Source organism: Falco punctatus (genome assembly GCF_963210335.1).
Source record: "Falco punctatus genome assembly, chromosome: 7".
Classification (NCBI taxonomy): Eukaryota; Metazoa; Chordata; class Aves; order Falconiformes; family Falconidae; genus Falco; species Falco punctatus.
In genome coordinates this window covers 39938203-40009838 of record NC_137587.1, presented here as the reverse complement: position 1 = coordinate 40009838, position 71636 = coordinate 39938203, and the positions used below count along the sequence as shown (strand labels likewise).

The 71636-nt window shown below is 41.1% G+C and overlaps 2 protein-coding genes across 2 annotated transcripts; one reads left to right on the top strand and one right to left on the bottom strand.

The window, feature by feature from the left end:
* Window positions 1-16228: 16228 nt before the first annotated feature.
* AP5M1 (adaptor related protein complex 5 subunit mu 1) lies at window positions 16229-25839 on the bottom strand. The gene is made up of 8 exons (XM_080394500.1): window positions 25707-25839; window positions 21290-21935; window positions 19525-19752; window positions 18942-19081; window positions 18105-18190; window positions 17886-18001; window positions 17523-17619; window positions 16229-16402 (listed from the first exon to the last, which is right to left on the bottom strand). The coding sequence occupies exons 1-8, from the start codon at window positions 25772-25774 to the stop codon at window positions 16320-16322; spliced, it is 1464 nt and encodes a 487-aa protein (XP_080250626.1). The 5' UTR covers window positions 25775-25839; the 3' UTR covers window positions 16229-16319.
* Window positions 25840-25858: 19 nt separating this feature from the next.
* On the top strand, window positions 25859-55206 carry EXOC5 (exocyst complex component 5). The gene is made up of 18 exons (XM_080394496.1): window positions 25859-26026; window positions 30930-31021; window positions 34790-34937; window positions 35341-35535; window positions 39634-39698; window positions 40115-40143; window positions 40297-40406; window positions 40887-40931; window positions 41031-41171; window positions 42243-42325; window positions 42773-42982; window positions 44172-44319; window positions 46502-46610; window positions 47382-47502; window positions 48271-48357; window positions 51108-51216; window positions 52259-52474; window positions 52923-55206. The coding sequence occupies exons 1-18, from the start codon at window positions 26000-26002 to the stop codon at window positions 53109-53111; spliced, it is 2124 nt and encodes a 707-aa protein (XP_080250622.1). The 5' UTR covers window positions 25859-25999; the 3' UTR covers window positions 53112-55206.
* The last annotated feature ends 16430 nt before the right edge of the window (window positions 55207-71636 follow it).

Here is a 71636-nt window from a genome sequence, read left to right as displayed (position 1 = left end):
CTGGATGACTTGCTACCAGAGTGAGAGCTGCCTCAGCACTGCTGCTCTTGAACCTCAGTTTTGATGGAAGATGAAATCCTGTAAAAGAGATGGGAGCCACATGCTCCCCAAATTTGGCCCAGTCTGGACGGTGAGGTTGACCATGCTAGCACAGCATGGCACAGTACAGAACATGGGGAAGTGTAGGTCCAACCTGTGAAATCAGGTGGGCTTGGCCAAACTGAGAGCTCTCCTGGCTCCATGGGTGATGGTGGTGCCCTTCACCTGCTCCTCAGGGTTAATTTTTTGAATCTGGTTATTTTAGAGAAGGCTCTTTTGCTTAACTCCTAGTACTATGGAGCAGAGGGATGAATTAACAGCAGCTGGAGACGTACTAAAATGGAAAAATCTCAAAAATCCAACCAAATATCCCATTCACTGACAAGGTAAATCATAACAGGATGGGAAGGTGGAGCAGGAGGGAGCTGGAGGAGGAACATGATGGCTATGAGGCCACATTGATCTCCTCCAGATAATCCTTTTCTCACTTTCCATGAGTTAGGGGTAGTGAGGCTGAAAACTTTATTGCTTTGAGTGATTTGTGTAGTAATTTCAGAGCTGACAAGCACTACATGGCAAATCTGAATTCCACTTTTAGCCCCGTTAAGAGATAAGGAATAGTGATTATTATAATTACGATGTGGTTACTTTATTGGTTAAATTAACATTTTGTTGTTGGGGTTGCTGTGCAATATACAATATTATTTTACCTACTGTGCCTTCAAAGTCATCTTGTCACAGCAACAGCATGGCAGCATGGAAAAAGCCTTTTAACAAGTAGGTAAATACATGCCTTTGGGGAAGTCAGAGTGATAATTATGTCAGCTTCAATACATTTGAGAGGGAAAAAAAGGCTAAAAATAAGTTGAAACAAAAATGATAGAAAATATTGAATGCTTTAAATAAAGCCACTGGAATTAAAAAGGTGCAAAGAATTTAATACAGTGACCTTACTCTTTGGACCAGGTGTCAGTAGTCTGACTAGTCACACTGCTAGGGTTGCTTTAGGGCTTACAAGGGTGTGTAAAAGGATCCTACACCCCTTCTCTGGGGATAAATAAAGATTTGTTGCTAATCCCATCTAAAATAGGTGGAACAGTTCCTTCCGTACATGATCATGCTTTTGCAGAAGAAAACCAGTGGACACCTTTCCTCTCCATCCTTCCTTAGTGCATGATGATGCTCCAAGTTGTGCTGAAGAATACAGTTCAGCTGGGCATGGACAGGAGCACCTGCAGATTATTGCTTGAGCAAGTTGTTTAGGTTGTGCTTTTAAGAAACTTGCTGGCAGTATTGTGCAAGACAAAGCAAAGGCGGTCCTTGCTTTGGGGGTGCACCATCTCCCAGACGCAGGAGGGGAAGAGCGAACATGGAGGGGCAGTGACAAAGGATGTTTTATGCCAGTTTTGGGCCATTGGAAGGAAAACAAAGCAATGCCCCATTGTAGGCACCCAAGTCAGGCAGCAGAAGCTTTACTGGCCAGAGTGCTCTCATTGCAATTCAGTCTGGTGCAGCTTTGGAGATCAGGATGGATGTTGGCCATCATCCAAGATCTTAGGGCTGGCTGAGCATGGCATCAAACCTCCAGTGTAGGTTGGAGTTGTTATGGCTTGTTCTAGCCTTTGCAGTGTAGGAAGAGCCAGAGTGAACCAGCATGTGTTTGGTGCAAGATGCACCTTGCTGGGTTGCTTTGGGACTTACTTTCCTACTGCTTCTGGAGTGTGGGTCGGAAGATGTTGTGGCCCATGAAGTGCCTTCACTTTGGGATTTAAAGGCAAAACATCATCTCCAAAATGCTCTTGCCCTTCATGACGCTGTTGCCACAGCCCCTGCCTAGTGCCATGACTGCACTCCAAGGCAGACTGGACAAGTGTGGCTTCTACTGTTGGGGAAGAAGAGTGGTGGATGCTCACAGCTTTCGAGAGAAAGGCAGTGTCTGGGCATGCAGGCCACCACCAGCCTCACTGGCCCAGAGCACCCAACACACAAATCCTGCCCCTGGAGTCTGTGCTGAGCGCTGGGGCCAGCACTCTCCTGACCCAAGGATCAAGCACTGGCTGCTGCCCTCTCTTTTGCCTTTCCTTCCACTGATGTCAAGGAGAAGAGAAGGAAACCACAGAAAAATTGAAAAAAACCTTCCCATGAACAAGTGCTCCCTTGGCTCTTGTCTGTGGGCCAGCAGGCAGGAGAGAGTAAAAGGATTTGGGGCTTAACTTTCCCAAATAAATGACAAGGACAGAGCTGGATTTGAGGTCATTACTGCAAAAAACATCCACACCAGACCTGCTCTCTGCTATGTGCCCTGTCACACAAGTGCTGAGGAGGAGGGTGGCAGTGGATATTGTTCCTCTGTAGCAGCAAGCCCCAAGCTTTTTAGGTCAGACCCCCACAGACAGTGCCCCCCACCTGGACATCCGAGGTCAGAGCCCCCCCCAGAAGCACAAGTGCTGGTGTATTACCGGCGTCGGAGCCAGCACTGCCACGAAAGAGAGGAACTTACAGCTTAATCGCTGTAATTGTTCTTCCAGTTGAAACTGTTCACTTGGGCTTTAACTGGGCATGTTTCCCTTTTCTTTCCCCCAACATTTTATTCTACAGATGCACTGGTGCTTTATTATCTGTACAATAAAATCCAGGACGTAAGTCAGAAGAAGGATGTTTCATGATGTGCATATGATTTGTTACTCGTCTCCGCTCCCCCAGCTCAGCTTCCCCTCCTTCTCCACTGCTTATTTAAAGTCAAAAAGTTCAGTGGAGATTGCAGCTATGAACATGCAATTATTCTTTTTACAAGCTAACGAATATCCCATGCATAGGTGATCACTATATTCAATTACACAACTGCTTAAACAATACCCACACACTAGTTTGCATCTGTATAAAGCTTTGATTGGACACTTTGAACAGATTGTTTGCTGTGTACCCTGGTCTCCATGAAGGAAAGCAGCAGGACTTTTGCATAAAGCACATGTCAAGTCAGCCATATGCATAAAATGACATTATTTTTCAAGATAACTTAATCTGGAATCAGGAAAAAAAAATCCCCTGTACTGTGCTTTTTCCCATAAAGAAGGAGTCCTGGGGAATGCAAGCTTTCTCCCGAGTGTAATCTTCAAAACCTGAATTTCTTTTCATTAGACTGGGAGTGGGAAATATGATTATTATTTTTTTCCCTACAATAAAATGCTTGTTTCCGCTAGTCTTCCCTCAGAATGGCGCAGTCCATCCAGAGCAGTTGAAGACGAGACTAATCTACCTCCAACACTTCAATAAATAAAATGTAAATGTTTGTCATAATAATGCCTCCATTGTCAGCACCAGCCCAGGATTTTTCAACCTCTGACTCCCTGCAATGACCGGCTGAGTAGCAACAGCCAAGTGCTGAAAGAATTTTTCAACAGCAATTTGCTTGTTCCAATTTGCTTTTCAGGGCTGCTGATCAGGATTGCTGGCCAGCCTGTAAAAGGATCTCGTCCTATTAATTTGGCCCAGCTTCTCCTCTTGTTCTCGTCATATTTAGTTTCTCCGGTAGTTCCAGTGAGTAAGTTAATTGAATTAGAAGTGCCACCAGGAGGCTGCCTGCGGATCTACGGTTTCATGTAGGAAAGCATCTCCCTTCAGCCACAGAAACAGATATGTGCACCTGTTGAGAAGGTGAAGAAATATCTAGAGATGACTTATTCCCATAGTGATAGCCTCCGATTCTCTTCTCAAATTGGTCGGACAATAAAACTCCCTTCATCTGGCACCAGTTATCCTCCAGCCTGCTCCTTGAACAAACACAAATGAGATTGAGAAGCATAATCGATGCAGCAGAGCAAGGACTGGGAGTGCAGCAATTTGAAAAGTGATTTTGTAGGAATAGATTGATGTCATTTCGTGCTGCTTGTTCTTTCTGGGGCTAGAGGCCACATGTGTCTGTTTTAGCAGGGTGAAGCATTATTTTTCTAATTGTGTAATCTGCAATCTCAGCTCACCCACTGGTATCAATAAATGCGATGATACCGACTGGAGTCTGACCTTGTATCTTACTGGCTTTCAGTTAAGCACAGGGTCAAATATGGACATGCTTCTTCTGCCAGTAAGTAGATAAATGGAAACAAAAATCATAGTTCATGCTTACTATTGCATTTTTAATGAGGTTTAGGGGTGATAGACACATAATACTGCATTCCTGAATCTTACAGATGTGGCATCTGAAAACTGGAAGAAACCTCGGAGAAGTCCTGCAAGTGGCAAAGTGATTTCATAGCAATTTGCGAGTAGAATCCTGAGTCCATTTTAAAGCTTTGCACAGCTTATCATAGTAATCGGAGGTTTTCCTAGCACGATGTACCTCTGCTGAGCTGGACCATCGCAGGGAGCTACTGTGGCCTGAGCTGAAGACAGGACTGCTCTGGGCCTGGAGGGGATGGGAGCTGCTGTGGCGTTAACCCTCAGTATTTTCAAAGACCAAACTTTGGTAATAAAGTCACAACCAGTGCCCACTCCATCCCCCAAATCAAGCTACCCCTAATCATACTCTGAGGAAACATCTACCTAGAGGAGCAATAAATGAAAGAATGAAATAAAAAAGTGAATACCAGGTTGGCTGAATCCAAGGTAGCAGAGCAAAGGAGTTTGCAATGCTCTGCGCGATATATGGGTGCAGCAAACCAGTTGCACCAGTGAACCAGTGACCTGCCGGATAGCCCGTGCAACATATAAATGCAACATAAATAAATGACAGCTAAGAAGCCAGCCCTCCTGCCAGGCTGGATTTGCAGCTGGGGAGCTGGTTTTGTGCCACCACCGGGGGGCAGAAAAGGCCTGTGAAGAGCATCAGCCTTTCCCATGAAAACTGGCATTGCTGAAGCCAAGTTCTTCCTTTATTAATAGATCCCTGCCCTTTATTGAAATGAGCAGGTTGACCTATTGTATGTTACATTTGAGACAGAGCTCTGTGCAGTGTTTTAAGGTATTTGTCCTCCAGAAACGCTGCTGAGGGCTGAAAAGAGAAATTATCCTCTCTCTAGGCATGTTGGAGATGCCTTTAATAACCCCGTTTCTTAAGAAATTAAGCAACAGATTACCATGATTAATTAGGAAATAGCTTTTAATTTAATCAGAATACAGTATCATTCTATGCTATGTATTTGATGACAGTTTGTTGTTGCTCTATTTGGGAAAAACAACCAATGGAACTGGTAAGTGACGTTCAGATATTTTGGCTTAAGATATTTCCCGTCTTATTTATACTATATACTTATATACGTATATATTGTATATACTTGAACACAGACTCACACAACCATTGCAAAGAAAGGACTCCCCCTTCACATTTTTCTTTTTGCTTAAAACACGAGTGATGCAGTTGAGGCATTTTCTATATATCATATAAATAAACCCCATCTTCCCAGGGCTTCTAAAAATAATCTAATCTAGTCATTAGCTAAATCCAGTCATCAGTTATCTATCACCAATGAGGCAGTACAGAGATCAGCATGGGGCTCGCAGGTCTTTGCTTTGATTGCTTGTGGTCACCGTGTTGTATTTGCTATGCTATAACATTAGGCAGACAAGTTTGGCCTTATTTTCAAAGCTTAATTTCTCTCCCTCACTGGCTCGTTATAGAGCTCATATAGTCAATATAGTAAATGTAGAAAATATTTTACAATCCTCCTTTTTTATTTTTACCGAATCATAAGTACATGTAACATATTTACCAGAAGGACCCTAAAGCTTTACAGACTATCACGTTAGTCCAGATTTTGGCATTTCTTAAAAGGGATTTCTTTCTTAAACCCACTCCACTGTAATGGCTCTTAAGAAGCTGTTACTGTCTTGAGTGCAAATCCTTCTTAGTTTGTGTATTATTGACCTGATCAAGTGTGATGGGGGCCTTCGATGAGCCTTTGGGGGGATTTTGCGGCTGTTACAGGCAAGGAGTCCTGCAAGGAAACGCTTGGGAAATTTTCACTGGAAATGGAAGTAAACGAGGAGGGGATGTAACCAGGGTGGGGGGACCCCAGTGCAGGTTACAGCCACTTCAGGTCAAAGTACTCACCCTGCAAAGCAGCTTTTAAAAACTCAAAAGTATTTAACATCAGGGAATAAAAAATCCAACAACATATCTGAAGGATAGCTTAAAGATTGCCTGTGGAACATAGAAATGCCCAAATACAGCCCTGATTCTGCAAAGGCATAAGTATACTGTTTCGCTTTAGAAGGTTGATTTATACAGATTCTATGGACAAGGAATTTGTTTAAGTTACTGCCTAATATCTCAGGATGGGTAAAGTCCTAGAAGTGGAATATTATTTTTTTTCCCTCTCTCAGGCATATTTACATACAAAGAACCCCCCTAAAATCAGAGAGTTTGAAGTGAAAATCCTGGCAGCCACTTTAACAAAAAAAAACCCAAATAAACACCCCCCCCCCCCCCAAAAAAAAAAAATCCCGCAAATTATATTGTTCCACCTTTCCACTTGCAATAAGCCCTGGATCAGGACCATGCTCCTGTGGTGCTGTCTGGGTTGCTGCACCGTTTTTGCAGTTTACACTTCTACAAAATGATGTCATAATTCAGCAAAAAGACAACATATTGGTGAATGAACAAGCAAAGGAAAAAAAATACATCATTTCAGATGTCAGACAGCCACAGATCCGTTGCCTGATTTTTTTTATTTTAGGGAATGACTTCTGTAATCTGTTGTGATGTATTTTCCTTCATGAACAGGTTTTGGCACAAAAATAGTGCACCATGCCTGTACTCACTGGAGAATTAGAAAAAGGATTCTTCAGCAAAAAGCAAGGTGAATCCTAAGGAATAATATTAAACAGATCAAAACTGGAAAATGTCGTGCCTTATCGGCTTTTTCAAAAGCAAAGATCTTTTACACGTGCCACGTGCTAATCTGAAATAAAGAGGCAGCTTTGTGAGAGCGAGGGAAAACCTGGCTGCAAAACAGGGTTTGGGGGTAGGTCATAGCAAAAATCACAGTTAGTGGGAATATCTTGGGTTTGAAGACGATGTCTCAGCCGTTTGTCCCCTTCTGTCAGGACCAAACACCATTTGGTATTCAATTGACTTTCTAACTTAGGAGACAGGACTTTCCATCTTCAAATACTGAAAATAGATTGCATTCTTGGCCCTTCGCTTTGAACGGTTGGGGAGAATAAACGCACACCCTGGTCGTGTTCTAGTGATCTCCCTAATCTCGGTTGCACTTTGTCAGGACGAGGTAACTGGTAGTTAAGTGAAATACCTTAGATCAAAGGGGGATTAATCGCCAACTGAATCCTTGCTGAATAAACCTGTCATTCAAGAAAATTATTTCCACTGAACTTAGCAGAGGATTGAAGGTATTTGCATAACAGGGACCAACGTACTTCAGCCAGGTTAAAAGGTTCAGAATTCAGGCAGTGTTTAGCTTTTTGGCTCCTTTTCCTTTCAGCGGCCCTGTACAATGGTTTTTAATCTGATAATACAGCTAACTATCTAAATGATGTCAGAACAGGAAAGTATTGCAAAGTTTGGCTGAGGGATGGATCAATTTCACTTTCAGTAACTCCTAAATCTGATTTGTTGGAATTTAAGATGTAATCCTTAAAAAAAAGTCCCTTTAAACCGGAGGGCTGTTTATTAACATCCTTTTTTTATTTGACCTTTGTCTTAGAAACACTGGGTCTTGCCTGTCGCCTTACCCGGGGCTTTTTGGGATCATTTCATACAGGTTTATACCAGCAGCTGCAAGTGATGCCCGCAGGATCGGTGTGCCCACCGCACGTGTGGATCTGTGCAAACACATGCACACAAATGGATTTTCTGGCTTTTTTTTTTTTTTTTTCTTTTTAAGCCTGTCTTTCGGAGGTCACGCTGAATTCGAAGTGAGACGGAGCTAATTAAATAACGGGACCCAACAGGCTGCCATCATTTTCTAGGATCAGCCCTCAGAAGAGATTTAAGCACCGCAGCCTTGTTCAGGGTTCGTTGTGCAGTTGTGGCAATGATTTTAAACCATATTCCTGGTTTATGGCAGTTGCTTTGAGTTTTCATGGAGAATTCATTTCTCGAAGAGCGAAGGGCTCTTCCAGGGCTGGAAGGCAATGGCTTTTTCATCTGCTCTATAAAATTTGGGAAAAATAGTTTACAAATGTAGATTTCTGGAAAATGCTTCATGCCACCTTCCTTCCCAGCCATCCTGGGGTTCATTTGCAAGTGCTTCCACCTCTCCTACCTGTCGGGTATATGGAAGAATGTCAAGCTACATGGTGGACGTCAGATTTCGTAATCAGATTTTGACAATAAATGGAATTTAGCCACTTCTGCATCTAGCCTGCGCCTGACACCATCCATTCTTTTGGTGGGTGCAGTTCATATTCATCACAAACTCAAAGCATCTTTCAAGTTAAAAAAATTGCAAAGAATGGTTATCAAAGAAAATGAATAAAATCCATATTGAGATAATTTTTTAGAAAATGATTGAAGTTTTAACCCAAGAAAGGACTCTTAGAGTTTCTTATAGCTTAGAATAAGAACATGTCAATCACGATTAAGCTTCTGGAATTGGAATCCCTTTGAAATGCAGCTGTTTCTTCTTTAATTGTGGCAGCGGACTCAAAAGAAAAGAAAGGTCCAGCCTTAAAGATGAGTAAGGAATACAAAATAGCTCAGGATTAGTTGTGGAGTTCAAAGGTCGCTAATTACACTAAGGAGTTCCCAGACGCAGGGAAAACATTAAACGGGTCACCTACCAAACGGGAAACAGATTTGACTTAAAAAAAAAAAAAAAAGGAAAAAAAGAGATCTTGAAGAGATAGTTTTCTAGAGAAAATGAAAAGCAACCAGCTGATCTCATTGGGAAGAAAATGGTGGGAAGAAAATGGGTTGGATTTAGTTCTTTGCTGTTATGTGTCACTACATATGGCATCAGGCTTTCAAAATATTATCTAGAGCTCGGCCAGATTTCTCAGAGGCTTCGTGAAAGCAAGAAGGGGAAAAGGGATCAGCCTTTTTGTAGTTGCATTCCAGGTTGTGAGTCCTTGAAAAAAAACTCCATGAGGGTTCACACCTCTCAATCAGTATTTGGTATGATTTGTTGAGGATGAGCCATCTAGGTGAGCAGGCACATCTTGGATGGGAAGCCTCCTGGGAGAGCCCTACAGCCCCTTTGCGGGCAGTGAGGTTTGGTTCGGGGTGCAGTGGGCCCTCCCTTCCTCTGGGAGAAGCACAGCTCCTATGTTTTCCAGCTCCTCTCTGGCCCTGTTGATGTGGGATAGACTGGTGGGACTGCTGTCCTTCCAGACATCCTGCACATGCAGCAGCTCCTTAAGGACCAATACTAAAGTTCCAAGGATGCTGGTTTCTTCTGAGAGCCTCTTGGGAACACACTGGTAGTTGTCCTGTCTCCTGGAAGGCAATGAACTTGTGGTCCTTTGGATCTGGGTCTCGGTGGAGAGAGGCAGTTACTTTATTGCCAGTCTGCTCACAGAAGAAGATTCATGGTTTTAGGAGAACGGAGCCTTTTTTCTCTCAGATCCTGCTCCCCTGCATGAATCACGATCTTATTCCTGCAAAAATCTGTAGATTGGCACATCTTATGGCAACATGAGATTTGTGGAAATAAGAAAGAAAAATTCCAGATAATCAAGGAGATGCACCTATCCAGGTGGCCTGTGCTGAGCCCATACAGGGTCCCAAGGGTTTTTTAGCATTGTTGTCGACAGGGGAGTCAGACTGAGAGTTAAAACTATTCCCTGTTCCCTGCACCTGAATAACTTGGGTGTGTTGGTGGGTGTATTGGGTTTGCATGGCAAGGTTTTGGTAGTGGGGGGCTACAGGGGTGGCTTCTGTGAGCAGCTGCCAGAAGCTTCCCCAATGCTAGATAGAGCCCGCCAGCGGCTTCCAGATGGACCCACTGCTGGCCAACGCCAAGCCCATCAGTGATGGTGGCAGCGCCTCTGGGATAACATGTTTAAGAAGGTGAAAAAGTTGCTGCACTACAGCGATTGCTGTTGGAGAGATGAGCAAGAATATGTAAGAGCAACAATATGGTGGTGAAGCCCATGGTGAGGCAGGCTGTGCCCCTTAGCTCGGGCCGGACCACGGTGGAGCAGGTCCTCACCTGCAGCCCATGGAGGTTAACGGTGGAGATCCCCCCTTGCAGCCTAGGAAGGTCCACAGGGGACCAGACACCCACCTGCAGCTCGGGGAGGTTAATGGTGGAGGAGATCCCCACCTGCAGCCTGGGCAGGTCCATGGGGGAGCAGACCCCCACCTGCAGCCCGGAGAGGTTAATGGTGGAGGAGATCCCCACCTGCAGCCTGAGGAGGTCCATGGGGGAGCAGATTCCCCCCTGAAGCCTGTGGGAAGGGCTCCCGTGGGAGAAGCTCGTGGAGGCCTGTCTCCTGTGGGGGAGGGTGCCAGGCTGGAGCAGGGCAGGGTGCGAGGGGGAAGGAGCAGAGCGACAGCGACAGCGTGAGATGAGCTGCCCCAGGTCCTGCACCACTCGGAGACAGACCCCGGGCGTGGGACTGACCCCAGGAAGCAGGGAGAGGCAGGGGCAAGGTGTCTTAAGATTTAGTTTTTATTCTTATTATCCTACTCTGGTTTGGTAGGAAACCAAACTGGTTTCCCCAAGTGGCGTCTGTTTTGCCCATGATGGTAACTGGTGAGCAATCTCTCCCTGCTCTTATCTCCACCCATGAGCCTTTAGTTATATTTTCTCTCTGGGAGGGGAGTGATAGAGTGGCTGGGGTGGGCACCCAGCACCCAGCCAGGGTCAGCCCACCACACATTGCATGAAGGGAACAGAGTTTAGGAACAACTCCCAGGTGTGCTTCTGGGATTCCCACTGGCAGCCATATGGTGCTATAGCAGCTCCTCCAAGGAAGCTTGCGCTTCCCAAACTGGGATCCACAAAACTCTCATCTAACGGCTCCTTCGGGTTTGAGGCCTGCAGGCGTTCCCTGCTATGGTGCGCTCAGGATGGACACTGCTTCAGATGGGTTTGGTTGTCACCACCCTAAAAGATGCTGTTGGTAATACCTTGTATTTTGTCCATGCTCACTGTTCAGTAAATTCTTGCTGCAGATACAACGTGGTGCAGGTTCAGATCCCAGTCTGAGGACTGAGCCAACAGATGATGGGACAGCAGAAGGCAATGTGGGAGATGGTGACAGCAAAATAAAGCCAGCAGAACTCCAGCCATGGGAAAGAGGGGGAATAGGACCGAATTTCAGTATATTCAGAAAGTTGGAGCCTATGGGCAATAAGTCAAAGAAACAAGGCTGCCCAGACGAGCAGGTGTTTTCTAAAGCGTTACCATCCTCTAAAGGATGAGAACAAGGTGGTGGTGAAGGATACAGCAAAAGTAATGAAGGACAAACATGGACTTACTCACAAGCTCTGCTATAACTTAAAACTCAGCAGGGCTTCTACAAATAGGACCAAGTGCAGCAAATTTCTACGATAGCTTCAGTAGAGAACAACTGCCACTGAATGTTTAATGCCCTGTTGTTCCAGTGTTTGCTTCTTAACAAATGGCCAAAGTAGTTAAGACTGGTAAAAATAGGATAAAAATTCAGAGGAGGGAAGGGCTGAATTATGTAGAAAAAGCAGCTGCTTACAAATTATCTGAAGTAACAGGTTTACCCCAAAGTACTTGAGGAACTGAAATATACCATCTTGGAGCTGTCACCTTTGGACCCTGGCAGGAGGAAAGGGCTTCCCGAAAACTAGAGAAGCACCACATTACTGAGTAGTGGTAAGTAACAGGCAGCAGATGAGACAACACCGAACCATGTTAGGTGGACTAATTCCCTTCTATGGTGAGAGGAACAGGCCTTGTGAATTTGGAGGGCGGGCGACATTTGTCTCACACACGGACACTGGTGATGCTTTTGACTCTGTCTCCCAATATGACTAGCAAGCTCAGGAGGTAAGTTAGGGTGACCATGGTGGGAAGGTGTTCCTGGGGTCCTGAGCAGCTGTTCTCCAGCAGTAGTTACCAGCCAAGGAAAGGTGGGCTTCCTGGTCCTGTCTTACTCCTGGTACAATTCAGGATTTGGAGTGGGAGGAATGCACTTAAGACACCTGAAGAGAGATCTCTCCTCACCATGGCACCTTGGTATAAGCCTTTGGACACAACACTTGGAGAGAGGCAGGCTATGCTGGAGGTTGCAAGGCGGTAGGGGTGAAGAATACGGGAGATTTTGCTGAGAAGCTCAGGAGTTCTAAGAAGCTTCAGGGTCTGGACATTCTCCAAGAAATGGGGATATGTGGGTTGGTGAGAATCACACCAGTGCCAGCTACTCCCGCATTTTTGCTCCTTGTGCATTTGGTGATTGCACTGGTCCTTCCGGCCACCTAAGCTACACATTAGGTCTCTGACACTCCATGGTTTGCTTTTCCTCTCACCCTGTATCGACGGCATCTGTTCTCAGATCCATACCTTTGCACCTGCTTGTGCTGGAACATCTACTTTTTTTTTCTCCCCAAGACATTCAAACCATCAGAGTTTGAATGAAGGCTTCAGCACCCCCAGTAACTGCTGCTTCTCAGCCATCGCACCCTCTGTGAACTTCATCAATGCAAATTCCTCATTTCCTTCCACACCTTCCACAAAGTGTTAAATAACACAGTTGGGCTCCAAAACACATTTGGTGATCGTTCCCCATTGCCACTGCATTTGGAAAGGTCAGCCAGTTTCTACTGTTTAGTGGGGATTTTGCATTACTTTAATTTTTTAGAGGTCTGTTACATCAATTCTCTTTGCCAACGAAATGTGTAGACTCATCTAAAAAGTTTGACAGTGTATATTTGCTTTAAATTCATGTTAATTGGCATTAACCCAAAATTTTAATGAAATGAAACAAATTCATTTTATTAATGAAGTGAGTTCTATATCAACTTCTTGCTTATTTATACCCATTATTTTGTTTGGGAAAATGTCAGGTTGACAACCCAATATTTACTTAGGTCCTTATGTTTATTCTTTTCAATTATTTGCATGTTAGTTTTCTTCTAGCCCTCTGAAATGCAATACTAAGACTGCAGAATGCTTTGGCCTCCTCTTGTGAAAGTCTTTCTGCAAAGTTATCTGCTACATTTTCATACAGTCTATACCCGTGACAAAATTATAAGCATTTCAAGTAGCAAGCACTTCTCATAGAAGAAAGAACACTCTGTACCAGAAGAGAATTCTTGCCTTTTCCCTTTAATACTTCCTTTAATTTAAAAAACTTGGGGTTTTTTTAAAGAGCTAAAAGAATACCACTGACACAGGGCTTAATCACCTCTAGAGCCTACCAGAACTACTGTTAGATACCATCTCTGCCGTGGAGTGTCCAGGCTCACATTAGCTCTCAATCATGTCTTCCTGATTTAGTTTTCAAAGTGTTTTTTCTCCCTCTTAAAACAGGAAAAATGGTCAAAGCAGGCAGAGAAGCAGTGAAATTGTCTGGGGAACTACCAGGGAACACACAGAGATGCACAGGAAAGTTTGGTCATTTATAACTCCTTGAACTCTGGCTTCCAGTGTCATCTCCCCAGTCTCCCCGGTGTTCCCATTTGCTGCCCAGCCCTGGAGGCACCTGAAGCCACACATCACTCGTTTCTCTCCCTGCCTTGTGTTCAGTCTGTCATGCCCAAAGGTACCTCAGCTGTGATAGGCCTGAGCTGCTAGCCATCTAGTTTGCCAAGTTTACTACTAAGCTTACTTTACTAGTTTACTGGCTTACTAAGATTTTTGAAGCACCCATGAGAATGTGCCCTTCCCCTTCTGCAAAGCAAAGCGTAGCCCATCAGGCCAGGAGAAAGGCTTCATCTGACTTTTTCTCCACCAGCAGGGAGGTCTCACAGTTGTTGCACAAGACTGTTGGATTAGGCATGTGCCAATTTAACCTGATCTAGTTTGCTGTCTGATCCGTTCGTGGGTGCTTTCTGAAGAACAAGGCATGCTGTATAGTCAAGCCTGCCAGAGAGACCTCAGCCAAACTTCTAAAAAAAAGCAGAGAGCACCTCCTTTCCCCACTTCCTTACTACAGAGCTGTCCCTCAGCAGGGGCACAGCAATGACGCGGGAGCATGCTAGAGTTATAATCCAGAGGTTTAGGAGCAAACCCTTATAATAAAACAGGTGATGGCTTGCATGAAGTTGTAGAAGACTGCTCAGGGGTAGAAAAGAAACACCACTCACTCCCTTCCTCCACCCAAACCTACAGCGGTATGCATGCACGAAGTAATCTAAAGCAGGAGCCCTCCATTCCTGAGTACTGCAGCTCTCCTAACCTTGACAGGGTTGGAGACACAGAATCATAGAATCGCTGAAGTTGAAAAAGACCTTTAAGGTCATGAAGTCCAACCGCTAACCCAGCACTGCCAAGCCCACCGCTAAACCCTGTCCCCAAGGGCAACATCCACATGGCTTTTAAATACCTCCAGGGATGGTGCCTCAACCGCCTCCCTGGGCAGCCTGTGCCAGTGCTTAACAACCAGCCCTTTTGGTGAATAAATTTTTCCTCATATCCAACCTAAACCTCCCCTGGTGCAACTTGAGGCCATTTGCTCTCATCCTATTGCTTGTTACTTGGGAGAAGAGACTGACACCCACCAACTCACTACAACCTCCTTTCAGGTAGTTGCAGGGAGTGGTAGGGTCTCCTCTGAGCCTCCTTTTTTCCAGACTAGAGGGAAACAACAAGGAACATGATGTGGGAAGGACCTCCTGCTATTAAGTGCAAGGTGTCTCCTCGTCTAATTCACTGTGAATTTTGAGTTCCATTGCTAGATACCATTTATTGGGGAGTACTTGTTGAACACCTGTGAACAAGAAAAGCTAGCCTCCACAGTGCCGCTGTGAATAGACAGCTCCCATATTTCTCACAGGAAGGTGGGACACAAACACCAGCACACCAAAATCCTGTGGTGGGTGCCTGGTGTACAGAACATGATATAAACCCTTCCAACAGAGAGACTCTCTCCACTCACACTATGGTGTCCAGGCATGTGGACGTCTGTAACAGGTAGAGGCTGGATTCTGGGTAAAATTGTTAATTCACCTTTTGCCTGCTAATTACAATGGACAAACCACTTGCGTGGAATGATTCTTAGGATAGCTCTGTTTTATAAGTTTGCATTACAGCTTCAGCTGAACGGCATGTTTCACATGAATTAATCCACCCTTTAGAACATTTAACCAACCAATTAGATTACTATCTCAATCTAAGCATTTTTTAAATTATAGCTTAAAACTTTTCTCCTTACATAATCACTAATCTTATTTATCACACAGCGTACAGTTAAACAAGAGGTACGGCAGGAGCAGCCGGCATGCTCCGTTATTAGATGGCATTCTTCTCTTCTTTTGTGCTGCTCTCCAGGTTCTCTCAGTTTTTCACCTGTCTTTCAGAATTTGCACATTTCCTGATAACTCTCTTAAAGTCCATTTCCTGTGTTCCTGCAGATACCAATTTTCTTCTCAAAATTAGAGGTCTGCCTCTATAAACTGAGTCCTTTCCTCCTCTGCCTATTTTTCCAGGGAAAACAGCTCAGTGATGTTTTTTGGAACCTCCAGCAAACTTAGCTGGTTCTGCCTGCTCAAAGCTAGCCTTTTGATTTGAAAAACCAGGTTCACACCTCTGGATCCTAATGCTGGCTTTCAGAGCAATGCAGTTCACAGGCATGTGTGAAAGGGAACTCACCACTTCTGCTGACAGAGGCCATACAAGACTCCTGCATCATCTTTGTTTTTACAAGTGCCGCTCATGCCATTCTCCCTCTCTTAAAATTCTTGTAAATTATTGACTTGTATGTATTTTGTAGGCATCTCGTGAAAATAACAGAACTCTTGCTTTTAACTGTCCTGTAAATCTAGGGTCTAAATCAGATCCTTGTGACTCCAGGACTGGAATAAGACACTGAAAGCTTTCCCACTCCATGAGCTTTATGGCTTATAAAACCAGTGAAGTAACTGGTAGTCCTCCTGGAAGACATGTCCAATCATGCCAGTCTGTATCTGTGTCACTATTACTTACTTTGTACCAGTTAATGTTAGAAGGGAAAGTAAAAATGGCCACAGCAAGTACATTTCAAATTGTCTTCTGTAAGCAAAATCAGGACTAAACAATTTTAAACCAACTATGTTATTAAGAGAAATTACCTCTTTTTTTTTTCCCCTCAAGACAAATTTTTAAGAAAACATACAAAGTACAAGTGCTGGAGAATATTTATTTTCACTCTATCATGACATTGGTCTCATTAGCTGTTTTGTTTAAATACAAAAATAATTCACAAGAAGATTAGGCAAGTGAGGGTTTATAGACCATAGGTGCTGGTGCTTTGGAATTCCAGATGTAATAATCGGTAGAAATGAGTTTCCGGGCTAAATAAAAAAAAAAAAAAAAGAAAAAAAAAAAGGGAAGAAAAACAAGCATTACAGGGTGCCTTACCATCAGACATTCCTTCATTCAAGTTAAGAGACTACTAATCCATCCTTACTAGTTTACAGAGAAGGTATAATGGCATCTTTAAACTGTAAGACTTATTATTTGAAAATCGTTTCTGATAATGAGACATTTAAAGTCTCAGTTTCAATTATCTTTACTAATGTATCAGTCATAAGCTTAAAATTCAAACGTAGGTTAAGTCAAAAGCAGGTGGATGACTTTGATTTTGTTCAATGAATATAAATTGCATACTCTATATAAAATATACAGTATTAAACTCTTGCTTTTTTGTGTTACAATTTAGGACTGAATGTGACCTGTCACAAAATTAAACAGTTTTCAAAAGGCATTTACAGACTTCTGCTAACACAACTGACAGAAGCTGCAAGAGATAGACAGCTACAAATAAAAATTGCTTCCATTCAACAGTACTGCTCGGATTTAACGAGTGACTGCTGTGTTCCCAATTAGTGTATTTTTGGTGCAGACTTGGAAGTACTCCTGTGTTGACTGACGAATAAGCAGATTTGGTTTCTGCTCCAGAGATTCAATGTACAGCCACATCCACCAAGGGCTATTGGTGTGATGACACTGACAGCAACAGTCTCGCCTTGAAGGCAGGAGCTGAGTTCTGCTCCTGGGTACTGCCAATCCACATATTACATCTTTGACAAAAGTGTCCTAAACAAGGGGCCAGAATAGAGAAGCATTTTCTACCCCCCCAGTAAAAGTTCTGCTATTATGCAGAGCATAGTAAAACATCACAGAGCAAAGGGGAGAGAGCCCAATAGAGAGACTGACTTTGTAACTGTGTAATAAGAGCTTTCATCTGAAAGGGAGATGCCAGTTCCTACTCCAGGGATGCTTTAATCACAAAACAAAACAACAACAAAAAAACCCCAAACATCAAAGTAGAGAACAAAATTTCCAGGATGTCCCAAGCAAACCAACAAAAAGCTTTGTCCAAGTTTAGCTACATAATTTTAGTCATTGACATCCAGTCCATAACTTCAATACGCAGTTTCAGTTAAATAAATGACATTTTTAGCAACTCACATGCAGTTACTTTGGGTTTTCCTGGTACAAAGATCTCAACAGAATGCTGGTCTACATAACATCCAGTAAGTGTAAAGTCTGGGATCCTAAAATACAGCTACAGAAAGAGAGGGAAAACATGATCAGATGTGTATTGTCATGCTTGCTGTGCAAATACTGGCAATCTGTGTTACATGCTCTTGGTGTGCAAGCCTACTCGAAACTGACAGGATGTCAAATCCTGTAAGCAAGAAAACAGAAAACTTCATGCTGAGAACAAAGAGGCTAATAATTATATCTGATTTAAAATCAACGTATCTTCATAGCCAATGTAAGATAAAAAAATGACTACTAAGGCATCTTTTCACAGAGCCTGCAACTTACTTTTACATAAGCAGTGTTCCCAGTGCAAACATAATCAGTTGGGTGCTCTTTGCCTGCAGTGCCAAAAGACACAGTTCCAGTCAGGGAAACTTCCAAAGATTTAGGGAACTTCTGTCCTAAAGCCAGAAACAGCATCTGTGAGAAATTGTACAGCTGTGCCTACACTGCACGAAACTGCCCAGGGGAGGAAGTGAGAGGGCGCAGGGGTATTCTGCTCACCAATGACCCAAACCAGCAGGCTCTTCTCTTGTGACAAATCCAGCTGGCCATAACTAACTTTGTACTCTAATTGAGCAATTGGGCCCCTACAGTGTGACAGAGGAGAAATAAAACCATTGGAATTAGTATCATTCAGTATTTAACACCCATTTTGTTAAAGAAAGCAACAACATGCTGAAAGACATTATTTATGCGCATATAGACAAATCACACATATCTGAGCACACTGCTAATTTATAAATCAAAATTACAGAGCAGAAGGAAATCACCATGGTCTCAACCTAGTAATCATAAAAGAGCTGTTGATATTTTACTCTTAGTTCACTGATAGCGTTTCACTAACACTATGATCAGCACCAGCAACTTTGTATCATTTCATCTTTAAATTTTCATGATAATTATGTGACAGCATAGTCATGGCAGTTGTCCGAGAGGCTTAAATGAAAACTATCATTTTAATTTTAAATAACTGTATTTTTGATAAGCTGATCTGTAGCTAGGATTAGCAGTCTTAGCAGTCTTAAGGAACAGGTAACCCTAGGTTGGAAATGATCTTGAGACTTAATCCACCTGGAGGATTGTGGTAGCGTTTCACATGAAAAAATACCACAGGGAAACAGGATGCACAACAGAAGTATTCAGAACCAAATATTCCAGTAAAATTCTGTATTATAGAAATTACTAGAATTTCAAGGAGGCTTCCCAACATTTGCAAGGTCAGTGTCCACTGGTAGTACTTTGATGGAGCATAATCTGTTACATTGACATCTGATAGGTTCATTTCAGGAAGATCACAGAGAAATGGAAGAAATTTGTTTATGAATTCTTTATTCTTACCTGTTGAAAAAAGGAATACGAGCTTCGCAGTAGTCAAAAGAATTCCTTATGCTTTCATGAAGCTTTAAGTTCACTGTTATTTTTAACTGTGATCCCTCTTCAATGAGTTGATAACGTCCCAGAATTGGTGGAAGAGGAACCTGGAAAAAACTACATTCATTCTCAAGAAAAATTAACACCATCATCATAAGATCAGTTATATACTATTTAATTGCTAAAGTACTTTAAAAAATAACAAATACATATTAATTGCCGACTGTACCAAACTCTTTAGGCTGCTTGCAATAAATAGATTTGTGGTATATGTGCTTGACATCTCAGCCTGAACATCTTTTGTAGAATTCAGGCATCTAAGTGGTTCATTTGAAGTAAGAGCAGTGATGCCAAACAATCAAAGGTACTGGCACCTCCTGAATATGATTCAGATAACTCAGGTCCTAAAGCGCCATCCAAGCAGTTTATATTATAAAAAGCATTTTACAACCTGTATCAGACTGAAACTCATTCAGACACATTCAACGCCACAGGTATTTTTATTCCTGTTTGAAGACCTGAAAATAACAAAGGTCAGGGATGTTATTACCTGGGAAGTGTAGTAACACAAGTTGAAGGAATCTGAAGGAGGAATGAAAGGAAATTTGTAAGGTCCACTATACACAGAATCATCCAGTGGCTCGGCACTATTGGACATCAGCATGGCAGGGTCAACAGAAGTCACACAATGATGGACCACGATATCTTGGAGCGGAGGACCGTTAGTCGGGAGATTCAAACTGAGGGTTATATTTGGTGCAGATCCCTCTATGTCACACTTGAAAAAATGAAGTCAAGAAGTTATTCTAGAGTATCTCCCTCAAGTCAGCATCAGACGTTCAAAATTTGAATATAAGGATATTTTTTTTTAAAAAAAAATCACACTAAAAATCTTCAGCTGGCTTCAAACAGTAATATTGACAAGTACTTTGAAAACAAAATCCCTTTCCCATTTCTGTAGCCTTTTCCATGGTACAGTTAGTGATGCAGTCTTAGCTAAATGTCTCTTAACTGACAAGTACTCTTCAGCAAGAAAACAGCAGATAAGCAAGCCAAGGACTTACTGTATAGCTACATCATTATGAATTTTACATAAATGCACTTGGTGATAGTCTAATTAATTCAGTTACTTTTATAACATCTGCTTAATGGATTCAAGTACGCTATTAATGGCCACTGTGGTCCCATGTCAGCTTTCTCACAGCAACCATGTGCAGTGCATCCATTGTCTCGTCCCTCCGTGTGCCAGCTCAGCAGTGCACAATTACACCAGGGCCTTCTTTTTATGTAAGGCCATCCACTCTGCAAGATGACCTACAAACTTGTCCCTCTGAGAGAGGAAGCTGCTCACCCCCATAATCCCTGCCAGCATGGCTGGTGGGATATAACCCAGTCTTCAGAAGCACAGTACTTAGGTTGGCTTCCTTCAGAGATGAGTGTCCCACATTTGCAAATAATTACATTACCATGATCTACTTTATTGGAAGGCCTTTCTCCTCTTAAAACACTGGCAGTTACAAGTACAGTGTACTGTGATAATATATGTGCTTCCTAAGCATAATTCAGAACAAAGAATGTTAAATGCATTAATTATAGAAAACACAATTTTCAATGTATTTCATAATTATTATTGAGTCAATATTCTATTTAGTCAATATTCCCCAATTTTTAATTTTAAACAATGAAAACCATCACTGAACGCAAAAACATTCAAAATTAATTAGACAACTATTTATTTTACTAGATTTTTTATCAACTGTTTTTATGTCAGCCAAACAAACAATATTTGTGGATTCTTGTTGTAATGGAATAAAGTAGGATAGAAGATTAAACTTTTGTTTGGTAGAAAAATTAATTTAAAAAGCTCATATACAGAAACTTGTAGAAGCCTCATTCAGAAATTCTGTTTCTAATCATTATTTAACACATTGCTTATCATATAGCTGGAAATACACTTGGTGTTAGCACTACCATTTCTTAGTCTCTATACACAAAGACTGTATGACATTATTTTTCTCTATTTCATTTAAAGTAAGAAAAAATTGGGAAGATACATGCAATGTAGCTATTTCTGGAAATATAATTCCCATAAATAATGAAAAAATGCATGAAGCCTGCAGGTAAAAAACATTAAAGATCAAAACAAAAAACACTAACCTGTCAGCCTGATATGTAGTAGTACCTTACATTTTGAAATATTACAGTATTAGAAATTCACTGATCACATACCAAAGTAAAATGGCATGAGTATTTACTTCCCCAGCGTGCTTGCATGAAAAATACTTTGGGTCAGATTTGCACAGATTTGCTCTCACCTTGCAATTTACAGCTCCATAAACTTGCCACACGTCCGCAACATCTCTTTTGTCATACTGCATACACTTGACTTTTTCAGTGATACAGACATTAACCTGAGGTTTGCCTTTATATGTGTTGGATCTCCAGGCCGGCTGATGCTCATCTGTGGGCATTTCCTGAATGTCATCAAATGAGCTGTTCAAGCTGCGTATGTTTGTGTTTAAGGGGGTGCCAAGTGGACAGGCCTGTATAAGCAAATTTCGAAGCTGGCCTATTTTTGCACTCATCTCAGCTTTGTTCTTCCGACTTGGAGAGATGTAGTCCACAATGCCTAACAAAAGAGCCAGTCCTTGCGAGAGCCCGCGGACAGTGAGGAGGGGTGGCCGTGGCTCCAAGGTCTCCTCAACTAGTGGAAGACACGCGTATATCAGACCACTCTTCTGAAAAGCAAGCACGGGCCAGAGATCTCCTCCTTCGGTGCAAACTGAATATACTGATGAATGATTGATTTGAGTACAAGTATCTCGGTGCTCCACAAAAATATCGTCATCTATGAGTCTCAGTTCAAAAAGCAAGGCTTTAAGAAAAGCGTTGTCAGATGGTACAGGCACATGTGTTGACCCGTTGAAGGTCTCCGCGCGCATTTCAACGGTGGGGTAACGTCTGTGATACGGAAATGAGAACATCTTAATGCTGCGGATCTTTTCCCACCCAAAATATCATACCAACAGATGTTCCTAGAAGCAGAACTGCACAATGCCTTTTCTGGCTGTTGGAAAATGCAAAAGCATTATAAAAATCTTTGGAATACTGATATAATCAAGGATGGGATTCTCTTAGGTATTCAAGTAACTCCCAAAGGCCCCTCTGGTCCTAAAAGTAACCTTGTGTAAGTGGACACCAGCAGCATCCTGACAGAAACAGAGACAGGATCAGCATCCAAATCACTGTCAATAAAACTATTTAATGAGTAATTAGGCTTCATTCTAGCAGGTGGATTTTTACTGGGCACTTTGAGCAAACACATTCACTCAGGTTTTTTAACAAAATGTGAATCTGTCTCTACCCTTCCAGTTGCACAAAGGTATAGGACATTTAAATGGCACTAATGAACCCAAGCATGACTCACACCAGCACAGTGAAACTTCAACAGTGAAACATTTCTAAGAGGTGAGATCACACTGAAGACAAGTTTTCAGACATTTAAAAAAACAGATGTCCCACATAATAAAATCCAACTGCAACAGCTTTTTGCCGAGATACAGTATGCTATTGCTACAGCTTTGCTACTCTACTAGATACCATGTTTAGAAGACAGTAATGGAAGTTATTTGTATACAGGTTTTTCATTGCTGTTCTGAGCTTACACAATTGATCTGCAGCAGTTGCTTTAATTGATTAACAAGATTAATTAAAAATCTTGACAGTATTATAAATCCAAAAAGATTTCAGTGTAAGTCAGTCAAATTTTTGCAGAAAAGGCTGCACGGACTGTGTGGGGAGAGGGAGCAAAATGGATTCCACACTGCACGTTCAATATAAGTGATTTTAAGCTTTTATGACTGTTTCATCATTTCATTTTTTCAAGTATTTAAGATACAATCATAATGTCACAGAGATGCAAGGTTTTGTATATTTTAAAATTGTTTGACTGCATTAACATATATATTTCATTTCAAATTTCCTAGAGATAATATTTGAGAAAAATCTTACTAGCTGTTTAATGCTACATCTGGCATTTTTTTCTTCTGAAGGAGTATTATTTTTTTAAAGGAGAGAGGGATGAATTCCTTCTCAAGCTAACCTAAATCTATCAAGACAAACTGATGAGCTGTCTTTTAATAAATAGCCGAGAAAAGGAAAATTATTACTTTCACTAATGCATTGGTCTTCATCCTGTTTTGGAACTGCAGACTCCCTTGAGTCTCTCTTACGTTAAGTTTGATAACAGGCTAGCTTTTCTACATTATCTTTTGTGGATTCCCTTTATCCCTTTATGGACCCTCAAAGTGCACATCTCACAGGTTACACACCAGGCAACTAGTTAAATCACTTTATGAATCATCTAGTAGCAGATCTGTTCCCAGGCTGGACGTTTGCACTCAGAGCCACACTTACAACCATGGGAGAAAAAAATGCCCAGATATATAAATGCCTTCATCTATTCTCCTTTTTATACCATCTTTTTAAGGACACATGGACAGTCTGTTTCTTAAATTGCTATGGAACTTGTAATCACAGCAACGTGGTACTTCGTTGTATCCATGACCTCCACGTGTAGCACTCCCTTTCTGCTCCCCAACACTCGCATGGCTCTTACCCTGTTGTCTTGAAGTCCCACCTACAACATCTTTTCTTTACTGAGTAGCAGAGTCTCTTGCTGGAGGCAACTATGCTTCCTCAGGCTTATTTTCAGTGACTGTGCTTTTTTGTTTGACTCCTAATCAGGCATCAAGGGCTTTCCCCCCACCCCACACACCCCCCAACAAGGAAAAAGCAAGCATAGGCAGAGAGAAGCTAGAGCTACGAGATCCGTAAACAGGATACAGATGACAGTAAAATGCCTCCCTGCAGCCTCAAGTCTACTTTGAAGAGTGAACAAACAGTGGTTTTGCAGCTCGAAAATTTACGTGGACTTCCAGAGCAAGGCTGTTGGTAAGCGGCTACATGTAACCTTGGTAAGCACCTCTTATTTTTGGTCAACATTTCCAAAACAAAGGAAGCAGAGATATTTCAGTCTAGTTTTGTCTTATGTCCTAATCTGTCTGCTCCATTTGCTGAAGCTGTCCCCACACCACAGCAATCTTCTCCTCCTCCCACTGAATCTTCACAGCTTTAGCTGAATCATTAGACAATTAGTCAGCCTTTCAGATCTCAGTTTTTCAGTATTCCCTTCTAGAAAGTGATGATTTTTTTTTTTTTTTAAAAAGAAGAAAAAATAAGTTTCCAGGGATGAATGAGCTTTGGTGATGCAAGAGGCAGACCATATTTGTTGCCTGAATTAAGTTATGACCAGCTCAAAAAAAGAGGAATGCTTTGATGTCCCAGATGTCTCCTCTGAGGTTAAAGATCAGGGCTCACGTATCTCCAGCTGAGTGCGTAAGTCCTGAAACCAACAGTTTCCATGTGATCTGGCATTCTTTATATTGTCTGTGCGCTTTGTTGAATTTAAGGTCAGTTAGGAGGATAAACATGGGGTTTCTACAGCCCTATTATTTCCTCTGGGAATGTGAAAGATCTAAGTCTGGAAATCACTTGAAGTATCAAGTATAGTTTGCCCTTTTCAAAGGAGCACTATTCCTTGTCTCTGCCGCTTACTGTGTGACAAGTTACTTCACATATCCCTGTCACCAGCCCCCCCTTCCTCCACTGCGATTACACTCTCCGTTTTTTTGGGACAAGGCTCTTTCTCTGTGTTTGTAGAGGGGAGGCCTCATCTCTGGTCTTGTAGGTAATACAAGGACCATAATACTAATCCTAAAACAATCAGAGGAATGTCCAGTGTAGAGATCTGTCTGCACCTGAAGATGGAAGATAGTCTACGTACGCTCCCCCCACCCCCAGCCCCGTGTTCTCTCTCCAGTTTTACTGAATTCAGACTCAGACTTGTAGGTCCTGTCCCTACCCCAGGTCTCAGGATTCTTCCGCTCCCTAGCCCTGGTTGTTTTATCTCTTACTCTCCAGACCAAGTCCTCTGGAATCACAAAAGCGTACGCAGAAATGGCAACAAATTTTGCCAGACCAACAAAAGCAGCCTGCCTAGCCCGGAGTCTTACTTAAAACTCCGCAAGAGTTCTGAATAAAAAGCCCTCCTTTGGAAGACTAATCAGTGGGCTCCTCCACGAATTTGAAAAACCTGTCTTTGTATGCAAAAATAAAATAAAATGGGAAGTTAAATTTCCGCCTGAATATACCGTACTTTTTGAACAGTTACAGAACAACACAAAGAGAATATAAGCAAGATACATGAAAAATTGCATGCTTTCTACTTTGCCCATTTTGTTAATTTGCGAGTATTTCATAAACCCTGCCTTGTCCTTTTCCACCCTAGGATTGAGAAGAGGTAGGCAAAACCTTTGCAGTAACTAAAGGAGGAACGGAGAAAAAGTCACGTGCAAAATGCAGAAGTTGTAAAAAAACCAACAACCGGATTTATTTAAAAGCACAACATCTGAACCCAAAAATTTGCAGACCCGGGCTCAGAAACGCGCAGCGGCCGCTCGGAGGGACTTAACCGGCGTGGGGCTGCGGGTGGTTCCGCACCCGCCGGGGTCCCGCGGCAGCCCCGGACCCCCGGGAACCCCGGCGCCGGCTGCGCGCCCGGCGAGCGCTGCCTCCCGCCCGCCCCGCCGCGCCCCGGCCCCCGCAGCGCCCCCGGCCCGGCTCGCCGCGCCCGCCCCCTCGCTCTCCACACGCCCGGCGCGCCGCCGTTACCTGGAGAAGAGCACGGTGCCGCCGGTGCCGGGATCGTGCCTGAGGAGCCACAGCGCCCGCAGGGCCATGGCGGCGGCGCGGCGCTGAGCGCGGCCGGAGCGCTGCCGAGGGGCTGCCGCGGCCGGGGAGGGGCCGGGAGCTGCGCGCGGCGGCGGCCGCCCGGCGCAGGCCCATTTCCGGCGGGCGGAGGCGGCGCCGCGGCGGCTGCTGCTGCCGGGCCGGCGGGGCACAATGGGCGGCAGCGGCGGGGCGGCGGCGGGCCGCTGAGCAGTCCCGCCGCCCTCCCTTCGGCCATGGCTACCACGGCCGAGCTCTTCGAGGTGGGTGCGGGCAGCGCCGGGGGTCCCCGCGGGCTTCCCCGGGTGGAGGGGGCCGCGCCGGGCCCGCGGGTGGGAGGCGGCGGCGAGGCCGGCCGGCTCTGTGAGGGGATGCGGCGGCCTTCCCCCCGCCGCGGCTGGGGCGCAGCCCCCCGGGCGAACTCCTGCTCGGGCGGGGAGGCAAAGGGCCCTCCCGGACGGGGTCCGGCGTGAGGGCGTGTGCAGGGGGCGAGCAGCGCGGTGCCGGAGCCTGGCGGAGCGGCGTGTCGCCGCGGGGGGCTGAGGGAGCGGGGCGGAGCGCGGGCGATGCCGCGGGAGGATACAGCCCCTCGCCCTACCCGGGGCCAGGGCTTGCGGCGCCCCTTGCGCCTGGGGCTCCCAGGGCTTTGCAGCAGAGGGGGTGCCGCTTTCCGCAGGGTGACAGGCCATGCTAGGCCCGACCGACGCTCTCCTTCTCTCCAAGGCACATGCTCGGTTGCTCCTAGCACCATGGCATGTTAGCGCGGTATTTACTTTTCTGAAATAAGGAAATAACTTTGCTGTCTTTTAAGCCGCTGAGGCGTGAGAAACCAAATAGCTTGCCCAAAGCTGTGCACAAGCAGGACAAGAACATAGCAGGAGTCTGGCACATTCTCTCCTCACCTGGACCCCAGGCTCTTGTGGTGTGACCTGTGATTAGCGGAAAGTGTTTGTCCCCACTTGCTAGTGCATGGGGATGTGGTAGCATTACCAGGTACACTGTGAGGCACTGGCACAGGCTGCCCAGAGCAGCTGTGGATGCCCCATCCCTGGCAGTGTCCAAGCCCAGGCTGGATGGGGCTGGGAGCAACCTGGGCTGGTGGAAGGTGTCCCTGCCCGTGGCTGGGGGTTGGAACTGGATGGTCTTTAAGGTTCCTTCTAACCTGAACCATTCCATGATTCTGTAATCCTGTATATGCTTTCTGAGTCAATCAAGAGCCAGTCTGTCGTTCATTTGATGTGTTAACACTGGGACGTGCTTTGCCCAGGGTTCAGGAAGGGTCTTCCTGTTTCTCTGGAAGATCCTATATCTGTGGGTTTTATAGATGCATTGTGTGCACTTGTATTTATGAATCACTGTTATGACTCACATCTTTTGGCTTGCATGGTTTAAAAAAAAAAAAATGACAAGACTAATATACCGTGTTCTAAGTAGCTAGATGCTAGGTTATATACCCTCTCTACACCTCTCTAACTGTCATAGGAGCCCATTGATTTCTCAACGTGATGACAATGTAGTTTTGTTCTCTGTGAGGTGATGAATGTGAGATAACCTGGATGTGGAAAGAAGACTGTGTGTTTTGGCTGCTTTGGGTCATGCAACAATTTTGCATATAGCAATGAGGGTGAAATTGCAAAGTGGGCGAGAAAGGGCTTGAAATTATTTTTTCCAATATGGAAGTTTGAATATGTTAGTTTGAAGTGACTGCTATGTAGGTTAGAACATGACAATGTGCTTATTATGGGAATAACCCTTAGCTGCATACTGAGTGTTGGTGTTTGACTGCTGTTTTTTCATGAATGTGTGTTTGAAAGTAATTTTCAATATAAATACGTGACATTGTGTAGAAGGATCTGTGCTGAAAATGGACACAACATGAACTCAACTCTCCCTCATGTAACTCAAAGTGTAATTTAACAATTATTACTTCTAAACTGTTTTTTAATGTGGCCGGTGTAGTTTCATTTATACAGACCAGATCAAACCAGGTTATCATCCACTTCAGGCATATCTCTTATTAAATCAGTAGTATTGGCTGAATGGATAGGATCATATTAATTCATCTAGAGCTAGAGGGAAGTTCAAAGCTGTGAAAAAAATTGACTGTTGGGGCTCATCTGATAACGGGCAAAGGACTTGCAAATGACATTTGTAATAGCTGACTTTCAGCAGTTTCTGCAGAACAGGATAGGAGACTCAGAATAGGAATTAGCCTGTCAGCTATAGGTAACCCTATTATCAAGACAGCATTAAAAAGAGCAAATGTATATGGAAGATACAATATATAAACAAAATGTAAAGTTTTGAATTTGCAATGGGACTTGTGAAATCATGTCTTAAAAAGACACCGTTGAACTTCATTTATAAATGGAGTAGATTATTTTTAGCATGCTCTTTGTGAAAATTTGGAAGAAAAAGCTCATTTTGTTTCTCAGTTGGTCAGTATTCTGCACATAATAGTATCCCCTGCTGTTACTGTTTCTTAAATAATACGGAACAGTGCTTATATTGCTACAAAACTGAAGGACAGGTCTCCTATGTAAGTGTTCTTGAAAAACAGGGTTTTTTTCCAGATTGCGTCCCTTTAAAATATTACTACACCTGCATGTAACAGTGATTCTGACTAAATTAATTTATACTCTGTGCTGATGTATCATATTGTTAAAACAAAATACAAGTTTGTAATTTTTGCAGAATAGCAGATGTTGCAGAAGGAGAGAGACAGACTGGGCAACAAGCTGAGGATTGTGGAGGAGGGGGACACACGTGAGTTCCCGCACTGGGGGGCGGGGGGGCAGGCAGTACTGGGCTGCTGCAGGTTCAGTTTGGCCTCGTGGCTGATCAGGTGGCACAGAGTTTGGGGTCAACCACAGCATTTGTTGCCATGTGCCTGGCTAGTTTTTGGGATGCAGGAGAGGGAGCTACAGGTGCTCTAGAGTACACATGCACTTGAGGGAACTTTAGAGGAGTATCGAGCCGTAATGGATAGAGCAAGAGGGTCTACAAACATATATGTCAGGTTTTCTTAGGAGCGAAGGCTTTGATAGGCTTGCAGAAAAATACTGTAAATGTTGTTTTGCAAAAAGAAAAAGAAGGAATAATCAAGGTCATTATGTGTGCGTGAGTTATCTTTTTAGTGCAAACATCTGAAGGGAGAAATATAGAAGATGTTATATACACCCACAGAGCATCAGCAAGCAGTGCACCCTTTATACAGGGTTATTCCGTAGTGCTGTATTGGTATCCTTGTAGCTAGAGTGGTACTCCAGCTGAATCACAGGATCTTCAATGGAAAGACTGGTTGTGATTTTCATACAAAGAGCCATAAGGTAATTAGGAAGCTGGAGGAGTCCCCTGAAGGGAATGTTACTGTATTGAATGGCTCATTTCACCTATAACTAAAATTGCAAAAATGTTCCCAAACATTTAGATGTAAAAATGACATAAGGAGAGAATTTTCACTTGATATGAAAACACTGAGTTATAACTTCTGATGGAAAGGATTCACGTAAAGGAAACAACATTCTGTATCGGGAAGAACTGGGTTAACGAGACAAGTGACTTGTAGAGAAATTGTTTGTATGTGGTATCATCCAGTTATTTTTGAAGGTTAACTGAGGAGGCTGAGCAAAACAGAGTTACTCTGGTCAGTGTTTGAATGTGGTATTACTGGGTGATCTGTTGAAAGGGTGAAACTGTCTGGCAAGATTCAGCATGTTGCAAAGTATATTTAAAAAGCTTGTTATCTTTCAGTTTAATAGCTGGGCCTGACTGGATAGGGCATATAATGTGTTTCTGAGGAATGACAAACCTTGAAGCGGCAATATTTGCTTCTCAACCCATGTTTTTAGTTACTATGATAACACTATAATGCTGATTTTCCCTCCCTATTACTTCTGACAAGTTTTTAGACCTATTGATACAGGAACCAATTTGATACCTGTGGACAGCTGTTTGGTTTTATTATTCTTATTTTTTTTTAAACCAAGCTTTATCGAAGGCACCAGTGGCATGTTCCAGTGTTTCGCTATCAGAAATGAGTTGTTGCAAACACCTCTGTTAACCAGAGCCACTCCCAGCTCCGTGTTGGGTTGTGTTTCATTGTGTTTCAAAGTTTTAGAACCATTACCACGTGTAATTTAAAAGCTTTCCATGAAATCCTGACAGTTGTGAGAATTCTTTGCTTGGTGATCTTAGATGTGATGATGTTAGTACCTAAACAATGCTCCTAGAGTACCAATGAAGCTGATAAATACTAGGTTTTTAAAAGGATAGGTGTTGGACTGTGTTTTGTTATATTTAATGTTAACTATGTGAAGAAATATTTGAGCTAATTTAAATATCAGACAAACTAAAATAAGAGGTCTTGGTTTTATAATGAGGTCTCTGCCTTCAGAAAACATTGTTGGATGGAGAAACATCTTAACTCTTCACCACTGTGCAGTATTTTTATGGATGATCCAGCAAATATTGTGGAAGAAATTTGAGTAACCTTGTGTTTTAGCATCACTTATGCCTTGTTTTTCCTCCCTGGGAAAGTCAAGTCCATCATCTGGTTTTGTGTTTACTTTGGGTTTTTTTTTTCTTCTTATCGGCTTTGGTTTTGCAGCTGCAGTTTGATGTTGCATAGTGTCCAGTGACAGACTTTCACTGTTTTGCCATGGGGGCAGTGCCTTGGTCAGTTCTGCTTGTGATGCTGTATTGTGAACTACATCAGAGTTGAACAACTGCAGAGGAAACTTACTTTGCCACATAATTTTTTGGACAGATAAATCCTGTCTAATTTGCTGCACAGCTGATGGCTGGGTCTCATGATGTAGTATCTCAAATCAGTGTAGTTCCTGCATGGCTCAGATGCTTTGTAATGACAAGCTGTAAGTTCAGCTGGAAATAAGGACAAGTAATTTAGAGCCAGCTCTTCAGACCTGCAGCAGTTCTTTGCTAGTAGTTTGGCAATCTCTAGACTAGATGTTCAAACCCACCATATTAAGAACAGTGTTCCCTATATTAAATATGTAAAGATAAGAGGTGATGGGGTAATTGTCAACACTGTATTTGCTCTTGATTGTAGTAAAGCTTCTAAACACTTTCAAAATGTTGTGTAAGCAGCTGCTTAAGGGACACCCTGCTGTGGCACATTGTAAGGAGTTTTTATTCTGTGGCTAGGAGCCTTTTGTGGCAGATGAATACATTGAACGCCTGGCATGGAGAACACCTGGAGGAGGTTCCAGAGGTGGAGAAGCTTTTGATCCAAAAAGGTAAAATAAACTTGCATAATGGGCAAAGTGAATATATCTCTAATTGTACTGTTTTATTACATATGTAACAAAAAGCCTGTATGTAGTGTTGGTGTGTGTCCAAGGAGGTTTTCATTTGGGAGAATTGCTAGAATTTGTGACCATGAGCCAATTATTCAGTAACAAGAGTAGGGAAAATCACTTGCTGTTTAGACCTTTTGAATGTAGGAGAATTGATGTTGTTTGTCCTTGTCAGACATGAATGTTCCAAAGCACTAGAGTTGCCAGATTAAAGCATAATATGAGGCTTCACTGCTATGATAGTTAAGTCAGTTTAATGAGTTTCTTGCTAACTTAGCTCCCTGAGCTGTCTTCTTGTAAAACCCAGTCATTTATAGTTCTGGTGCAAATAAAAGGCATGAACAGGTATTGGGAAGAAAGGTAGGAATACGGCAATATTGACTGAGATTGTTTTGAACTGAATTTGTGTGAATTTGGATAGTCTAAATCAAATGAATGGCTTGCTGGTGCTGAATGGAGATGGGTGTGTGCCCCCCTTCCTTGCTCTTAGTTACACACTGTGATGGCTTATCTTGAGCTAGCATGGTAAACTAATCTAATTTACTAAAATGTAAGAAAACTAACCTGACAGGAAAAATTTTTTTTTTTTTTCTAGTTGGGTTAGCAAGTTTGGAGGACTGGGAAAGCCTGGGAGCAGGTGCAAAGGGAAGAGGTGGTGTGTCTATGAGCTGATAGTGAGAAAGAATGTGGGTGTGGAAAGGGAACAAGGCTAAGGTAGGGAAAGTGGGGAAGGAGGAGGTAGTGCAGGACCTTCTCTTGTTTGTGGTGAGCTGGCTTGGCTCTGTTGAGAAACTTCACCTGAAGAAGACAGCTCTCTGGTTACTGGCTCAGCATTTGGTAGTGCATTGGTAATGCAGATGCACAGTTTTATACAGCAGTGTTCAACATCTAAGCTTCTGCGCTCCACACCTATGGATCTTCTTTTGTTTTGACAAGAGTGATTCTTTCAAATAGTGCTACTTTTTAGCTCTTGTATCAGTATTGTTAGCCTTTCTAGAGACATAAATAACTTTGTCTCTATGTGTGGGAGAGGAGGATAAAGAATGTCTGACCTAGCAGGACATGAGAGAACAGCTGGGTATTCTGAAGGAAAGTAAGAAAGATAAACATGGTTATCTAGTAGCAAATAGGTGTCTGCATGCTTGTAGTGATATGTAACTGCATGAATGGTTTCTGCCCTGAGCCTGGTGGTACATATATAGAGCTGGAATTTGTATTTGGGCTCAGATATAAATATGAGCTTCTCTGTATAATAAAGTGTCTCTAGTTGCACCACAACTGGAGTCTATGCTTTCATACGCTGCATCTATGTGTTTTCATTTTTCACATGATTATAACTTGGGAGATGTGCAAGTGCAATAGCTGTTCCTTAGTGATTTATCCACGCAATCTTATTCCAGATTGACATTGTTTATAGTAACCTAAGATAGAACTCTTAAGAAGTTTAGGGTTTGCTAACTTCATAGACAAGCTGTTGTTAGTTAGAACGCTTCCTTAGCACAGTCAAAGGACATTCCTTCTGGAGCAGTCTGGCTCTTTGGAGGTGTGCAAGGAGAGGAAGGATATTGTTGGAGTTCTAGCAAATACGAACCCTTGACGTTCAGTCTGGGCCTGTATCCTATGCAGAGCTTTACATGTGATTTAAGCAGGAAGAAATCTGGAAATACACAACACTTCTTCCTGTAGCTCTTTCTCCGCAGTTGTGCCTAATATGTACTTTAGGGTAAACTTAAGTCTGTTCCTTGTGGTTTTCTGTGGAATCTGATGCAAAATGCTTACTCTTGAGCTTCTGGCAAGCAGGAAGTAGAAGAAGTCATGAACATCTGCGCCAATCCAGTTTTCTTTAATAAATTGTGACTTGAAGTCACTTAGTTGTTGTAAAGATATCACTTTAACAGGTTTTAGACCAATACAGTGAGCAAAAAGGCAGTTTGCATGCTCCAAGCAGTAGGCTAAAAGCCAGTCATTTCAGCAGCAGAGGTTAAGACTGAAAATGCTGTGACATTTCATGCAACTAAAGAGAACTACACTAGTATCATTTAGGTGTTGCTTGGAGAAAGCTCTAGATGTTCGCTTTACAGCTTGAATTGTGTTGTTTTGGGCCCACTCACTGCAAGACAGACATTGGGGTGCTAAAGCACGTCCAGGGAAGGGCAACAAAGCTGGTGAAGGGTCTAGAGAACAAGTCTGATGAGGAGCAGCTGAGGAAACTGGTGGTGTTTAGCTTGGAGAAAAGGGGGCTGAGGGGAGACCTAATTGTTCTCTACAGCTGCCTGAAAGGAGGTTGTGGTGAGGTGGGTGTTGGTCTCTTCTCCCAAGTAACAAGCAATAGGATGAGAGCAAATGGCCTCAAGTTGCACCAGGGGAGGTCTAGGTTGGATATGAGGAAAAATTTATTCACCAAAAGGGCTGGTTGTTAAGCACTGGCACAGGCTGCCCAGGGAGGCGGTTGAGGCACCATCCCTGGAGGTATTTAAAAGCCATGTGGATGTTGCCCTTGGGGACAGGGTTTAGCGGTGGGCTTGGCAGTGCTGGGTTAGCGGTTGGACTTGATGATCTTAAAGGTCTTTTCCAATGTAAACAATTCTATGATTCTCTAAGAGAGGTACTGTAGTTATTGCTGGGAAGGAGTTATGTGAGGGTAGAATAATACATTCTGCTTTTCCCTTCTGGTTGCTGAGAGTCTCTAGCCCCTGCATGGAAAGCCAGGAGAGGAAGAGTGTGCTCACTCTGCCTTTCGTTCACATTCTGGCTTATTCACACTCTGTGCTCATTCTGGCTTCACATTCACAGTATACTTTCTGAACAGAGTATATGTGAAAATGCAGATTCCAGAGTAGTCTAGAAATAGCTCCCTGGAAGGGATTCACATTTCCTCTCCTCTTCTGCTTTGGACAGCAGAGTTCTCAAATCCTTCATATGTTTTCAGTTACTAGCACAAGTTTTATGGCTGTGGAGGACCTGGGAATAATCTATTTCCTGAGCATCAGTGATTGGGATGTTTAGAAAATTATAAGCTGAAAAGATGACTGGAATGGGACAGAATGGACAAAAACAGGAATGAGAAAGAGAGACATTGAGAATGGAATGAAAAAGAATAGAGGAAACTTTATGAATGCAGTCAGGTGTACGTTGTTTGGGAAGAGTAAAATGTGAGTCTAAAACAAAAATTGAAGTGATTGGAAAGGGCAGGGAAAAAACCCCTTAAAATGGTGTATGTTAGAGGAGGAAAAGAACTGAAGTCAGAAAGTGACATGGTTATAACCAAAATAACATTATGAGACTATATGATTATATTCATTGCCTGTTAATAGGATGCTGGTTTACAAGCTTAACAGTAATAGGTGCAGTATAGCCCTTACACTGAAGGAATGTAGTGGCTTTAGCTCTCTTTGTCCTTATGAGACTTATTTAGGGAAGATGGGGATATAAGGATTTTTGTACCTGTGGCAGAGTCATGTTCTTGAGTGATGGGTATTTAGGTATTCGCCTTTTCCCTGTCCTACCTTTTATGTGATCAGATAGTTTTTATGCATGCATGGAGTTCTACACAACTAGGGCAATGTAGTTTAAAACAAAAGAACATTTGTAAGTTAGGCATGGCTATATCAGCTTTGTAGACAAGTTCTTTGATGTTTTTTAGGTGCTCTGCAGAAGACAATGTCTTTCAGATTAAACTCTGCTTTCTTGTGTTTTCTTTTAAATCAGATTATTGGAAGAATTTGTAAATCATATCCAAGAATTACAGGTAATGGATGAAAGGATTCAGAGGAAGGTGGAGAAACTAGAACAACAATGCCAGAAGGAAGCAAAGGAATTTGCCAAGAAAGTACAAGAGCTGCAGAAAAGCAACCAGGTAAAATCTGAGTACTATAGTCAGTGGTATGCTGTTCAAGCTTTAAAAACATCACATGCTCCATTAACATTTCTTGGTAAAGCGTGCTACTCTTTGAGATAAGAATAAAGAGGGTTTGACGGAAAACAATTTCTTCTGTGAAAGGGGGCTTATCTGCATGTTCCCTTAACGAATATTAGCTATTCTGAAAGTAGCCAGTCTTCACAATAGTTTAAAGGAAGACACTAAACTTTAAGCAGTTGTGTGTACTTAATTAGCAGTTCTGAGTAGTTCTACTGTAGTTCCAGCACCTGGAGAGCTGATGCCTGCGTTTGCTATGCTTCCTACTGAAGTAAATCTAGTGTTTCCTAAAGTACAGTAAATGGAAATAATGAGTTTTGTGTCTGTGTCTATGTTCTCCTAGGTTGCCTTCCAACATTTCCAAGAACTAGATGAGCACATCAGCTATGTAGCAACTAAGGTCTGTCACCTTGGCGACCAACTGGAGGGGGTAAACACGCCACGGCAACGGGCTGTGGAGGCTCAGAAGCTGATGAAATACTTTAATGAGTTTCTGGATGGAGAGCTGAAGTCTGATGTTTTTACAAACTCTGAAAAGGTAAGAGCTGTCAGCGGGATGAAAGCAGTTCAAAGCAATAAGCAGTACTGCCCTAATTACAAGCTGCTACCATGACTTACCATGGTCAGACTTCAAACCAGTGAGTGACTGACTTGTTAAAGTTTCATTGTTCTGAAATGTAAATTAACAACACTAGGCTGCAGATTGCTGATAAAGCATTTGTATTCAGTGATGCTTAATGTGGCAATGTTGGCATTTTTCATTTTATGAAATTATCAGAGATTTGAGGAACGCTGGGAGGGCAACTTTAGAGTGCATACAATATCTGCCTTTTTCCTTTGAACCCCTTGCCTCAGATCCACCCCGTAATGCAGAACGTTTCTGAATACAACTTCTTTGTGAAACTTTACTCTGTTGGGTCAGTCCACTGGCCTTGGATACCTTTTTGTCACAGCATGCCTTTGGGCTTTGTATAGTCCTGTGGTTATGTCTCCACCCTTTGAATTTAGAGGAACCAGGCAGGAAAACTTCAAAGAAATGTTAAAGCATGTTGTTTTTCTTATGCTTCAAGAGTATGTTCATGAAGCAAATATAATCTGAGTGCTGTGGCTAATAGAAATAAACTGAAGGAAAAGTGTCCAGCTGTAAGCAAAACGACACATACTAGATTTCCCTAAGCAGTTTGAAAGACAAGTAAAGTTGTTGGTTGGATTGTTGGTGTTTTTTGGTTTTTTGTTTGGTTTTTTTTGAGGTGTGTCCTGAAGAATCTTCCCATATTCCTTGAATTCTGTGCAGTGGTATGATTGTAGTCAGGAAAAAATTACAGTATGTGAGAACAACAAAACCTCAGTTTGCACACTCTGCAAAAACCATGTGCTTGAAGCACCTGGGAATAGGTTAATAGTCATACTCTATCTACTGATCTGAAGGTATCTCTCAGGGAAATGAGAAACTAATAGTTTCATAGAGTTGTATACCCAAGAAGTCAGTTGCATAGTGGCTTTTGATTCATGGTCTATGGATATATGTTAATTTCCAGTTGATAGTTTGCCCTAAGCAAAGAGGGAGCACATCATCTGACTTCCAAGAAAAACAGAAAGGTTTCAACATAACAAAAGCTCTTCTACGTAAGTTTTTCTTTTTTTCCTAAGTAGAAATAAAACATGAATTTTAAAACTTATTTAATGGCAACATGGTAAATAGCAAAGCGTAAATTTGAGAGAATTATGTGTTGTCTGCTGAAGAGTCTCATACAGAATTCAACTTTTACTTTACTTGTAACTTAAAGTTTTGTAATACTTTCTGTTGGAGGAAGGATCTGAAAAAAATGGTGGATAAATAGGGTAAACCTGGAATTCTGTAAACAAATTAATCTTTATACACCCCAAAGAATAATCAGATATTCAGCAAATCTGGAGGAAGATAAATGTAGTAAAGGCCAGAAGTCTTGTGCTGGTCTGCAGAGGAAGTGTGTGAGAACACAAGATTTTCTGGGTAAAAGTTGTCTTACTGAGACAAATTTCAGTCAAGGTGGGTTAGTACTGTTCTGTAACTTTTTGCCTTCTAGTTTCAGTAGTAAGTAGAAATAGTGTTTATAAAAGACCTGCCTAGACATGTGCTATTGCATCTTAACGTATCTTTGAACTAAAAAAAGTTTTAAAGTATGAGATAGTAACAGCTATTCTTAAATGTAAAACCTTAACACTTTGTCAGTGTCTTCTGATCTTCAAACTGATGTGGTTTTTAGATAGTGTTTTGGAGGGTGTTACAATTTTTTGTACTATGCCATCCCTCACAAGTGTGGGGTTTTCTGAGACACTGAGGGAAGGGGATACTGTGAAAGGAGAGGTAAGAAAATAGTTATAATGCAGTTATTTCCTAGGGAATTCATATGCTTTCAGTAGTGTCAATTCTTACATCAGTTTCTCCTAGCCATACTGAGCAATTTCTGACTTGCTGTCTCTGTGAAGGTTTTTCATTGCTGTCTTGTCCCATGCTATGTATTTTTTGTCTTCATCCTCTGAATTCTTACAATTTCCATTGCACTGCCAGCTAACCCTCTGCTGCACTGAAGGGTCTTGAGGTGAGAAAATTGCTCCAGTTAAACTATCAAAATGATCTAGCAGCTCACTTCCTTATCATGCAGTAGCATGGTCTTGTGTGTAATGTATTTCCTGTTATTCTTACACCCTTTCCTTCACTTATGTTTTGTTTTCAATGTTATTCCATTATGCCTTTTAATTGTTCATAAAAATACTTTGGTTAAAATCCTCTCTTGCCATTTTGTCCATGGTTTTTCAGATTTTTTTTGTTCCAGATGCGTTACAGCCATGAAGTTGTATTTTACAGAATCTATGCTTGATTTAATAGTCTACAGAAGTGTGATCCAATTCAAAATGAAATATGTCCATGTTTAAGCAGAAACCACGGAGAACTGATTTATCGTGGCTTCTGTTGTGCATAAGTAAAGGCCTGGAATTCAATAAAATCTAGTTAACACTTATCATTTGAAGGGGAGACAAATAAAATGTTGTGTTTGTGAGGGTGTTTTGGGTTTTTTTTGTAACATTGGTGAATAATTGCTAATATAGAGACTAATCTGATGACATCAGTATTGATCACAATTGTGAAGTATTAAGGTTGCTGTAAGCTAATAGAAATAACTGCTGTTTCATTGGATTTGAGGAGCGTAGCTGCTTTTGACTTAACAGGCTATTGTAAGCTGACAGTTCAAAACATAAGCCGCTCTTAACAAGCAGAATGGATATACTTTGAGAGCCTCGTTTCTTGCTGAACAACCGACCTCATGTGATGCCTGTGCACTGTATTCTTACCTGTGTGTTTTGTTACGTTCCTGAAAAGTTTTAATCCCAATCTGTTTTAAGTGGTGGGAGAATAGGATTTCATTACTTTCTTTCCTCTCTACTCCAGTTCCCTAGAACATGACTAACAGGAAGAACAAGATAAACTGCATGTTCTCCATGTTGTCAGTTGTGTCAGCTTATAAAGGTTTTGATTCAATGTAGTAGCTAGAGCTTTCATCGCCCCCTTCAAGGTGCCTTCCAGTCACCAGGACAGCGTAACAAAGCCTGTAAAACCGTCCCAGAGCTGTGTCTGCTTTGGGCCAGTTGACACTGTGTCCTTAAATCTACTGAACTTCAGTTGCAATCAGTTGTGTTACCCACGTTTTCAAATGGGTGTTTTCTATAGTTAGCCTAGTGAAACAGTCACTAAGCAGTGTGTAGGTGCACCTTCTCACGCTGATTGATTGCGGAAAAATAAATGATAAAAGGTTTTGCTGTCGAGGATGGAGCAGAAATTTGCATGCTGCATTAACTGTGTTAGCTTCTTTATTCATGCAAGTATTCCTGTTTTGTAGGTGCACGGCTAACTGACTCATCTTGATCTTTGCGTTGGTCTTCGGAGTTTATAATTTCTAGTAGAGTTTCCATTTCTCTTTCCTTGGGAGAATGTGAGCTACTCCAACTACGCTCTGCTTTCATCCCCTTTTTTCCCTCTTCCTCATCTCCATGCCAAGCACTGACATGGCTCTTATTGGATACAGCTATACAGTTGGTTTCATCAATTGCAAAGAATTCCCTCATGCTTTTCCTGACATGGCTGAAAGCGTTGCTAGCCATTTCACTTGTGAGTTCAACAGGGATCTCCTCTGGTTGGGTGCAAGTCGTCGACACTTTTATCCTAATCACTTGTGAAGTATAAGGTTGCACTTCAGCGAGCTTTGTGTTACAGTTACATATTTTATTCCCAAATGGAACGATACAGATTTTCATGAGACTGCTCTAGCCACGTTCTGATCTAATCAGCCCTGAGGAATCTTTGGTCTGCAAGCTGTATAGCTATGTTGGTATAGTGCACACACATACATGCCCAATGTGAACATATAAGAAGATTTTTTTTATCATGTTTTGACCTATATAACTTTGTTTTTAAAAATACTTTCAGCATCATGAAAGTGCATTACAGGAACTTTAAGGGGATGCTTTCCTCTGTGGGTATATCAAGTCAACCACCTTTAGGAATAGGAACTACATGTATAAAAACTGGACAATGGAGGGGGAAGAAAGGAGTAGCTCACAAACCTCTAATAATTCTGTCTTGTTTTACTCTTAACAGATTAAAGAGGCAGCTGATATTATTCAGAAACTGCATTTGATTGCACAGGAGCTACCTTTTGACAGGTAAAAATCTATCTTTTTTAAAAAAAGAAAGATCTTCTATAGCTATAATTTTCTGATGCTTCTCTACTTTTTTGGTACTTAGTGATTCATGTAGCTTTTGAGACGGATTGTGTACTTAATTCTCTCTCTATTCTGAAATTTGTGTTCACGCACTCATGTTGTAGGATCATCTTTACATACACATCCTAAACTGCTTAACAGATTTTTAATGGGATAATTTTGCTGTGCTGACTTAATGCTAGATTTGAATTAGATGCTTGTAGGTTTTTATGGATGTAAAGTGTATAACTTTTCTGTCGTCTTTGTGTTACATGTTTTCATTTTTAAGTAAAGTGCTTCTTAGTCATGATCTAGGATGTCTGTGATTTCTTGTGATGTGGATTTGAATTTAATCATGGCATATTTTGTTGTTACAGGTTTTCTGAAGTAAAATCAAAGATAGCAAGTAAGTTATCTATCCAGTTCAATCCATATTCCTGTATTTGAATTGTTAAAGATGATTAAAAAAGTATGCAATACTGTCAGGATTACATTTTTTTGTCAGTGCTTGTATTACGTGGCCTGATGGATTTTTGTTGTTATCCCCTTTCCTTTCCAGGTAAGTACCATGATTTAGAGTGCCAGCTAATTCAAGAGTTTACCAGTGCACAGCGGAGAGGTGAAATCTCCAGAATGAGAGAAGTAGCAGCAGTTTTGCTTCATTTTAAGGTAAAAACTGAGGGTTTAAATTTAAATACATAAATAAAACAACCGAAAATACAATAAGTACCTGTTTTAAGTGAACATATTTGCATGGGCACAACCTCCACGTCAGATAACATGTATGACTTTTTTAAAATATTGAGTTGTTCCATCTGAAATCAAATGCAGGGGAATAAAGGAGGCAGGTGATGGACTGGAGGTTGTGTCAGTAGAGACCATTCTAAGATAATCTTTTCTTGTATGTGTATGAACTGACCTTCATGCTTGAGAAAGTGTTGAAACCTGTGGTGTATATCCAAGTAGAGTGGTAATAGGTGTAGTTATGTTAGGTGTGTGACGGCAATGGGTTTGAAAGAGTCTACACTTTCAATGTTTCTGGGTTTTTTGCAATAACGTTTTCACAGGCGTTGTATTTCCTTGATTTCATTCTATACTGAAAGCATGGGCAACCTGCTTTAACACAGAGTTGTTTTGCTCCTTCCATAGGGCTATTCCCACTGTGTTGATGTGTACATAAAGCAGTGTCAAGAGGTAATGCATTTTGTTTTACATGTATTTCTTTGGGTATTGATTTATTTAGTTGTATAGGTTGTTGTAAATATATTATGAAATGTGCTTCTAAAACCCTAGGGTGCGTTCTTGAGGAATGATGTCTTCGAAGATGCAGCCATTCTCTGCCAGCGAGTGAATAAGCAAGTTGGAGAAGTCTTTAGTAATCCAGAGACTGTGCTAGCCAAACTCATTCAAAATATCTTTGAAGTTAAACTCCAGGTATTTCAAAATTTAACGTTGAAGTTTATTGAGGAAACTTTTCATCCAAAAACATTGTATCTAGTGATAACAATTAATGAGAATTTATATTAATTGTAATCTTGTATAAGGATGTAGAATCATAGCTGATAGCTCTGTAACAATTCAGATAATCAAGCCTATATCAAATAAAACTGTTTGTGCTGTGAATACAGTATGACTGAAAATATTCCAGTATGTGAAATTATACAGGAATCAGTATGTTCATTGGGTAATTAATAAGATGTCATTCGCATATTTGATTTCTTCTGAGTGCCCCCTACCAAGAATATGTCAGGAAAAATGTGTCAGTTTCACATTTAATAAGTATCTTTAATCTGTTCATTCTTAGAATTGGGTTTAATGTGTAAGGTTAGCACTGAGTAAGTGAAAATAATGAAGTTGTGCGTACTGTCTCACAGCTCATTCAATATTTATATGAAGGTCTAGAACAGTTGAAAATACTATGTTTTCTGTCCTGCAAGTACACTTGCTTAAGTGTGTGAAGTCAACAACGTGACTATTGGCTACAAAAACCAATTTCTCTGTAGATGTTGTTCTTGTAGCGTAGAGATGGAGCTTGTGTTTCAGCCTCAAATTTGTGTGTCAGTTTTGACTTAGTGTTTTATGGTAAATAATATTTTTGTCCAAGTATTCAATGACAGGAAGGCTCTAAGCTTGTATCTGCTTTGTGTATGTATTATGATAAGCAAATATGTAAGCATTTCCTTTGCTTACTGTCAACTGTAAATGCCCCTAGGCTTCCAGTGCTTTTGATTCTTAAAAAGAGGGAGTTTTGTGTGTGTTGGTCAAGCATATTTTCAAAGCAATCTGTCTTTTGTCTTTGCTTCATGCTCTACTGCTTTGTATTACTAAATAATTTTCTTCTAAAAGAAATGCAGGATCTGTACGTAAATGAGAGATTTTGAAAAAACCCAACATGAATTACCTTAAGTAATATATATACTTTGCAGTAAACTACATATAATCTGGCACATAGTATCACCTGTGGATGCTAGTTAATCTTCTAACAGATGTATCAAAATTTTACAGAGTTATGTAAAGGACCAGCTAGAAGAACACAGGAAATCAGATGCAGAACAGTATCTTAAGAACCTCTATGATCTATATACAAGGTATTTACATATTGACGATGAAATTATTGTGTAGATACTCTTGTAATAGTTGTATTATCAAGGTGTAGGAAGAGGAACCAAAAGTTTAAACTTCTCAAAAACTGAAAATATTTTATGGCCATTGTCCTTACAATGATTGCTTTCCTAAAGAAAATTTTAAATTCCTATTGTTATTACTTTTAATGTGAAGTATTTTTTATAGTGATCTTTGAGAGTAATTTTAAAACTGTGTAAAAGCCAGTTCTCTGTATCTCACTGGCAACTTGCTTGCTTGTATGTAATTAAGCATGAATTATGCGAAATTTTTTACTTAAATGTAAAGCTGCTAGAAGTCTTAATCGCAATCAGGATTCTGTTGTGCTGTGTACTTTACAAACATGTAATGCTGTAATTCATACAAATTCAACCTTTTCCTCCTCTCCCCTTCTTTGTTTCTTTTGCATAAAGAACTACTAATCTGTCAAGCAAATTGATGGAATTTAACTTGGGTACTGATAAGCAGACTTTCTTGTCTAAGCTTATCAAATCCATTTTCATTTCCTACTTGGAGAATTACATTGAGGTGGAAATTGGTTATTTGAAAAGTAGGAGTGCTATGATTCTGCAGCGCTATTATGATTCCAAAAACCACCAGAAGAGGTCCATTGGCACTGGAGGGTAAGTTTCTTCTGTGAAGTTTCATACTTTTAAAATGGAAGGGAGGTGGTAAAGGGAAAAAACGTAGTATTTGCTATGTTCGATGTACAGTGATGAACTGTGAAAGTGCAGGCTTCTAAAATAACCTGCAGCTTTTTACAATTTGCTATCAGTTTATGTTCTGTTAAAAAGTGTATTGCTCTTGGTACATGTGAAAGGTGATGCATGGTATTTATGCGCTCATGGGAAATGAAAAATACCAGTTAAACCTATGTTTCAACTTAGGATCCAGATCCACAAAAGGACTGAAGCAAAACTAAGGTACCTAAAGCATGTGTATGTGTGTATCTAAAAGCATACATTTTTTTTCACCTGCCCAGGTCTTGTGGTCCCCTCCCAAGACCTAGGAAGGGGAAAAGACCATAGCAATGTCAGTGAGAAAGCTCTTAATGAGCCCAGAAGATGCAATGGACTTAGAGAAAGGTAAAACAAGACTTCATTATCCTCAGGGCAGAGAACTAATAAAGGACTAGTGAGAAGTGGGAAAGGAAGAATTAAGACTTGTGTGAAGCAGAGGTGATAAGACTACTGTGCCTTTCAAAGAGCTACTGGGTTCAGTGTGTCAGGAATGTGAAAGTTATTTAAAGAGAGCAGCAGCAAAGTAATTAAATGAATGAAAAAACAAAAATGAAAATTTAATTTTCTTGGGGAAAATTAAATTTATGGTAGTGAGTAACTTTATGGGTTGTTTTATGCATGGAAATGTGTTAGAGCATGCTTGAGTAAATCAGGACTGCTGAGATAGTGGAGGAGGATGAGAGGATTTGTGGGCGTGGATGAGATAGAAAGCTCTCATTAGTGTTTTGAAAGTACGATGTGACAGAATGTATGGAGGCTAAACCTTGTCCACAGAGCATAAGTGCCATAGGATTCAATTGAAATTATGTATTCCACAATGGGGAATAGCTGGTCCTATGGTGTGAATGTGCCATGGTAGAGCACAGTTGACCATGGAATCAGAGGTGGTAGTTTTGCATTTACTGGCGATGTTTTTTTGAGCTTGCAAGACTGTCTTAATGCTTGCATATCCTAAACTGTGTCTTGGGTTCTGTTTTTTAAGTTAACAACTAAATTACCCTAAATCATTGTTGAATTTGAGCATCAAAATTTCCATCCAGTGAAATCCTCTTTTGGTGTATTTTTATTCTAGTATTCAAGATCTCAAAGAGAGAATAAGGCAACGTACAAACTTACCGTTGGGGCCAAGTATTGACACACACGGAGAAACTTTTCTGTCACAAGAAGTGGTAGTTAACCTTTTGCAAGAAACTAAGCAAGCTTTTGAAAGATGTCACAGGGTAAGTTCGCTGTCTGTCGTCTCCATTAGTGATATAATTTTGTGCATGAAATCACATTTTGTGGTTCAATTTCTGATTGAAGTGTGATAGGAAGAAAGGAAGGACATTATTAAATGAATAATAAACATGTATATTATAAAATATATTTATTATAATATAAAACTTTGTATTTTTCACTGGAGCAGGGTCATGATGGAGGCTAAGGAATTGATTTTTAAATGTGGATCTAGTTGTATTTTGTGGGGTTTAATACCATCTATTTTTGGAAGACCTACTGTCTGCGCTACTTTTCTTAGTAAATTAGACTGAAAACCTGAGAAGCCTTTAGTGTATTTTTTTGCTACTTTAAAGTACAGGGAATAGTTCAACAGTTGTTTTCCTGTGTCTAGTGCCATTTCTTCTTGCATTAAAGAATTATCACCAATAAAACGCTGAGAAGAATAATCTTTAACGTTGTTTACCTTGGTAACCATCTGCTGTTCTTTAAATTCTTTAGTCTAACCAAAAAGATATGTTTTCCTTCTGATTAAATTGCTGTTTTTTCTGCCTTTCAATTACTGTTTGTCTGGTACTTTAGTGTAAACGAAAACCCTTGAAATTGATTTGCAAACTTAAATGCTAGAGATTTTGTACTAGCTAAACACACTTGATTTTTTAACAGATTTTAATACCTCTAATTCTCTATTAGCTTAGTGCAAAAAATAACATTTCAGATGTTTAGAAATTTTAACATTTTATAAACTTAGAGGGATCAAAGATATAATGAAATACTCATATGGCACTGTTAGCTGTATGCATTGGGAATGACCACCTTCCTAGTGGTGAAAGTCAGTGACTGCAAGGCGAGCAGATAGATCATTCTTTTTTTCAGTATGGTAGTTGCTAGAAATGGTTGTTAAATTAATTCATGATATAAACTAACTTTTCAGTTATGCACAATTTTTTCATACTCTGTCTAAAAACAATTGTAGGTATTGGGATGGAAACCAATGCTAAATGGATCTTGGTGTGCAAGGAGATTTTTAGAATTAAAGGTGTATGACTTCTGCATTATCATATATGCTGTTAGGGTTTTGTTTGTGGTTAAGGCAACTCATTATACAATAGAGAAGCTACATGTGTCCCTGGCTAATGGTAATACTTATGTCAGATGACAGATGTGTGCAGATACACTCTGTCCCAACTGTGACTACTTTAGGAAAAATATTTCTGATAATATAAAATAATTCTGAATGTAGCGATATACTGAAGCATTTTGGTGTTTGGAAATCTCTGTAAAGGTGTTTTATTGTTGGATTTTTTATTTGGGGTTGGTTGTTTTGGGGTTTTTTTGGAATACAGCAGAAATCTTTGGGAACATCGTTGCATAAAATTTGAATTGCCATAGTAATCTTTCTTAGTCCTAGCTTCATAAAGTCTTCACATAATTCCTTAAAAACCAAAGCTGCATTTCTTATATACAAAAGCACTGTCACGTTTTTCTTTAGAAAAGGGATTTACTGACAGGTTGCTGTCCAAAATCCCATGTTGCTTACAGCTCATAAAAGTACAGATGCTGTGTGTATATGTGGGCATTACTTCACTTAATAAAAATTTTCATGCTCCATTGACTCCAGCTGAACTGTGATAAATGTAGCTGAGGTTCAGTCTGTGTTATTTTTTTCTGCAGCACTGTGACAGTGCTAAAAGAACAGTGCACTGGGTGAAAGTGAAGGTCCATCAAACCCAATGTCCTGTCTCTCACTGTGGCCAGGGGCAGAAGCTTAGTAAAAGAGGAAAAAAGGCAGGGTATGGGTAGAGTCACCTTTTCTGTATATGTTTTCCCAGGATCCAGTGGTATGCAATTTAGGTAATTTGTGGGGTTACATCTGGACAATTGTGTTTTAAGGACTATTAATTAATATCTTCCTTTATTATTACTATAAACTGTTTATATTTTTGCTTTTTGTAGCGTCCTTTGGCACGCTAGCTTCAGTTTACTCATTAATGCTGAAGGGTTTATTGATACTAAAGGCCGTTCCTGGATAGTTTTCTCTATGGATACTTTTCATTTAGAATAAAATTCCAGTTATTCTGGAACACTTGTTGCATTTTAAGCTATTCCCTATGCAATATCGGATAAACTTTCAACTGTATGTAGAACTGACCTTTAAGATAGGTGTTTTTTTCTTTTTCTTTAAAGCTCTCTGATCCATCTGACTTACCAAAGAATGCTTTCAGAATTTTTTCTATGCTTGTAGAGTTCTTATGTACTGAACACATCGATTATGCATTAGAAACAGGCCTTGCTGGTGAGTATAGTTTTTTTTTTTTCTGAGCATTTCATCCCATTGGCCTTTTTGTGCAGATGATCTTTGCAGGTCCTTGCTGTGTCTTATTGATTGGCCTTGTTCAGAATGTATTGGTTAAATGAAATTTGTTTTGTGTATATGGGAGGTGGCATTTAATGTCTTCTAAAGAGTACTTTCTATTTGGGGAATTGATGCACAGATGGACACTACTGTCTTCAAAAACTGTATCACAGAAATTGGGCCATTAGTGCTCCCAGGCTCTTTTAATTGTCCTCTGTGCCATAGCAGGAGAATATTCATATATTGAGGTTTAGTGTCTTACATTTTATGAGAATTCTGTGTTTGTTTGTATACTCATGCATTTTAGACAGTAAATAAGAAAACTGCTTGTATTAAAGAAGTTGAAATCTTGACAGTGAGAACCTATGTTTCTTACATAAAAGCATAAAACTCATGCTCTGAAGAAATACTTAAATTGGCTGTTCCATTTTGCTTTTAGAAATTTTAAAAGCAATATATTTCTGTGCTTACGGTTATTTGATATAGCTATGAGAAGTCTTCTATATGTGGCACCATAGTAAATTTTTGAAACTCTAAGCCTGTGATTTAAGCTATGAGAACTATTCTATATATGGCACCATGGTAAATTTTTGAAACTCTAAGCCTGTGATTTAAGCATTCATGGAAAAACTCTGCATATTTAAAAAAAAATCATGCTAATTATAGGAACTGCATATCGTTAGAATCCTAATGAAACCTTCTTTGCTTTAGGCATTCCCTCTTCTGATTCAAAGAATGCAAATCTTTATTTCTTGGATGTTGTCCACCAGGCCAATACTATTTTCCATTTATTTGACAAGCAGTTCAATGATCATCTGATGCCATTGATCAGGTACCTTTATTTTGAGTAGCATTTCCTTTTGTGAATGGTCACTTTTGGTGAAGAAAGCAATTTTTTTCATTCCTCATCTCTATTAAGAGGAGTTTATTCTTGGAGTGGTTCAGCTTGATCTTGTGGGAAGACAGAACACTGTAATGGACAGGAGAAGGGCTGTTAAACAAATTGTTTCCTTGGAGAACTTACGGGAGAGAGGGAGTTCCAAGAGTATCGGTCCTTAGAGGCCTCACTGCTGCATTACAGGCCAGGACTAGAGGGGGTTGTGGCTGCTCCTTGGGGTGAGCTGGCAATATCAGGGCTGCTGAGACTCCTGGGAGGACCCCACAGGTTCTGCAGAGGGAGCAGCTGGCCATGCCTTGGGAGCCACACATGAGCTACGCGAAAGCTGCATGTTGTTGGGAGCCACAGGTTGGATACGTGCGAAGCAGAGCACACTGCTGTGCTGTGAGTTAGCGTGCGTGAAAAGCTGAGTTTGCTCGCTCACGCCCAGGGGCTGGCAGCAGCTGAGAGGCACTGCTTAGTGGGCACAGTGCTGCCCGGAGTGCATCACAGCACTGCCCATCAGCGCGCGGTGTGTCCTCCTCAGGGCCAGATGGCTGTTGATTTGTTGTTCTCGAGCTGGCCGAACTCCACCTAAACTAGTCCTTTCTGATGGGATGGGAAATCTTCACACACTCCTGGTGTAAGAAGCAGACCCTGTAGACAGATTTGTTCTGCTGTATTAATACTCTGTCACACACCCAACCCTCTATACTGTTGCAGTTCTTCTCCTAAATTATCTGAATGCCTTCAGAAGAAAAAGGATATCATAGAACAAATGGAAGTGAAGCTGGATATGGGCATTGATAGGCAAGTAGAGATTTAAACTTTCTGTTAATCACAAATTCTTTCAAAACTCCTTTGTGATGTATGTTAGCTTTTTCTTTTAAGGATTAATTATTTCTGAACACAAAATTTATTATATTTTTTAACTTTTTTTTTAACCCATAAATACACATGTGGTGCATAGGAAATGTAGATTTTGTTTGTTTAGAGGGTTGTATTTTTCATGGCAGATTTCTGACCCATAAATACTTCTGGAAGGACATAAAAGGATTTGGTTACATTGAAAGAGTGCAATAATTCAGTGTTACCTTATTGTCTCAAACTACTTTTTTCTACTGTAAAGGAGGGAGGAATGATGATTGAAATAGAAGAAAAACTTGCAGGATTTCCATTAGGAGCAAAGTTTGACAAAAATAGGTTAGGTGATTTGCTTGAATCTCTGCAGTACTATGGATTAGACCTAGCCATAGAAATCTGTAGAACTAGAATAATTTTGATTCTGACATTTACTTGCTTTGAGGTTGACTAACTCATTTAATCTTTTTTTTTTCCTCTGTTTCTCCAAATAAAAATGAGGGGATAGCTACAAAGATTATAAATTAAAATCATAACTGGTTTGCAGTAGAGGAAAATAACAAACTAATATGCTTAATATTAGGAAATTGATCTGTTGTGCAATGCTTGACATTGAACCAGGAAGCATGTAGTGTTCCTGTACTTCAAGGTGGCATTATTCAACCAAGCACACGTTACCTAAGCATTCTGTGCCTGTTTCTCTCTGCAGTAATGGAAATAAGCCATCCTGCAAGTAATGGGAGCTACTCTAAACTATTATTGAGGTTTTTGTAAGGATCACACCGTACTGGAGAGGGATGAAGAGAGCACTGTATAGGAAAAGGTGGCATTGCAATTGTGTCCTAGTGAGCATTTTCTGCAGAGAGAGGGAGGGGAAGAGATTTGCTATATTGTTTTGCACCTGTGTTTTCGGTAGGTGCAAAAAGAAAGGTGGAGGTAGGGGATGTGTAGGTGGCAACTGAGATTTTAGCTGCTTGTGCTGGAAGTGACCATAGAAGTTTAAACACAAAGTTTGAAATACTTGAACCATAAAGGCGATAAGCTCAGATCTAGACAGACACAGATCAGTCATCAGCATCAGAATAGTTTGTAACTGTTTTTGTAAATAATACCTTACAAATGACAGTAAGACATAAGAGAGCAAGTCCCTGTTGGAAAATGGTATGTTCCAAGGTTTGTGAATGGAGACTTCAAGCAAATTTGTGCTTTGGCACAAATAAGAGATGAGTTTTGAGATAAATGTTACATGTTAAATGTGTTTGTGTGCCTGCTTGCATGCTGCTTTGTGGTGCCACTGGTGCTGCTGAGCATCAGTTGTCTTGCTTAAAGGAATGATTGAGGGTTTTTTTTTTAAAAAAAAAAAAAAAAAAGAGCAAATGTCTAACTGTTGACAGTTATCAGATCTGAGAAAGTCCGATAGCAGTTTCTTGAATGCCATTCATAGCAGTTGTCTACCTCTGCAGAAGGCAGTATTAGTCAAACAAATTAGTTCAACTGGTTTTCTTTCAGTATGTATTCTGTGTAAACAGCCTTCTAGGAGTATTTATTGAAAATGGAAATGCAGGAGAATGCAAGATAGAATTTCTTTAAGTTTCTATTGGTATGTGGATTGTTGAATGAAGTACAACTAAAATGTAAGTCTGAGCTCTATGTGTAGAAAAAGTTTATTCCCTCTTCGGATACATACATTCTTCTCCCCTTCACCCCAGCTTGAACCCTTCAAGGCCTGTAATTGCCTTGACCATGTTCTTCAGGGAGGTTGGAGAGGTGAGGGAAGTAAAGAAAACAGGAGGGGAAGAAAAAAAAAAAAAAAAAAAAAAAGACAGGGAGGTTCCTGGTGAAGGTAGGCATTGAGAGAGCTGTGCAGCCTCTCTCTGCTGCTTTGCTGTTTGACCTTTAGTTTGGACTTGAAGCAAAGCAGGGCCTTGACCTTAGATAGTGTTCTGAAAAGATAAATCCTGTAAAGGAGAAGTAAATGACACTGTAAAACACTATTAGATTTCTGAGAACAAGAGAAATACCAAGCTTTGGCAAAGGAAGAAGGTTTTCCCTTTTTTTTTTTTTTTTTTTTTTTTTTTTTTTTCCCCTCACCCCTTCAGTTTGAGTGTTTTCTGATGCTTCCTCGTGAGTAACGTGCTCTATGCTACTAAACTCTTTGAAATGCTTCCTTCAGCTATCCAGTTCCCCCTGCATTGAGGAATGCTATCCAGTTTCTCTTGAATAGCTGGATTTGAATGGGTTACCTTACAATTAATGTCTCCCCTTTAAAACTAGCTGGCCAGCATGCTGTGTGCTGTGCCCCAGGACATGGAACTTGGAGGAAAGAGTTTTTAGGGTTGTTGGTTGTCTTTTTTTTTTTTTTTTTTTTCACTGATTCTTCTTTTTCTAACTGACTATGTAAAATCAAGCATATCTTCTCTATAGAATTGCATTGCAACTTCCGAAGAGTGTGTATGTCTGTGTGCATGTCTGTTAAATGAAGTACTGCCTTTGACATGTCCTAGCACTGCTTGCTTCTTGTAATAAATGTTTGCTTTTAGTGCATCTTCATAGATTACTCGAGTGTTAGGTAGCAGGGGTTTTCCTCATCGCTTTATGCTGCTTGCTTTTGTAGAGAATCAATTAGTACATGGAAATATAAAAATGAAGGAAATTAAAATGTTTGCTTCAAAACCCAATCTGTATTTGTAACTTTAAAGGACGCTGAATTGTATGATTGGACAGATGAAGCACATCTTGACTGCAGAGCAAAAGAAGACAGATTTTAAACCAGAAGATGAAAACAATGTTTTGATTCAGTATACTAATGTAAGTAAACTGAGTCCCAGCTCATCAGTATAGGTTCAAATGCTCATGAGTCTTTTCAGGTTCAAGATGTTCCTTACCAGACTTGTGTTAGACAACACATGTATCTGATTAATTTACTTTAGCTATTCCATTTTGCACTAAGCACCTCCAAACTCTGTTGTGGAGTGTTTTCTCAAGCTGAAAAGGAACATTAGCAGTTTAGTATCTAGTGTCAGACACAAATCAGTAGGTGCTGGACGAACTGTCACGTTCTTGCTAGGAGGTCCAGAGTTGAAACAGGGGTTTTAGCTGACAATTAGGTTTAAGCTATCAGTTTCAGAAAATCAATTATCAGGTACTGTCTAGTTGCTGGGTGCTTTTCCCCCTTGGAATGGTAGGAGCACGACGAAGCATAACAGGTTTGGCATGAACGTTCTTTGCTGCAGAACATTGTCTCTACCACCACATCTGTCCAAATCCCAGCCTTAGTGGCTGCTGAGAAGCTGTAGTGCTGGGTTACATTAGGCTCTTGTCAGGGAAAAATGCAGAGAGGAGCGCAGAGAACTACAGTCAATGGGAAGAAGTGAGAGCATTGCCTGAATGCCTACAGCCGGGTGGGAATGGGAGAGTTGGCGCAGTAGCATGTACACTCTGGTACTATGTGGGAAGGGTGAAGGTGCCTGTATAGCTGTTAATTTGGGTTTATAACTGCAGCTCACAAGAGGCTTTTAAACACTGTGTGTCGTCGTTGTCCCCCCACTCCCTCCCCTTGGTTGATTGTTGTTTGAATTAAAAGCCGGAATTAAACTGTTCTATTCTGAACTGATGAGACAATATTCGATTAAGTTATAGTTCTTGAATCCATCTTTCTACTCATGTTTTTGAATCTTTATATAGCAAATACAAAAACTGTTGGAAAATTAATAAATTGGAGGATGAATAATTTCAGTGATGTGAGAATTTTAAAGACAGTGACTGATGTTCAGTTTATGATGTGGAAGTCACTTTGAGAACAGATTTCTAGAAAGTAAGTTACATAATTACTTTTCTTAATTTTATTTAGGCTTGTGTTAAGGTCTGTGGCTATGTTAGAAAGCAGGTGGAGAAGATTAGAAGTTCTATGGATGGCAAAAACGTGGACACAGTTTTGATGGAGCTTGGAGTTCGTTTTCATCGACTTATCTATGAACACCTACAGCAATACTCCTATAGTTGCATGGGAGGCATGTTAGCTATTTGTGATGTGGCTGAGTATAGGAAGTGTGCCAAAGACTTCAAGGTAAGCTTGTACAGGTTGGTAATGTACAGCCATGTTGAAATTGGTAGCCAGACTCTATTTTTAATTGGATGTCTTCTTTTCTTGTTTCTGTCTTAACATCACCATTTTGTATACCTTTGTTATATAACCTGTTACTATACCAGCAGTTCTTTATCATGTCCTAAAGAGCAGTTTCCTGCCAGGTACGTATACTGAAGAAGTGTTGAGTTTGCGTTATTATGTGTTCTATGTAGCACTGTATGTGTGTGCGTGCATATCTCCCAACAGATGCATATGTGCGTGTGTCTATATGTGTGTATAGTTATGCACACAAGGAGAGAATGGTGGATGTGAATCCTCTGTCAGGAAGTATTTTGAAGATCTAGATTGACATTGTGTTATTAAGACTTCAAGCAACTCTTAACTCTTAATATATGGGTTTTTTTTCTTTCTTTTCTCTTAACCACAGATTGCGCTGGTGTTACAACTCTTTGATACCTTGCATGCACTTTGCAATCTTTTGGTTGTAGCCCCGGATAATTTAAAGCAGGTTTGCTCAGGAGAACAACTTGCTAATCTGGACAAGAACATCCTTCACTCCTTTGTTCAGCTGCGTGTTGATTATAGGTCTGCTCGTCTTGCTCGTCACTTCAGTTGAGAGCATGGAAAGAAATGTTGTACCTTTGGGTAGGCCTCAGTTGTTAGAAAGCACAGGGAATGATTTCTTAACAAACTGTGGTTGTAACTTTCGTGGGATAATGACTGTTCAGAATAAAGCAGCAGCCATATTTAAACATGACTACGTAGAAGGCAAGCAGGTAAAAATCTGGATGATATTTCATGTAAGCTGAAGTTCTCCAAGTGAAGAATTTTGCAAGTCTACTTGCTACTGATTTTTTTTCCTTTTTTTATTGGAACCATGTCGGCATAGGAAAGCAAGTGGTGCATTGAAAGTATTTTAGTCTTCAATATTGAATTATCAGATACCATTTGTTAGACTTGAACTACAGAGCATAGCGTAGGTAATGGATTACATAGAATAGACCAGCGTAGAAACATTCTTCATCAATTTTAATGACTTAGACTTCAGCACAGCTAATCATAATCAAATTATCTTTGATTGGTGTTTCTAAGTAATTTCTTTCATTTAAAACATTATCCTGCTCAATGTAATTTCTTGCTCTAATTAATTAGCTTGGAATTTCTTTGAGATGTAGGAGTAAAAGCAACGTTATCCCAGAAAGATGTAATTTATTCATTGTGTAGCATTCTAAACAGAACTAAGTGGTGAAAAGTTTTGGGGGTTTTTTGGTTCTTTTGGCTTTGGGGTTTTTTTCGTACCTAATAGTCAAGGGCCTACCAGAACATACTGGCATTGTATGACCTGACATTATTGTTTCTGTTTGATACTGGCACACTGAATTTTATATATACTCCTAAAGTAAATGCAGTGGCCTTGCCTAAGGCATTTGTATAACAAGGTGAAGGTGCCCATTGTTGGATTAATATGAGAACTTTCTTCTGTCTCTGTTTTGTATGTAAATAAATTCAAATTATAACAAAGTGAAAGGATAAAATGCAGCCCAGTGTTTCATATATGAAAGGAATGGACAGCAGCTCTAGCCAAAACCTAGAGTTGAAAATTCCTGTGCTGAAGATAATTGATACTCAGTGCCTGAGCAATATAAAATGTTGAAGTGTGCAAATGCTGCTCTTTGACCGATCATAATTTTAATATTGGAGACAGGCTATTTTTGTCCATTACGCTCCAGTGTTTTTTCAAGGTGTTTCTGAGATGGACCCATAGTGTGCATATAGTGAATTGAAGCAACAGTGATGTTTGAAATATTTGGGGTAGCTTTTCCACAAGCAGTTGGAAATTTCTGTAAATAGACTTTTGTTCAGGGTGAGCTGTTGTGGAAAACAGGTTGGAACTGCTGTGGTTTGTGTCTTCAATCTGATTTACATCATGCCTGAACAAATCATCTGTACCACTTTATTTCTACTCTGAGCTCAGCATATGTTATGGAAACTTCTTTCACTCCCATCTTCAGAGCAGCATTTCTATAAATTTACTTTATGGGTTGATCAAATCAAACTACTTTCTGCTTTTGTTAATGAATTCACAGGTGTAGTCAATATTGACAGGCTTGTGCGGAACTTCTCTTGGTTAGTTGATGTTCTTCTGCTTCATTTTATATTTAGCAGAGCATTACATCAGCAAACAAAGAGAACAGATGCCAGACTGTCTCAAAGTATTTGGGAAGACTGGCTGCTTTGCTGAGCTGCGTAGCTCTATGCCTTGGCCATGGCAAAGCCACAAAGAGTTTTGGACACTGGAGGAGGCACATGGCTGTACTGCTGCCATTGTTTTTCAAAAGCTCTGGTGTGAATTCAGATGATACCTCTCTGTTACCTCTGTAACTGAAAGCCAACAATTTTAAGGCTGTGGTTTTATTAATACGAAATCTTTCTACAAAAAAGTGTCAATTTGTAAACACTTCAGAACAGTGAACATCGTCTTAAGATTGCAGATCACAAAAGTGCTTCAGAACTTGTTGTATGATTGCTGGAATTTTTTAAGGTTGTATGAAATGTGTATTTACCGTATTTCTTGCTTTATTAGCTGTGTTTTCCATGCATATGCTCAGTGCAATATTTTCATTATGCCTGTTAACAGGAGGCAGCAAAAAGTAGGTGAATACTTAAACTTAGATATGTAAACTTTTCCTCAATAAAAAGAATTCCCTCTAGACACTTCTTTTTTTTTATTTCATTTCCATGTTTTTCAAACACCTTTATACTCAATTGTATAAGCCCTTCTGGGGGGGGGGGTGGCGGGTAGGGGGTGGGGGAAGAAAAAAGAATAAAATGTAGTTTTACTGACCAAATTTATAACTGGTGTGAGCTTTCCCTTTCCTTTACAAAACCTCCCCATGTACACACTAAAAGAGTTACTATTTCTAGAGAAGACTATGTTGTCAGTAACTTTACTTTGCAAGTTGGAATGGGATGGGCTGGGGAACTATAATTTTCATACATTTGTAAGTTTAGAGTTCTTATAGCATGTAATCTGGGAAAATACTTCCAGTGGCTTTTGAGTACAATAGAGTACTATCCAAAATACAAATACACCTTTTAATGTTCATGTACTGAGTTAAAGTATTGCTTTTCTAATGTTCACTCCTAGAACATAGGCATTTAACAGGCTGGCAGCCAAATGAATGCCTGAGAGGAGGTGTGTATATGTGTGTGTAATTATGTTGTCTACAATTGTTGAAAATGGCTTTGCAGTAAACTGCTGTAGGCTGGAAAATAAGCTGTGTTTTTACAAGTCCTATAATTTATTAACGTGATTTGGTATTGTATTCTGTTTGCATCTGCACAGAGGGCAGGAAGGAGTTGGTGTTCTGTAAGAATACTTCTCTCAACACAAAAATATAAAAAATTGGGAAATGGAAGTGCTTGGAAAAACTAAATCTAGATATTTAAAAACAGAGGCTAAGGAGTAAAGACATGAACTAAAAGGATATGGAGACCAAGCAGTTTTCAAGTAGCATAACACATAGAAGGAGGTTAAAATGTGATTAATAGAAACCCGACGTACACATCACAGCAGGATTGGAATTAAAATCTCCACAGCTGCGTCCCACCCTGAAATGAAGTGAGCTCTAGAGAAGGGGAACTGGCTAAAATACTTTTCCATGGAGCTGTTTATTCATTTTGAAACCGTTGGATTCAACAGGAAGAGACTATCCGTACATGAGTATGTCTGCTGTGAAGGATAGGTAGCAATGCTGTGAATGTGACCACTGCTTATTTCCACTGTGAGGAGTAGAAGTGCATCAACAATATGCAGTCTGATCGGAAGGAAGGAGAATTTACCAGAGCTGAGTTGATTTATTTATTTATGTATTTATTTTTAAGCCTGCAGTGATCTGGATAATGGTAAGTGACTGCTTGATTTGAGAATGGCATGGTATTGACAGGTGGCAGGTCAGTTTATATCACAATCAGAAAATTTGGGTTGGGGGTTGGGGTTTTTTTTTCCCCTCTTAGCTTTCACAGTCATTTTAAATCACTGGTTGCTTCAGCGTGTAACTGCCACAGATAACTCACAATTTCAGTTGCCTGAGGAGGAATCCTCCACCATATAGCTGGTGCTGCAGTGTTGTGATTGAGTGTTGTTTGAATAGCTTGCTCCATTTCTCTAGGAAATGTGGCAAAAATGCTGCATTTTACAAAGTGCCCTGAAGAGGGTGAGGCCTGCTGGGTTCCTTCACAGGCTGGGTATGTGCTGGCCTGTTCTTCAGAAGCCTGTAGCTCCAGGTTTCTCAATCCAGTGTGTGTGTGACAGTAAACCTAATGTACTCAGTTTTAGATGTCATGACAAATTCCAAACCAGAGGGGTGCTCTTTGTATTAAATTTCCATGGCAATAACTATCTTAGTTTGGATTAGCACTTGAGCTGAACCAGTTGCAGATAGGGAAACCGGGCTGAAGCGATGATTTTTCCTTTATGAAGAAAGTAGATACCTAAATAATTGCTTGTCTAATTTTAGATGCAGGTAGGAGCTCTTCTTTACGCTTCTTGTCCCAGGAGCTGTAGGGAGGATAAGTCAGCCATCAGCACCAAAATTTACTCCTTTTTTAGAAGACAACCGAAAGGTAGGAGCACCTTTCCTGTCCTGATGTTCTGCTGGATATTGGCTTCCAGGCATTATTTCCAGCACTTCTGTGCTAGTTGAAAGTGGAGCTAGCAAAACAGAAATCTATCTGCAATTGGGGTGTTTTCATTCTGGACATCAAGGCTGGCACTTTTTTATTCTTTCCTGGTGTTTCCACACCTGTTTTAAGGCACGGAGGGAGCCAGATCTGCCCAGTCGTGTTCACTGCTTTGCTTGTCTTTTTTTCCTCCATTCTAATTTCTTTTGGTGGTAGGAGAGCAGCTGTGTTTGCCTGTCGTCTTTTCTCTTGTGTGGGGCACTGCTTACTCTGTGTCAATACAACCCTTAGTGCATGGGGAAGCCTTGGTTTCTACTTTTATTCTATTAGCTTTACATCCCTATGCCCTGTTGTCCTTTCCAAATCTCAGGATTGCACTATCCCTTCCCCTCTGTTACCACACTACCAGAGAAAGAGAAACCTTTAACTTTGCAGCATGGCTTCTACGAGAGCTTTGCATATTATCTAGTAGTTCTTCATCCACATGTAGCCTGGTAGGAGGAGGAGTTTAGCTCCCTTCCCCTTTATTCCTCTACTTTCCCCATATTGTCTAATCTTTGTAGGTCTGTTTCCACACACTCTCCCGTGACCTGACTGTAAGGTACATTGTTGCAACTTCATACAAGGGACCAGCCATGGGGGGAAGACCGTCAGTTCTCTCAGCTTCAGCATCCTTTGGGTGATGTGCCAGGATAGTAACGTGAAATGTAAAGTGGAGCCATCTCTGAATAGTATCTTTGAGAACAGCTTAACAAACCAAAATGGATTGTTTTGACACTTGAGGGTCAAGATATCTTGAAATTTTATTTGCCTGTAACTTAAGTTTATCCTCATCGTATGGGATGAAAATAAACTTGAGATTTCCTTATAGTGGTCCCAAATCCTGCTCATCTGCACTGCTGTTTCCCCTCTGTGAAGCGAGGGAACCTTGGAGCTGAGGCGGCGGTGCCGGCTGAGCTGCAGGCTGTGGCAGTTCCTACCCTTGCCACACTAAAGCCTGCCCTGGTTCCAGCCGAGCAGCTGCCTCCGGCTGCTGTGAGGGGTCAGCATGCGTGTTCTCTGCCTGCACTTACTCTCCCCTGGTTGTGTAGCCTCCACATAGGATAGCGTGAGGCTTTTGCGTCACCTTTGAGCTGCAGAGGATGTCTTTGCTTGTCCTGTGTGGTCTGCCCAAAAGGGTCCAGTAGTTCTGAGCTACAGTGTGTCATCCTGGGAGGGGCAGAACTGTTCCACCCTAGTCGTGTAATTTTGGAGCATGTGTGACGTGTCATGAGACCCGTAGCTGTCAAGTGCTGGCTTGTTCAGCTGATCTTCTAATATGCGCTATTCTTTGAAAGTTGGTATTTTAAAATTTTTCTTCTTGAAGTATTAAAGTTTCTCTTCTTTCACTGAAACCCAAAATTGTCCATAAGGCTGCTGGAGCCAGAATGTGAAGAAATAAACACTTTTTTGGGAAACAGGCATCATGGCAGCAGCAGCTGTTGCTGAAAGCTTCTGCACACTGTTTTGTTGTTCTCAAACCTGGATTTGGAAAGAATGGAGGAGAGAATGGACTAAGATGTCAGTCCTTCTTATCCCTCCACTTTGCATGTAAAACGGGGCTCTGTCAGTTTTTGGGACTGTTTTTGACCCCCCGCCTCTTTGTCAGCTGGCTGTTGCACCACAGTCTTCCCATGCAATTTATCCACCTTAACCCCACCTCATCTGTTCTCAGGGCTGCGCATGTCCTTCTCAACCTCATCCCAATGTCACTTTGAGCCAAGAATATATCCTGGCACAAACGAGCCCTCGCAATGTCTTGGTTGTACATTTGCTTTTCCCACTTTGATCATCAGTCTGTGGGGGACAGAAGCTGTTGTTCTACCAAGTGTCCAGCCTCATCAAGGCCACCTCTTTCCTTGAAGAGACAGGTGAGATTGTGGAGAGATGTCCCCAGAATCAATTCATAGGTAGATAAACTGTATGGTATCGGGGTAGACAGCTCCTGCTAAAAGACATGGTTAAGGTGCACCTCAGTTGATGCTGCCAGTTGAAGATGGTCATTTTGAACTCTACACTGTTTTGATGTGTGGTATTGAGTGTTGTAGAGAAGCCAGCTAACATGAGCTTGTGTTTGAAACATTTTTATAACATTCATTTTACTGTAAACAATTCATTAAAATGACTTGCTAAGTCTTAGACAAGTGGATTTTTGAAGGTTGCTCATTTTACTTATCCACCCAAAGTCAATTTGAGTATGAATATATAACATTTTACTCATAATAGCAAACAACTTCACAGAAGAGACATTTATTCTGGAGACAGAGATTCAAACTAGACAGCAATGATGCATTACAAATATATAATTATTTGCACTAATATTTGAGCAGGTGGAATGGATTAGTACATGGTCAACATTGCACTGCTGATAACATGTATTTTTCTATATTAATATGTACTGTGCAACATGTATTAAAATTGTCAATAATTCATTTTAACAGAGATAGCAATATTTATATTGCTGTGTTCTACAGACAGCAGAGTGAATTGTTAAAATGTGTAAAGCTGAGCTAGATTTAACTTTGTTTCCCAGTGTGTGTGTTTCTAACTTCTCATTAAAACTAAAAATAACAACACCCTTCAATCTAGAAAGATTTTTGCTCTTCTGTGGAATTTCTGATCCAAATCCACTCCTGCTCTTCCTAGCCTGTTAGGAAACGTCTTGAAACAAGACCTCCAAGACCCAGCCCAGCCCCTTGTATTAATACTAGGTTAGAGCCTTGGTTTAGTTGCTTAGTAGGTGGATTCCTTCTATAGATTTTTCTGAATAAATTGATGATCACTGTTATTTTATTTATTTATTTTTAAGACCTATTTTAGCTTCTGCTATGTTGGCTCTTCCCCTCTTAACGCATTTTTCTGGAAGCCTCTGACAGTCTAATTAGTCTGTTTAACCAGTGAATGTATCTCCTTTTATAAAAGAGGATCAAGAGAGGAGACTCCTTTCTGGGCCTTGTTGCTGGAAAATCCTGTGTTAAGCAGAAAGCACAGCGACGGGTGTGCCACTAAGTTTTAGAGGGATGTTTTGAATCATGTTGTCTGCAAGTCTTTCTTGATGGTTGTTTTGTTCTGAGGTGCAAGTATGGGTTTGTACTCCAGGAAAAAATGGATTTTGTTGCTTTTCCCTCCCAGGCATGTCTGTCTGCAGGCAGGCGACTGAGTTGCATGCAGCAGCAGAGTTCAAAGCAGCCTGAATCCTTGCATCCATCTGAAGACTTTAAAAGTACTTCCCTGTCCAGCCAGACACAAGTTCAGTTCAACTAGTGAATCTCTCAGTTTTTGTGTCCTTTTTTCAGGACATGCAGAAGTGGCTGTTGGGGATGGATTGCTCCTTCCTCTCGTCTAGGTAACTTGTTTATTCTGAAATAGCATTTTACATATATAAAGCTTCTTTAAAAGTGCATTGGCATCCTTCTGTGGTGTCTGAGCAGCTGCCGTAAATGCCTGCATGAACAGTTGAGACTAAAGAAAAGAAAGTCTTGTTTAGCTGTTGAGAATCAACTTGCTGATTTTTAATTTACCTTTTTCTTCCTGCAACAGTAAGAGCCTTAAATATAATTTTGAGGTAGGGCTCGAAGTGCAGGTTTTCTGGAGGAGACCAGAAATCCAGCTTATGTTCATTCTACATACAGGGCACTGTGCCAAATACACTGCTGGTGTGAGCAGCTGTAACTTTGCCAGCTTCAATGAAAATACGAATTTTTAAAAGTCCATAAGCACGTTAGACGCACACCTTTGTCTTTCCACAATTAGTTTTGTTGCTTACATAGCATGAGGCTTTCTGTAGTACATAATCCAGTGCCTAAATATAGTAATTCCAATGCACTTGAGATCAATTAGATTTGTACTTTTAAACTCAGTTTTGTCTATAAAGATAGTATTATATTGCTGAAGGGATTTGGTATTTAAAGTGTCTGAACAAGTCTAAGTGGCTCTTGGGCATTATAATTTTTATTTAGCTGCTTTTAGCCCAGTCACTAATCAAATTAAAACCTACCATGACTGGTGTATAACTCGGAGCAGACGGTGGAGCGTGTTTAGCTGATAGCACTTCATTTTTTGGTGAGTAAGGTGCGAAGGTGGTGCTTTTGGTAGCAGCAAAGAATGTGTTTTTTTCTAAAAATTGAAAAGTAGATTAAAGTGGCTTTTGGGGGACAAAAATACATATGTCCAAGATGGTGGTAGTCCCTACAAAGATGGGCAAAGATCCCTTTGAAGCCTTTACACTATGAAGGCACTTTGCTTTAAAGGAAACTGCTTTATTTGATCTTGATAAATAACAATCTTGTAAGAATAATACTGCCGCTTGTGTGCAGGGAGCAGGGGAAGGGTATGAAAGAGCTGTCAGCTTCCCTCTAAGAAATTATTCCAAAACGTACCCTCAGATCAGACCACCAGAGGGAGAATGCCTCATTCAGCAGCGATATGATCCAAAACGTGGTTTGTTTCCCATTTAAGACACTGCACGCGTTGAGAAAACCCAAGCTATTCTTTGTGCAACACGTAATTCTCTCCATGTTGGTGTTTTTAATTCAGACCCACTGTATGAGGTAATGAACAGGAAGGTGGGCAGTTTTCTGTTTTGTTTTGTGTAAAAATGGTACATTTAGCAACGTTAGGGGCCTAGCTTAAAAAGAGAAGGCAGAAAATAATGATTCAATGGGAGTGCTTAGTGTTCAACTGTTCAGTCATGTTGCGAGGGCAGAAATCAACAGCAATATCAGTTAAAGAAGAGAGTTCATCTTGATTCTTTATTTCCAGGATTGAATAAGGTGGTAATCAGGCTCAGGAAATGCCTGCCCTTTACTCTTAGAAACTTGCAAGAATCTGTCAACTTGGTTTTAAAAATTGCATGAGTTATATAGTGTGCTGTCAGATACAGTCTTACACTTGTCTCGAACTTTGAAGTGAAGTGTACTTTCCTTTAATTAAGTGCCAGCAAATTGCTTCATGCCATAGAAGATGAGAAATGGCACTCATTCTTGAGCAGAACTTGCTCTATATATAATAGATGTAGAAAGAACTAAGAACTAGATGTGCCAAGGAAGCTAGGGGAGAGTGACGTAAATTTTTTTAATTTTTTTTTTTTATTTTAATTTAGTGGGATGTTATTCTTGGATGTCAAAACTATGTGCATTCCAAGGGGGAAATGGAGCAGAGCCAATTCTGCAATGAAACAAGATTGTAGAAGGCAACACAACACTCTGGACTGCCAGGCAAGACGTAACTGGAGCCAAAAGAGGCAAAAGTAGAGCAGTTCTTAAGGCATGGTAACATCGTGGGGGACTGATAGCACCAAATTCCCATTCTGTGAATTTAAATATGTACTGTGCTAGTTGTGTAGGCTTCCTATATCGTGGACTAAGAGGGAAGGGAGCTATTCCAAAGTCTGATTCATCCTGGCATAGAACTAAAGTAGGACAGATTACGTGCTTCCAAGAAGAGTCTCAGTTGCTTCGTCAGTTTTGAAGGGGCGCAAGCCACTTGTTTAGACTAGCTGAATTGAGATGCCTAAAGAGTAAGATGGCCTCACCTATTTGTAGAGGCCAAGCAAGCCCACTGATACTTCTTATTTTGACCGCTGAAGGCTGACTGTAATTTCAGCCCTTTCAGCTTGCTTGGCTCATTGGATTTCAGTTTCACTGGGAAACAGAAGAATCTGGAGCTGACTTTCATTTAGAAGTCTAGTGGTAGACTACAGAGAATTTGATAGCGGGCAAATACTGCCTTTCAGTGTCTAGTATGAAGGCTGCACAGTAACTCCGGCTGCTATGGCACAGCACTGTATATGGATTTATCTCCAGTGACAGTGTTGTGTGAAGAAGGACATTAGTATACATGACAATGCAGGCATGAAAACTGCTTCATGAATTGCTTTGATATTGGTCTCTTTGGTGATCTCAAAGCCAAGAGATGAGTCTTTTCTGGAGGAGCCATTCTGTTGTGACTGATGAAGAAAACAAGCAAATGAAGTAACGAGAGAAAAGAGGTTAAACTGGACAAAAGGCTTGGACTGAAATCTGAAGAATGCTTCCTTTATTTCTCTTTGCTTTACTCTAAACAAGTCTTTGATTTCTTTAATCTGACACTGGCTAACTTCAAACAAAATGAGTTTTCTTCTAGCTTGGTTCCCTTCTGCTTGGCATCTCTCTCCTTCCACACCTGCTGGTCCTTGGCAGAGAAGAACAGGCCCTCTCATTTTGCTCCCCCTTGGATCCCAGCTCTGCCTGCATGAGTGACAGCTGCTGTCTGACTGTTTGGTCGACTGATGATTGTGCATTTGTCTAAGATGGCACAATGAGGTACAATGTAAGTTAGACAATCTACAGATGCCATCCATCTGTTCCATCACTGGCTTCTTATAGAAATGGACTTTTGGACTTTCTTCCGTTGTCCTCGAAGGTTTTTCTGGATCTGTTCTTCCACACTGAACACACTGAACTTTCCTTCATAGGTGGGAGTGCTGCAGTGCTGGTCCAGGTCTGAGTGACTTTCAGGCTTTTTGACATTTCAGAGCTACTCTGACAGTCTGTTGGGGTGCACCTCATGTCTGTCTGCTTCCTGCAGGGCTCTGTTTATGAGCTGCCCTCGTATGTCCTCATTATTTTCACCTTGTTTTCCAGGATCCATCTTCTAGCTAACGCTTGTCCGGTTGTAACCGGAAACAATGTTTGCTGTCCTTCCCAGGAGCTGAAGAATTAGAGAATATTTTTCATGTGTAACAATGAATGGTATTTTATAGCCATCATATTTGCCCTTCTCTGTTATGAACTGTGAACCACAAATCATCTTTTTGTCTCCTCAAAGGACCACTTGGGCTTCCTGGTCAATTTATTTCTTTTTTTTCTTTTTTTTTTTCTTTTTTTTTTTTTTTTTTTTTAAACCAGTTCTTTCAGATGAGGACTTTGAAAGTCCCTAAAGCTGAAGGCTACCACCAACATGAAGGAGAAATTTTTTATCTCCTTCTGAAGAAAATCCTGGGTTTGGCTGGACATCCTCTCAGATGCCCAGTCTCTCCTAGGGTGCTTCTATCTGACCTGCCGTTCTCTTATGACTCTGCCTTGGGCCTACCTTACCTGGAGGCAGTTTTGATCCTCAGCACTCCCTCCCCTCTCTTCATCCCTCCTCCCAAGCCACCACGCACTCTTCAGCCAAGGCATATTTGGCAGAATAGACAGGAACTATTCCAAGAATAGGATCTTTATCAGTCAAGCAGTTGCTTGTCATCTTGTCCCCTCCTGATTCACAGGTGGCTTTGAGCTTCCCCGTCTGGCAACACAGGAGGCAACTGCTAACAGAACCTAGTCAATTCAACTCCATAAAACAGAAGAATTTGGAATGACAGGATGAAAGATCACATTTTTGCATTGTGGTACCCTGAAGGCAGACTTCATATTTTGCAAAATCTTGGAAATTGTGGTTGTCATCGGCCTTGATGGAATGAAATATGGGTCCCATCCAGCCCAAGGTTGCCTTTTTGTGTTTAATGTTTGATTAGTTGCTTCATGGCATCACTATCTGTCTCCTGTACTCATTGAGAGTATGCCATAGACTCGTTGTGCCAGTTTATCATATGTGAGCTTAATCTTTATTAACGTGGATTTTCTGTAGTCTAAACTTTACAGCTGGCCAATTCAACTATGGCTGTACTTAGCTGCATGGCAAGTATAGGTCTCACTGCTTGTATTCCTAGGTGTATGACAGACATGGGATAATTCAGGTTGAAAGACATCTCAGAAGGTCATCTGGTCTACCCCCCCTGCTTTTAAAGCAGGGTCATCATTGAATTTGGGCCATAAAGAATGATGGTTTTAGCAGCATTGTTGGAAAGGAGGTGCAGAAGCTTTATCTGCTGTATTGTGTGTATCTAAGTCCTCTTTTGTCAGGGGGATGTTAACTGTTTTTTTTAATGTAAGGGTTGCTCTTTGAACAGCAGAATAAACCAAGTCTGGTTTCCTGGGGAATGATGTCCAGCAGGTTCCTCCCCCAAAAGACTCCTAAGACTCCCTTAAATCACTATGGAGTACCTTCAGTGCTGGGCTGTGTCCCCCAGCTTCTGGGTGGGTGAGTGGCCATTTGTGTTGTGGATCCTTATGAGATATACATTAACATCTCACACATTTCTCAGATACTGACATACGTGTGAACCTGACTCCAGTTCACACATTTTGACCAGTCAACAGATGGGATAAACAGCAAACTACTGCTGAGCTTGCTCTGTAGCCTTTGTTATAGTGAGGCACTAATTTGTATTTCTGAGCTTTGCATTGAATGTTTTGCACAAAATTTATTGGGGCATAATTTTTTTTAATCTTCTATGCCTCCGCCACATTTGGTTGAAATGGACCAATGAGCTAAAAAACCCCACCCCTAGAAAATCAGAGAGAAGAATTAGTTTGGATATATCCGTGGTGGGACCCTGTGCTTACATGCCAGTTTCCATTTAGGACAAAGCTTTAGGTATATTTAAGCAAACCACTACACCTTTAGCAGGTAACTGCTGAAAAGTGCGTTAACTGCTGCCATTAAGCAGTCTAGAAAAAACACAGTCCGTAGGGCTATTGGTTTATGAGCTGGAATAAATCACGAATCCTAAGGTAACAACCCATCCCCCGTTCTCACCAGGTTTTCCACCTGCCCGCTAACATCACCTCAGTTGCACCTGGTTTAAAGCTTAGTTGGTCAGCTCTGTTTGTAAGTAGGTTCAGTCAGACAGTGACTGAAATAATTGGGGGTTTCTTGGCCGGATAAAACAGAGACTCTGAACTCCCCATGGCAAGTGAAATGGGGTTTTTCCTGTGCAGCAGTCCAAAGGCGTAAATCTGAAGTAACCGGTTCCCAGGCTTGAGATCTTAATCTTTATTGTGGTGTCCTTTAGCAGCACAGAGCTCAGGGTGGATTTGTTATGCAGATTTTTACCTGAAATTCTTCATGGGGCCCTTCTGCTCTATGGGTACCCTCCCAGTGGTATTTATGTTTTTCGTGTCCTAGCACAGAAGATAAAGAATATTCCCAAAAGTCAGGGGATACTGGGTTTGCTTGGTGAACAGGCTCACGTGACAGTGAAAGATGTGTTTTGGGGCCACATCATGCAGAAGGGGAATTGTTGTTAAGCTGCAGAGTAGTTGTGCCTCTAGGATGATTCCCATGGGAGTGGGGCACTGGTGGAAATGTCTATTCCCTCTTCCTCTTTGCGCAAGTGTGGTCCAGTGCTGAGTTTCTGTCCTGCTTTCAGTCCAGGTGGTGAGACAGACACTTTGCTGGTTCTTGTTTCTGGTATTCAGGCGAGCTCAGGTATTGCTTGTAGGAAGGGCGGTGCCCTTTTATATAGGAATAGAAAAATAGCTTTAAGGCATATTTGGAATAGTAAGTTCTTGGTCCAAGATGGACACTCATTATTTTTGAAGTTCCTAGGCAAGGAAGGAAAATACAAAACACTTCCCCAAGCATTTTAGCCACTTCAGTTCCTGATTCTTTAAGGAAACCTTCCCCCCACCCCGCCCCATACCTCTGTGAAATACGTTTTTTTGCAGTGTGGCTGTCATCTGAGGTTGGAGGAACGTGGCTACTGATCTCTTTTTCCAATACAGAAAAGGAGGGAAGGTACCTTGCTCGTAACCCAAGGAGAGAAACAGTTAAGTATCTTAAGCTGTGTAAGCAAAAAAAGGGGGGGGGGGGGGGGGGGGGGGGGGGCAAAAAGTTGCTAACGTATTTTTGACAAAAGACAGGAAAATGGCAGGCTGTTTGGGGTATGCAAAAAATTTTTCCTTTCATACATATTGACAGCCATAGGGGGGTTATTATTGAGAATATGGGTAAAGTTACTGCCAGTTTCTGCTGGTACTCATGTTTAAAAAGAAACTATGGAAACCAGGAGTAGGAATATTAATTAAGTTCAAATTTGGAATGCCTTTGCCAGGAGTGGCTGCATGAATTCAATGAAGCAGCCTGTTGGGTTGCAATTCTCTGTGTTGTTTGCAATTTAATAGAATGCTGAACTTTTCATAAATTAACATGTTTCAATAATCTGATTAGAAGGTTATATGTTGATAAGATTAGCCTTAGCTGAGTATTTTTTTCCCTTCATGCTTAAAGAACCAGTGTATATTTTCTTTAATCAGTATGCAGCCATAAGCTGTACCTTAGGGGTAAGATCATTGACTCATTTAGATTGTGGAAGTACAGATGAAGTCAGTGCAGCTGTGACAGTTTATACCATCTGAGGATATGACCCTTGCCCCCAGATTCTGGTGAGCATCTTAATTTTAAAGATATTCCAAAAGTATTGATTTTTGAAAAGATTTTGATTAGCTGTGGAAGTTGATCTAATCTTATTTTTATGGAATAGGGTAGCAGCGATGATCCTTTATTCTCTTTTAGTTTGTCTTTTTCTTATAATGACTATATTACATATAAATGTACATGTGTGTATAACACTTTTAAACATATCATATGTACAGAGAGAGAAGGGGAGACACACACACTCATAAACAGATGCAGCAAGAAACCTTTGCTTGTGGATTTTCACCTCCTAGGATGTTTGGGGTATCTGCAATGGGAAGCCGAGTAGACTCAACACTACAGTGTCCAGTTTAGAAACTCGGATCCATAAAAGCTTTGAGGTATCTAAATCCCACGGTTTTGAAGAGGCTTTACGTGCCTGAATAACTGTAATGGGTCTCATACCTTAGTGCTCCGCAAGCATTAGCTGAGTCCATGAGGATGGATGTGAATGACGGGGTGTATATTGTTGTCTCTGGTAGTAGCCAAAGAAAGGGGAGCACAGAACCACAGGTGAAAATGCCTTCAAACAGAGCAGATGGGTCCTGTTTGTGTAGGCATCTACTCCCTCTGCCCAACTCCTTGTGTACCTTCTCTTCTACATGGATTCAGGCACGCTTGAGTCCCACAGCTGCTCATCTGTGTCCAGCTGTCCCTATAACTTGCACGTGCAGGTACCTCAGTTGTACATTCTCTACAAGGTGACAGTTGTTGAGCAGAAATAACCAAAAGCCCAAGAATGACCTCAACTTTACATCAAATAAGGAAAACCACATACCTGTTTGACTGGAAAATCAGGTACTAAGCGATGAGTTAGGAGCCGAACAGAACAGCCAGTCTGTTAACTGTTTCCATAAATTATTCCCAGTTTATGACCCAGTCCTGAGCTCAGTTCACTGAACTGGCATACACATTCAACACTAACACTGGTTGGTCAATCTCCCTCTCCTGTGACCTTTTTTTGACAGCAAAGGAGAGACTTTCAGAGTGGTAACTTTAGCTTTGCCGAAGTGTCTTGTACCTCAACCAGGGGAACTTAGGGGAAATGGCAGAGGAAGAGGTGGGGGACAGAGCAGGAAGGCCAAATGTCGACTGTCCCATGTGCAGGAGGACAGGCAGAGTTATCCATGGGATGCTGCTCTGTTTTTAGGAGTGCAATGAAATGCATTTCAAGTAATTCTCTCAAAATTCTTCATGTGAAAGGCAGTGATTGCGGAAGGCTGCCAGTTCTGTGTAAGAATAGAGTAGCTGCTCTGGTTTTTAACTGCCTTACATCTTTGTGGTAAGAATGGTGACTGTGTTTGGAAAGCACTTATTAAGCCAAAAATAACCCCCCATTTTTCTGTGAAAAGCGAGTTATAAATATAATCACAGTCAGCAGTAGATCTCAAATCTAAATTGTATGCTTTGCTGAGACTTTCTTTTCCCAAACGGAGGTTAGGAGATGGCAAAGATGTACTTCCCTGAGATGGGAGAAGGGAGGCAGCCTTGTTTCAAGTAATGCTGTTTCTGGGCGATAATCCAAAATGCACAGTAGGCAGAAGTTAAAAGGAAGTGCTTGCTTTTAGGTTTTTAAACTATATCCCTTAATCCTGGGTGATGATTGACAATCATGATTTAGAGTACGAGGTGCCCCTTTCTAATCCGGCAAGTTTGATGTTATTTGCGTATCTAGTATGGCTTTATTCAACTAAAACTAAATGGGAGCCTCTGCAATTGATGCCACATTTCAGAGATGAGTCCTGGACTGGGAGTCTATTTACAGATTAGTGGGTACACAGTATCCATAGTACTGGCCTTTTTTAATGTGCATGTATGTGTAATTTAAAGACTCCAAAAGGCAAATTTACAATTAAAATGTTTCTCTCTCTGGGTAAGAATACTAGTGGGAGACTTTTTACATAATTTAATTCACCGTGAAGGGAAGCAATATACAAGATTATATTAATCCTGGTTTGATAATTATAGTAAAATAAGAATACATGTTTGTATTTAATAATGATAAAAAGCTATCATTTATTTGCTTTGTGTTTTTTATTATAACATATGTGCTTGATCTTAGTTTCAAAAGAAATGTGATTCGCTGAAGTTTGCAGTAAGTGAATGTGAAATGAAGAGGACGAAACAGTTAATGAGTATTTGCCCACGGTTTGTTATTTGTAAAGATGAGGTGACACTTCCTATCTTCTGTGATCAGCAGCTTTTAAATCAATTTTGCTTAAAGACAAATCATGATACATTAGAAATGGCAAATAGAGGAAGCATTTAAAAAAAACCTGGATATAACTTAAGCATGTAAAGCTTTGCAGCCTCTTCTGCATTTGATAGGGTTTACTGTTGATTTACCAAATACAGACTAGCTAAGATGCACACTCTTGCTGACTGAAGCTTGGCATGTATATTTAACATTAATCACAAGCAGCTGTGGTGGAGGGAAACCTTCTTTCTAGCCAGCCAGATTATATTAGATTAAAATGATCCATATGTAAGGTGTTGCAATACCTACTACTGGGGCAGGAGGGAAATCACATTATACGTGCAACTAGATTAACACAGGGATTGAGCTGACAAATAATTCTCTCCTGCTTTTTATTTTGTCAGGTGGGAGAAATAAAATGTTGCTACACCAGTGAACAGCCTCGATGAGGCATGCTTCTGTAATTGCTTTGGACTCACACACTGGCTCCTCGAGTCGACAGAGGATCCCGGCAGACCCTGATGCTGTAGGAATCATAGAATCATTTAGGTTGGAAAAGACCTTTAAGATCAAGTTCAGCTGTTAACCCAGCACTGCCAAGCCCACCGCTAAACCCTGTCCCCAAGAGCCACATGTACACGTCTATTAAATACCTCCAGGGATGGTGCCTCGACCACCGCCCTGGGCAGCCTGTGCCAGTGCTTGACAACCCTTTCAGTGAAAACGATTTTCCCAATATCCAATCTAAATAACCCCTGGTGCAACCTGAGGCCTTTTCCTCTTTTCCTATCACTTCTTACTTGGAACAAGAGACTGACACCCACCTTGTTGCACCCTCTTTTCAGGCAGCTGCAGAGAGCGCTAAGGTCTCCCCTCAGCCTCCTTTTCTCCACGCTAAACAACCCCAGTTCCCTCAGCCGCTCTTGTCAGACTTGTTCTCCAGAACCTTCACAATCTTCGTTGCTCTTCTTTTGAGGTGCGGCCTCAGCAGTGCCGAGCACAGGGGGACCATCATTCCCTAGCCCTGCTGGCCGCACTATTTCTGACACAGGCCAGGGCGCTCTTGGCCTTCCTGGCCACCTGGCCACACTGCTGGCTCATATGCAGCCGGCCGCTGACCAACACCCCCAGCTCCTTTTCCTCCAGGCAGCTTCCCAGCCGCTCTGCCCCAGGCCTGTAGGGTGGCGTGGGGTTGCTGTGGCCCGAGTGCAGGGCCTGGCACTGAGCCTTGTTGACCTTCATACAATTTGCCGTGGCCCGTTGGTCTGGCCTGTCCAATCTGACTCTAGAGCCTTCCTATATATAGTGTTTAAACCCTAGTTGTGCAACCCCGTCTGCCAGGAATGCAGATACCTGTGGACTGCAATGAGCCAATTAGTGGATGATGTTGGGTGCACAGTTTTGCACCTTGGAGGATGCTGGAGAAGCTGTCAGTTGGCTGAGGGGGGAGCCCACTGTTGGGACGGTACCTAGGGTAGCATCAGCTGGGGAAATAGACTGCACTTGATTATAATCTGGCATACCATACGTTGTGAGAGTGTGCTGCCATGAATGGGTGTAAGCATGTCCTATGTACTTGCAAAACTCATCTGTGAGGGCAGAAAAATTTTCTTCTGTGGCTTGAGACTGTCAGTGGAGGACAATACATGAGGTTTTCTGTACTATCCTAGAAATACAGTAGCTCAATAAAATATTGCATAGAACTAAGGAGTGGGGGGCGGGAGGGCTGAGTTGGATTTGCATAACGCCAGTGTAGGAATTTGGCTGCCAGCAGGGCTGGGGGAAGCAGGGGGCTATAGAATTCACTCTCTTGATCATGAATAGCACCAGGGGCTCTGCGCTGAACTACTGGGATGGAGCCGTGGTGGGCCTGGGCATGCTTCCAGCACACTCTGTTGCAGAGGAAATTCCTCTCTTCAGTAGTTTTGTCTGAGCAAAGAG

Bases quoted from the DNA above. Each gene is read 5' to 3' on its own strand.
- AP5M1 (XM_080394500.1), bottom strand. From the start codon at position 25,774: ATGGCCCTGCGGGCGCTGTGGCTCCTCAGGCACGATCCCGGCACCGGC. The intron at 19,753-21,289 runs GTGAGAGCAAAT...CATTTTTTCAAG, and splicing joins ATGGAGCTGTAAATTGCAAG to TGTGACATAGAGGGATCTGC. The intron at 18,191-18,941 runs GTAAGAATAAAG...GTCACACTGTAG, and splicing joins CGTATTCCTTTTTTCAACAG to GGGCCCAATTGCTCAATTAG.
- EXOC5 (XM_080394496.1), top strand. From the start codon at position 26,000: ATGGCTACCACGGCCGAGCTCTTCGAG. The intron at 41,172-42,242 runs GTATTTCAAAAT...AAAATTTTACAG, and splicing joins TCTTTGAAGTTAAACTCCAG to AGTTATGTAAAGGACCAGCT. The intron at 47,503-48,270 runs GTACCTTTATTT...ATACTGTTGCAG, and splicing joins CATCTGATGCCATTGATCAG to TTCTTCTCCTAAATTATCTG.